At 36.8% G+C, this 72089-nt stretch overlaps 1 long non-coding RNA gene across 4 annotated transcripts; it reads right to left on the reverse strand.

Moving 5' to 3' along the window:
- Positions 1–41933: 41933 nt before the first annotated feature.
- Gm30905 lies at positions 41934–59505 on the reverse strand. 4 transcript variants are annotated; one of them, XR_870993.2, is made up of 3 exons: positions 59397–59505; positions 43784–43957; positions 41934–42091 (listed from the first exon to the last, which is right to left on the reverse strand). It is a non-coding gene; the product is annotated as a predicted gene, 30905 (long non-coding RNA). The 4 variants fall into 4 exon arrangements; XR_870992.1 differs by having other exon boundaries at positions 43784–43965; positions 59397–59472; XR_379696.3 differs by lacking the exon at positions 59397–59505 and adding an exon at positions 51895–52161.
- Between the last annotated feature and the right edge of the window lie 12584 nt (positions 59506–72089).

The following is a 72089-nucleotide window of genomic DNA, read 5'->3' on the forward strand; positions in this document are numbered from 1 at the left end:
GTTGTCTCATGCTCATGGATTAATAGGATTAATATAGTAAAAAATGACTATCAAAAGCAATCTACAGATACAATATAATTCCCATCAAAATTCCAACACAATTCTTTACAGACCTTGAATGAACAATATTCAGATCCATAGGAAAAAACAAACAAAACAAAACAAAACAAAGTAATAAACAAACAAAAATCCAGGATTGCTAAACAATCTTGTACAATAAAATAACGTCTGCAGGTATCACCATCCCTGATTTCAAGCTATACTACCAAGCCCTACTAATATAAACTTCATAGGATTGGCATAAAAACAGACAGGTTTACCAATGTAATCAAACTGAAGTCCCAGAAATAAACCCACACAACTATAGAAACTTTATTTTTGGTAAAGAAGCCAAAACTATACAAAGGAAAAAAAAATGAAACCATCGTCAATAAATGTTGCTCAAGGAACTGGCTGTCCACATGTAGAAGAATGAAAATAGGTTCATATTTATTCTACTACACAAAACTTAAGTCCAAGTGGATCATAGACTTCAACATAAAACCCTATAAGTTAAATCTAATAGAAGGGAAAGAGGGGAGTAATCTTAAATGCATTGGTACAGGAGACAAGTTCCTGAACAGAACACCAAAACCTCAGGCACTAAGAAAAACAATTGATAAATGGGACCTCATGAAACTGAGAGGATTCTTTTTTGTTGTTTCTTTTCTTTTCTTTCTTTCTTTTTTTTTTTGGTATTTTCCTTGATTACATTTCCAATGCTATCCCAAAAGTCCCCCATACCCAACCCCACAAGCCCCTACCCACCCACTCCCCCTTTTTGGCGCTGGCGTTGCCCTGTACTGGGGCATATAAAGTTTGTAAGTCCAAAGGGCCTCTCTTTCCAGTGATGGCTGACTAGGTCATCTTTTGATACATATGCAGCTAGAGACAAGAGCTCTGGGGTACTGGTTAGTTCATATTGTTGTTCCACCTATAGAGTTGCAGTTCCCTTTAGCTCCTTCAGTAATTTCTCTAGCTCCTCCATTGGGGGCCATGTGACCCATCCAATAGCTGACTGTGATCATCCACTTCTGTGTTTGCTAGGCCCCGGCATAGTCTCACAAGAGACAGCTATATCTGGGTCCTTTCAGCAAAATCTTGCTAGTGTATGCAATGGTGTCAGCATTTGGAAGCTGATTATGAGATGGATCCCTGGATATGGCAATCACTAGATGGTCCATCCTTTCATCACAGCTCCAAATTTTGTCTCTGTAACTCCTTCCATGGGTGTTTTGTTCCCATTTTTAAGAAGGGGCAAAGTGTCCACACTTTGGTCTTCGTTCTTGAGTTTCATGTGTTTAGCAAATTGTATCTTATATCTTGGGTATCCTAAGTTTCTGGGCTAATATTCACTTATCAGTGAGTACATATTGTGTGAGTTCCTTTGTGATTGGGTTACCTCACTCAGAATGATGCCCTCCAGGTCCATACATTTGTCTAGGAATTTCACAAATTCACTCTTTTTAATAGCTGAGTAGCACTCCATTGTGTAAATGTACCACATTTTCTGTATCCATTCCTCTGTTGAGGGGCATCTGGGTTCTTTCCAGCTTCTGGCTATTATAAATAAGGCTGCTATGAACATAGTGGAGCATGTGTCCTTCTTACCAGTTGGGACATCATCTGGATATATGCCCAGGAGAGGTATTGCGTGATCCTCCGGTAGTACTATGTCCAATTTTCTGAGGAACCGCCAGATTGATTTCCAGAGTGGTTGTACAAGCCTGCAATCCCACCAACAATGGAGGAGTGTTCCTCTTTCTCCACATCCTCGCCAGCATCTGCTGTCACCTGAATTTTTGATCTTAGCCATTCTGACTGGAGTGAAGTGGAATCTCAGGGTTGTTTTGATTTGCATTTCCCTGATGATTAAGGATGTTGAACATTTTTTCAGGTGCTTCTCTGCCATTCGGTATTCCTCAAGTGAGAATTCTTTGTTCAGTTCTGAGCCCCATTTTGTAATGGGGTTATTTGATTTTCTGGAGTCCACCTTCTTGAGTTCTTTATATATATTGGATATTAGTCCCATAAATATCCTTTCCCAATCTGTTGATGGCCTTTTTGTCTTATTGACTGTGTCTTTTGCTATGCAGAAGCTTTGCAATTTTATGTGGTCCCATTTATTGATTCTCAATCTTACAGCACAAGCCATTGCTGTTCTATTTAGGAAATTTTACCCTGTACCCATATCTTCGAGGCTCTTCCCTATTTTCTCCTCTATAAGTTTCAGTGTCTCTGGTTTTATGTGGAGTTCCTTAATCCACTTAGATTTGACCTTAGTACAAGTTGATAGAAATGGATCAATTCCCATTCTTCTACATGATAACTGCCAGTTGTGCCAGCACCATTTGTTGAAAATGCTGTCTTTTTTCCATTGGATGGTTTTAGCTCCCTTTTCAAAGATCAAGTGACCATAGGTGTGTGGGTTCATCTCTGGGTCTTCAATTCTGTTCCATTGGTCTACTTGTCTGTTACTATACCAGTACCATGCAGTTTTTATTATAATTGCTCTGTAGTACAGCTTTAGGTCAGGCATGGTGATTCCACCAGAGGTTCTTTTATCCTTGAGAAGACTTTTTGCTATCCTAGGTTTTTTGTTATTCCAGATGAATCTGCCAATTGCCCTTTCTAATTCGTTGAAGAATTGAGTTGGAATTTTGATGGGGATTGCATTGAATCTGTAGATTGCTTTTGGCAAGATAGCCATTTTTACTATATTGATCCTGCCCATCCATGAGCATGGGAAATCTTTCCATCTTTCCATCTTCTGAGATCTTCTTTAATTTCTTTCTTCAGAGACATGAAGTTCTTATAGTACAGATCTTTCACTTCCTTAGTTAGAGTCACGCCAAGGTATTTTATATTATTTGTGACTATTGAGAAGGGTGTGTTTCCCTAATTTTTTTCTCAGCCTGCTTATCCTTTGTGTACAGAAAGGCCATTGACTTGTTTGAGTTAATTTTATATCCAGCTACTTCATTGAAGCTGTTTATCAGGCTTAGGAGCTCTCTGGTGGAATATTTAGGGTCACTTATATATACTATCATATCATCTGCAAAAAGTGATATTTTGACTTCTTCCTTTCCTATTTGTATCTCCTTGATCTCCTTTTGTTGTCTAATTGCTCTGGCTAGGACTTCAAGTACAATGTTGAATAGGTAGGGAGAGAGTAGACAGCCTTGGCTAGTCCCTGATTTTAGTGGGATTGCTTCCAGCTTCTCTCCATTTACTTTGATGTTGGCTACTGGTTTGCTGTAGATTGCTTTTATCATGTTTAGGTATGGGCCTTGAATTCCTGATCTTTCCAAGACTTTCATCATGAATGAGTGTTGGATTTTGTCAAATGCTTTCTCAGCATCTAACGAGATGATCATGTGGTTTTTGTCTTTGAGTTTGTTTATATACTGGATTACGTTGATGGATTTCCGTATATTTAACCATCCCTGCATCCCTGGGATGAAACCTACTTGGTCAGGATGGATGATTGTTTTGATGTGTTCTTGGATTCGGTTAGCAAGAACTTTATTGAAGATTTTTGCATCGATATTCATAAGGGAAATTGGACTGAAGTTCTCTATCTTTGTTGGGTCTTTTTGTGGTTTAGGTATCAGAGTAATTGTGGCTTCATAGAATGAGTTGGGTAGAGTACCTTCTGTTTCTATTTTGTGGAATTGTGTGTGAAGAACTGGAATTAGATCTTCTTTGAAGGTCTGATAGAACTCTGCACTAAACCCATCTGGTCCTGGGCTTTTTTTGGTTGGGAGACTATTAATGACTGCTTCTATTTCTTTAGGGGATATAGGACTGTTTAGATCATTAACCTGATCTTGATTTAACTTTGGTACCTGGTATCTGTCTAGAAACTTGTTCATTTCATCCAGGTTTTCCAGTTTTTTTGAGTATATCCTTTTGTGGAAGGATCTGATGGTGTTTTGGATTTCTTCAGGATCTGTCATTATGTTTCCCTTTTCATTTCTGATTTTGTTAATTAGGATGTTTTCCCTGTGCCTTCTAGTGAGTCTGGCTAAGGGTTTATCTATCTTGTTGATTTTCTCAAAGAACCAGCTCCTCCATTGGTTGATTCTTTGAATAGTTCTTCTTGTTTCCACTTGGTTGATTTCACTCATGAGTTTGATTATTTCCTGCCTTCTACTCCTCTTGGGTGAATTCGCTTCCTTTTGTTCTATAGCTTTTAGATGTGTTGTCAAGCTGCTAATGTGTGCTCTCTCTAGTTTCTTTTTGGAGGCACTCAGAGCTATAATTTTCCTCTTAGAAATGCTTTCATTGTGTCCCATAAGTTTGGGTATGTTGTGGCTTCATTTTCATTAAACTCCAAAAAGTCCTTAATTTCTTTCTTTATTTCTTCCTTGACCAAGGTATCATTGAGAAGAGTGTTGTTCAGTTTCCACGTGAATGTTGGCTTTCTATTATTTTTTTTTTTGTTATTGAAGATCAGCCTTAGTCCATGGTGATCTGATAGGATGCATGGGACAATTTCAATATTTTTGTATATGTTGAGGCTTGTTTTGTGACCAATTATGTGGTCAATTTTGGAGAAGGTACCATGAAGTGCTGAGAAGAAGTTATATCCTTTTGTTTTAGGATAAAATTTTCTGTAGATATCTGTTAAGTCCATTTGTTTCATCACTTCTGTTAGTTTCACTGTGTCTCTGTTTAGTTTCTGTTTCCATGATCTGTCCATTGGTAAAAGTGGTGTGTTGAACTCTCCCACTATTATTGTGTGAGGTGCAATGTGTGCTTTGAGCTTTACTAAAGTTTCTTTAATGAATGTGGCTGCCCTTGTATTTGGAGTATAAATATTTAGAATTGAGAGTTCCTCTTGGAGGATTTTACCTTTGATGAGTATGAAGTGCCCCTCCTTGTCTTTTTTGATTACTTTGGGTTGGAAATTGAGTTTGTTAGATATTAGAATGGCTACTCCAGCTTGTTTCTTCATACCATTTGCTTGGAAAATTGTTTTCCAGCCTTTCATTCTGAGGTAGTGTCTATCTTTTTCTCTGAGATGAGTTTCCTGTAAGCAGCAAAATGTTGGGTCATGTTTGTGTAGCCAGTTTGTTAGTCTATGTCTTTTTATTGGGGAGTTGAGTCCATTGATATTAAGAGATATTAAGTAAAAGTAATTGTTGCTTCCTGTTATTTTTGTTGTTAAAGTTGGCATTCTGTTCTTGTGGCTGTCTTCTTTTAGGTTTGTTGAGGGATTATCTTCTTGTTTTTTCTAGGGCGTGGTTCCCGTCCTTGTATTGGTTTCTTTCTGTTATTATCCTTTGAAGGGCTGGATTCATCGAGAGATAATGCGTGAATTTGGTTTTGTCATGGAATACTTTGGTTTCTCCATCTATGGTAATTGAGAGTTAGGCTGGGTATAGTAGCCTGGACTGGAATTTGAATTCTCTTAGTGTCTGTATAACATCTGCCCAGGCTCTTCTGGCTTTCATAGTCTCTGGTGAAAAATCTGGTGTAATTCTGATAGGCTTGCCTTTATATGTTACTTGACCTTTTTCCCTTACTGCTTTTAGTATTCTATCTTTATTTAGTGCATTTGTTGTTCTGATTATTATGTGTCAGGAGGAATTTTTTTTCTGGTCCAGTCTATTTGGAGTTCTGTAGGCTTCTTGTATGTTCATGGGCATCTCTTTCTTTATATTTGGGAAGTTTTCTTCAATAATTTTGTTGAAGATATTTGCTGGTCCTTTGAGTCGAAAATCTTCATTCTCATCCACTCCTATTTCTGTAGGTTTGGTCTTCTCATTTTGTCCTGGATTTCCTGGATGTTTTGAGTTAGGATCTTTTTGCATTTTCCATTTTCTTTGATTGTTGTGCTGATGTTCTCTATGGAATCTTCTGTGCCTGAGATTCTCTCTTCCATCTCTTGTATTCTGTTGCTGATGCTCATATCTATGGTTCCAGATTTCTTTCCTAGGGTTTCTATTTCCAGCGTTGCCTCACTTTGGGTTTTCTTTATTGTGTCTACTTCCCTTTTTAGGTCTTGGATGGTTTTATTCAATTCCATCACCTGTTTGTTTGTGTTTTCCTGCAATTCTTTAAGGGATTTTTGTGCTTCCTCTTTAATGTCTTCTACCTGTTTAGCAGTGTTCTCCTGTGTTTCTTTAAGTGAGTTATTTAAGTCCTTCTTGATGTCCTCTACCATCATCATGAGATATGCTTTTAAATCCAGGTCTAGCTTTTTGGGTGTGTTGGGGTGCCCTGGACTGGGCAAAGTGGGAGTGCTGGGTTCTGATGATGGTGAGTGGTCTTGGTTTCTGTTAGTAAGATTCTTACCTTTTCCCTTCACCATCTGGTAATCTCTGGCGTTAGTTGTTATAGTTGTCTCTGTTTAGAGATTGTTCCTCTGGTGATTTTGTTACCCTCTATCAGCAGCCCTGGGAGACTAGATCTCTCCTCTGAGTTTCAGTGGTCAGAGCAGTCTCTGCAGGCAAGCTCTCCTCTTTCAGGGAAGGTGCACAGTTATCTGGCGTTTGGACCTTCTCCTGGCCGAAGATGAAGGCCCAAAACAGGATCTTTCTCAGAAGCTGTGTTGCTTTGGCCTGTCACAGAACCCGTTGTTTCATTAGTCCACACTCTCACCTGTGTAGAATACTTTCTGTGGAGTCCCAGAACCAAGATGGCTCCCGTGGATCCTGAGGCAAAGGCCTCCCAGGCTGGGCGGACACCTGTCCTCTGGCCAGGAAGGTGGATGGATGTCTGGAGCCTGAAAATGGCGCTGCCCCAGAAGCTCTGCGGCTCTCGAGTGTCCCAGAAGCTGCTAGCCTCTGTAGTCCACACTCTCACCTGTGCAGACTGCCCTCCGCGGAGTCCTGGAACCAAGATGGCTTCCGCGGAACCTGAGGCAGAAGCCTCCCAGGCCGGGCGGACACCTGTCTCTGTCAGGGAAGTTGGCCGGTTGTCTGGTGCTGCCTCAGAAGCTCTGTGACTCTCGCCTGTCTCCGATAGGCTTCTTAAGGCAAAGATCACCATCCAAAGGACAAAATAGGCAGCCTACAGAATGGGAAAAGGTCCTCACCCGCCCTATATCTGACAGAGGCTTAATATCCAAAAATACATAATAAACTCAAGAATCTAGGAATCAACAAATCCAATAACCCAATTAAAAATGGGAACAGATCTAAACAGAATTCTCAACACAAGAATCTCTACCGGTTGGTAAGCACTTACAGAAATGGTCAACATCCTTAGCTATCTGGGAAATACAATTCAAAACAACTCTGAGATTCTATCTTCTATGCATCAGATTGGCTAAGATAAAAAGCTCAGGCAACAGCACATGCTATCAAGGATGTGGACAAGGGGAACACTCATCCATTGATGGTAGGGGTGCAAATTTGTACACCCACTCTGGAAATCAATTTGGAGGTTTCTCAGAAAACTTGGACTAGTTCTACTTCAAGACCTACCTATACAACTCCTGAACATGCAGCCCAAAATACTCTACTATACTATACTGGACACTTGCTCAACTATGTTCATAGCAGATTTATTCATAATAGCCAGAAACTAGAAACAATCTAGATATCCCTCAACCAAAGGATGGATAAAGAAAAAGTGTTTTCTTTATCCATATATGTACCACACACATTTGCACAATGTAATATTATTCAGCTATCAATGTATTATGAAATCTCCAGGCAAATGGACGGAACTAGAAAATTTCATCCTGATAAGGTAAACCACACTCAGAAAGACAAATGTGGTATGTACTCACTTATAAGTGAATAGTTGCCATAAAGCACAGAATAACAATGCTTCAATCCACAGACCCAAAGAAGCTAAATAACAAGGAGGACCCAAGGGGGGATGCTTGAATGTCACTGAGAAGGGGAAAATAGAATAGACATTGGATGAAGGGAGGGAGGAGGAGGGGTTCAGGGAAGGAGCGGGAAGAATCAGATAGGGGGAGGATGGATAGAATGAGAACTGGAATCAGCATTGGGAGCATATCTAGGATGAACTAGAAACCTAGGACAATGGAAACTCTCAGGAATCTATGAGGGCGATCCTAGCTAAGATTCCTAGTAGTTGGGGATATGGACCCTGAAATGGCCAGCTCCTGGAAAGACTTCCAATGAAGGACTGGTACACCAACCCAGCCACAAAGCCTTCAACCAACCAGTTCAAGATATGCAGGGGTAATGAGCAGAAACAGAAAGAATGGCCAACCAATTACTGGCCCAACTTGAGACAGATACCACGAGAGAGCCCCCCCCCCCGCAACACTCTTAATGATATTCTGCTATACTTCCAGAAAGGCACCTGGCATAACTGTTATCTGAGAGGCTTCACCCAGCAACAGATGGAAACAGATGCAGAGACGCATATCCAAATGTTAGACAGAAATTGGAGAATTCTACAAAAGAGGGGGAGGAAGGATTGAAGGAGCTCAAGAGGTCAAGGAAATGACCAGAAAACCTTTATAAGCAACTAACCTGGCCACATAGGGGCCCACAAAGACTGAACCACTAGAGAGCATAGATGGGAAAAACATAGGCGCTTGGCACATATGTAACAATTTTGCAGCTGGGTCTTCATGTGGGACTCCTAATTCCAGGAACAGGGGCTGTTTCCTGCCTTTGGATCCCTTTCCCCTACCAGACTGCCTTGCCTAGCCACAACAGGAGAAAATGTGCCTACTGCAACTCCAGATGCCAAGGAGGGCTGACATGCCAAGTGCCTATGTTTTTTCAATCTTTTCTGAAGGGAAAGGGAAAGGGAGATGAGAGGGAAGGACTGGGAGAAGACGAGAGAGAAGAGACTATGACCAGGATGTAAAATAAATAAATATTAATGAAAATTAAAGCAAACAAACCCAAACAAAAAACACCCAGCCACCCACCCACCCAACCAACCAACCAACCAAACAAACAAACAAACAAACAAAATAAGTTAGAACTTGCAGGGGTGGGATTCCTGGAACAATCTGAATGTTAATAATTTCCTTTCTGATTGCTGTACCTCATAGGTTTTGCTTTTCTGTTTGTCTCTGGATTCCTATGAACAACTTAGGATTGTTCTGAGTAATTTGAATTATTAAAGTATTAAAGTGATTGTCCTTTGTGGCTCATTTTGCCTGTCATGATTCTTCTGTTGAATAATTTTGGAGTATCATTTTGTCAGTAAGAGTTCCAGAAGAGGAACTGTGTCTGCAAAGAGAAATTGATTAGACCTCAGTGATGTGGAGAGTTTGGGATGTTGCAGGTCCAGAGACCAAATATCTTCTCTCAAGCTAGCTTTAGCTCCTTGATTGCATTGCTACCTACCTCCTTGCCCAAACTCACTTCCTGTGATTGATAGATAAAACCTATTTTACTTTATAAACCTAATTGTCCTCTAGCTTCTACCAAGCCTAAAGCTAAGAATGTCATCAGATACCATCGGAGGCCTATAGAAAAGCTTTCCCCATCTTACTGCAATCTCCTTTCTGATTTATTTACTAGTGTATTAAACTTGCCTTGATTTACAACTTCCTTTGTTCTATAAAATGAAAAACTTCATGGAACTACTTCCATACATGGATTTTGGGGCAACCTAAATCTGTATTCTGTGGCTATGATCACTCAAATGTGAGTCCAGAAAAAAAAATTATTTATTAACCATAAGGTGAGAACTGTTTTTATTGTTGTTCTTGTTGTGATACTGCCTAATAGAGAAATATGCTGACCACGGTGATAAAGAGAAGAGAAGAGAAGAGAAGAGAAGAGAAGAGAAGAGAAGAGAAGAGAAGAGAGGAGAGGAGAGGAGAGGAGAGGAGAGGAGAGGAGAGGAGAGGAGAGGAGAGGAGAGGAGAGGAGAGGAGGAGAAGGAGAAGAGAAGAGAAGAGAAGAGAAGAGAAGAGAAGAGAAGAGACGAGACGAGAAGAGAAGAGAAGAGAAGAGAAGAGAAGAGAAGAGAAGAGAAGAGAAGAGAAGAGAAGAGAGATAGAGAGAGACAGAGAGAGACAGAGGGAGACAGAGACAGAGACAGAGAGATGGGAATTAGCTTTCAAAAGTGTTGGGAAAATGAGCGTAACTCAAAGTCAGGGGCTGCTGAGATAGTTAGACATTGCTCTTCCAATCAAGGAGTTGGGGGCTCCAGGGAGACATGTCCATATCTTCTTCTGCTGTGGCCAGTGTGTTTTAATCATTATAAAAGAAGCCTGCCAACTCTAGGAAGGAATATGAATTGATTTCTCCAAGCTAAGATGTCTGACTTTTTAGGTGGAGAATGCTTTGAAAGGGACAAGCCCACCATCTGACAATGATGCCATTTGTAGACAGACCTAGTCAATTTGGAAATTCTTCTGAGCAAATTTGAAGTTCAATTGAGCTATTTGAAACAGAGAGTCATAGATGTTGAGGAGAGCTGCTATGATTTAAGTGACCACGAAAATGTTGTCTCTATTACTTTGGTAACTGCTAAAGAGAATAGTGGCTGACTAGTTGATACAATTTAGGAAAAGGCAGCAATAGAAAAAATTTTTATGTCTCTGAATCTTCTGGAGAGAAAATTCTGACCATGTCAGATTTATATTTCTTTTAAAAAATAAATTGCACACTAATGATCCTCTTTGGCGTGACTTTAAACAGATGTTTGTGCACATAAATGTGGTTAAGGTCATTTGGACTAAATAAGAGCAATTGCTTGCTTGTCTCCGGTGTCTTATTTGTTGTTGTTGTTTTCCCTGTTTAGCCCTAGCTGACCTGGAACTAGCTCTGTAGACCATGGTAGTCTCAAGCTCACAAATGTCCATCTGCCTCTCACTACTCAGAGTGCTTGGGTTAAAGGCACATAGCACTATTCCCATCCTTGTGTTCTTTGTTTAAAGATGATATCCAAGGACTCAGGAAACTTAAGAAAATAAAAACAATGATTTCTCGGCTTTATCTGTGTGCATTTATCTAAAATACTAGTTGAAAATTAATGTACGCTTACTTCTGAAGATGATTTTGGCATGGGGCTTTCAAATGAGAAAAAAAAAACTTCAGATAACTAAAAGTATTTTTTTTGTCTTATGCCCCCCCCCCCAAAATGTCTAACCCACTTCTTCAAGACAAATTTAAAATGTAAAATGAAAAGGTTAGTTTTAGGACTGACTTATATACAGAAACTGTCACCAGACATTTTAAAAACATTTTAAAAACATTTTAGAAATCTCCGTGTGCTGATAATGTTGAGATAGGATGAGAAGACTGAGTTAGCCAGAGCTGGGCTGACTCCATGACAGGCTGAAAACTGGCAGAGTAGGAGATTAGACCTAAGTTTCTGTTTCTCAGAAATGGAAAAGTCCAAAATATGTCTATTCTAAGAAAATCCACCTCTCATCAGCAGTCAATCAGGAGCTGTCAGTAGCTGCCCCACCACCTGGCCTGAGCCAAGAATAGTTAATTAACAATGGTTCTGGACTGTACCGCAAATTTCCCAGAGCCTTAACCAATCCAAGTGCACCCAAACTCCAGGAGATATAGCCAACCAATCAAAGGAAAGAAAGGTAAAAACTGTTACCCTAACAGACTTTAATTTAGATTGATCCTGCAAAGTCCATACATCTCTCTTCCAAACCCGATGTATGGTAGACCTCTGCATGAAGGTTCTCTGCTATCACACCTTCCTCCCACTATGTGGGATCAAATCAGACCAATCAGGAAGAGTTTTTCCTGGCATCGTGGGACAATGGAGAAACAATGGGTTTATGTAAATGGCTTATCACTCCATTGTTAATATGAAATGTCTTCAAATTATATTGTTCAGAAACGTGGGCGGTGGGGGATTGTCAACTTAAATGAAGTGACATATGTATGCTTGCCTGTAATCCCAGCACTTGGGAAGCTGAAATAGGGAGGTCTAAAATTTCATGCAAGCCAAGATTCATGATGTGATACTGTCCTAAGCCGAAGAGGTAGCATTATTTGAGGCAGTCCTTCCAAAAGCAACTCAAAACCTTGAGGTTATAAAAAATTGTTCTGAAGCATGGCTACAGGGGTACTAATGTTCTACCCTTAGTCTCTCAGATTATTGAAAACAATGAACTCCACAGCATGGAAATATCCGGAAACCTCATATTGGGAGAAAGAAAAGATAATAATCAGAAGGGGAATTTGTCTTCCAGAAAAAAACTTCACACAATCTTCATAACTTGCCAGCCTATCTTACAGTATGAGGCTAATGCTCAGACAATGATACACTTTGGTGGAGACTATTTACATAGGTTTATCCTTGGCCCTCTATTTAAAATTAAGACCCTGAAGACAGATTTTGGGTAGTCACTGGATATCTGTTTTTATTTTCCCCTCACAGTGTGGTCACTTTGGCTAAATTTCTGTTTTCTGCTTTTCACTTTTAATCTGGCTCTTTCAGTGACCTTCTTGAGTATGGGTGGCTAGACCTGGCTTGAGTCTTAGGTTGTGATGACCAAATTCTATGACACCAGCACATCTGCATCAGACTGCCCAGGAGTCAGAGCCTGTGGAAAAGCCATGTGACTTGGAGGTATAGAGGAACATGCACATTGGACAACTTTCAGGGAAACACCTGGTCAATTTTGTGTGGCAGGGTCCTAGATGTTTCCCCATGGCCAGGGAGACTGCTTCTTTTACTGTCTTGGCCTTCCTTTCCCCCAACAGCACTAAGACTCCTCTTTCTCTCTCCCTTCCTCTTTCTCTTTCCCTTCCTCTTTCTCCTTTCCTCTTTGCTCTTCTTCCTCCCTCCATTTTTAAACCTTTTCTTTGGTCCTTATCTCTCTGTCTTGTAGGCATCATAAAGGGACATGGCCTTCTTGAATGAGCTTACAGCCTTGATGGGCAGGCAGGGTATCCTAATCGTTCAAGAGGGCTGCAGTATCCCTGAATGTGGGTGATCATCATGGGCTGTAATGGGGTGTATCTTCATTCCAATATACCAGCTGGAGTATCCCAATATAGGGTCCATGGCTTGTTGGAGAAGGTACTGCCTCTTACGGGTGATATAGACTGGCCACCAAAAACCGCTGGTTCACAGGCTGAATGGCTCTGGCAGCTGTGTGGTCTCCAGCCATGCAAGGGTGGCTTAAAGCCAAGTGACATGACTGGTCATGGCTCAGAAGGGCTTGCATAGTACTTGGCTATGCTATGTCAAGATTTTCTCATTTAGAGAAGTTCCTGCTTGAACTAGTAATTTGTATAAAAGCTAGATAAGGAAAGAGTACTCCTTTGTACCCACCATCTCTGGATCCAGGAAAGCACTGGCTGGCCCTTGTGAATTCCTGCTGGAACATGTAACAGGAACTAGATTTGGGGGAGGAGTGGCAGAGAAGGCAAAGGGTGAAGCCCGGTGAGCTCCCTGTCTATTGGACTTACCTTGCTACTTCCACTGTTCAGGGTCTGTGGGAACTTTGGTCCAACCTCGCACAGCACTCGGCCCAAGCCTAGTATGAACTTGCTGAAACCCCTATATACATTCATTTCAGATTTGGTAAACTTCTTGTTCCTCTCCAACATCCTCTGTGTGAAACCTTGAACCAGGATCACCTCCAGTGTCATTTACTGGCTCCCCTGCAGTTTCTAGGATACAGGAGTAGTCACAGGGCCCTGAACTGGATACTGCAGTCTGAGATCCTTTTCTGGAAGGCAGGATTTATTCAGTTTCAGTAAAGCCCAACACCATGCCTCAGGCACACAGCTAATTAGGCCCACACAGATGTTGAACCCAGACTGAGTGACTCCTGCTTTGTACCCTGGCTCCTGCTGTCTTACTAGCGTCACATGTTAACACACTCTTTTCTGTGACTGCCCTGTGCCCAAAGTCTCTGTGAGTGAGCACTTACATTGCCTAGGGGGAGGTCAACCCCTGAGTTGACAAAAGGCCCACACTAGAGTCCCTGTGATGTGATATACGAATTGTGAACAGAGCTTCAACTCCTGTGTCTCTTGGAATAGAGCCTTGCAGCTTGGATGAATTCTATTTCATTTGAGTAGTCCAAATCTGTGATTTTTAAAAATTTATAATTTTATGTACTATATTTTAATCATACTCTTTCCTTTCCACCAACTCCATGACCCTACTCACCCAAATTCTTGTTTTCTCTTTCCGTCTCACATAAAAAGCAAAAAATCAAAATAAAAACTAATAAGCAAAATACCCAAATAAAACAAAACAACAACGCACACAAAATCATTTGGTTTGTTTTGAGGTTGGCCACCTACCTACTGGACACGGAGGCCACTCTAACGTGGTTGGTAAAGTTACTGTCACTCCATTGGAATAACTGATTTTTTTTTCTTTTACTACAGGCATCAAGTACAAATAAATTCTTGGTAAAGGGTGGGACTTTGTGTCAACTTCTCTTTCTCAGTGCTGGGATTTTTGAGTTGTTTGAACATATGCAGGTCTTGAATTCATATGCGTACCAGTCTTATTGTGTCTGGAAGACCTTGGAATCGTCTATCACCACTGGCTCTTCAAATCTTTCTGTCTCTTCTTCCATATAGATCCCTGGGCCTTGAAAGGACAGGCTTGATAAAGACATCAGTTTAGGTCTGAGTACTCTGAAGTCTCACTCTCTGCCCATTGTCCTGTTGTGGGTGTCTGTGTTAATTCTTGTCTACTGCAAGAATTTTTCTGATAAGGGTTAATCAATGCACTGATCTATGTGTATAGCAGTATTGTAAGAGGATTCATGTTATCTCTATGTTTTTTGTTTTGTTTTGTTTTTGTTTTTTCAGCAGTGTAATAATATTAGTAGATGTCTTAGTTAGAGTTTTGTTGCTGTGAGGAGACACCATGACCAAGACAACTCATATAAGGACAACATTTAATTGGGGCTGGCTTACAGGTTCAGAGGTTCAGTCAACCAACTATCATCCAGGCAGGCATGGTGCAGGCAGAGCTGAGAGTTCTACATCTTCATCTGAAGGCTGCTAGTGGAAGACTGGCTTCCAGGCAGCTAGGATGAGGATTTTATTTGTGCAATATTGATAATTATTTCACTTAATATGATGTTGATGTGAATTTCTTGTTTATAGTTTTGACTGTGCTGAGGTATACTTCCCGTTGCCACACATTGTCTTGTATTTTTAACATGAAGGTGCGCTGATATTTTCCAAAGAAATTTTCAGCAGCTTTTGAGATGATTATGTCATTTTGTCTTTAAGTCCACTTACATGGTTAATTGTAATTATAGGTTTGTGTATGTTGAACCAGTCATACATTTCACAAATAAAGTCAACTTGGCTACAGTGTGTAATCTTTTTCTTATATGCTTATGTTTAGTTTGCAAGCATTTTATTGAGCATTATTGAGTTTATTTTTATCAGGAATATTGGCCATTAGCTTTGTGTGTGTGTGTGTGTGTGTGTGTGTGTGTGTGTGTGTGTGTCTTTACTTGGTTTTAGTATTATAGTAATAATGGATACATAGAAAGAGTTTGGAAGTGCTCTGTCTATTTCCAACATGTTAATTGCTTAAGAAGTTTAAATGTAGATCTTTAAATGTCTGGTAGAATCCTATTTTGGATCTATCTGGTCTTGAGCCTTTTTAGTTGGAGGGATTTCTATCATTATTTTAAATTCTTTGCTTGTCGTGTGCTTGTTTAGGTAGTTGTCTTCTCCTTGGTTTTAAAATTTGGTGGTCTGACTGAATCTAGAAATTAATTTTTTGAGGTTTTTCAGATATTCCCTTATAGTATTCTGAATTGCTTCGGTGTTTATTGTAATGTTTCCCTGGTCATTTCTGATTCTGGTCATTTTGGTCCTTTCTTTCTCTTTTTTTGGTTAGTTGTGCCAAGAGTCTATCTGTATTTTCATTGTCCCAGACAACTAACTCCTGGACACATCAAGTTTTTGCATTGTTTTTTTATTTCTATTTCATTAATTTCTGCTCTTTTTAAAAAATTCTTTACCATCAACTTGGTTTTGATTTTATTTGTTCTTGATTTTTTTTTTAATTTTTGAGCTACATCAGTGTAACAGGCTTTCAGATCTTAGTATGCTTGGAATCATGTCACAGACACCATTCTGACTGTAAAACCCAGAAACACTGACCCCAACACCTGCCAAAATGGGAACAAAGATCTAGTCCATAGTTCCAGAAAAGTCCCAGAGTAAAAAGTCCCTAAATATAAACCTTGCTTTTTGGCTTCTCTAGTTCAATTTTTGTTAACTAAAGTGTGCCAATCAGGATATGAATTTTGGGCATAAAAGATAAGGAGCTGTAAGGTTCAGAACCACATGGTTTGGGCCAAGTTCTATATGGAGCCACTGATCTACAATGAAGACCTTTTTCCTTCCTAACTTTAAAAGTATCTGTGTGGTGGTCTCTGGTGGACTTACCTTGAAATATCATTAAACCATTGATTTGTGTCCCTTCTGAACTTTTGTTTTTAAACTAACAAAATTTATTTTAAAATGTACAACTCAGTATTGACATATTTCAAGTCATAAAAATAATTTATAAAAGTAAAATGCCTCTTAAATATACATGATATCTTCTGAAGCTAAAAGTAATGTGCACTCAACCAGTTTTTAAGTCTATTTGGAACATTAAGCACGATAAAAGTAGAAAAATATCTCTTATGAAGTCCTCTATGAAAGGAAATTGTGACAAATTCCTGATTAGACAGAAACTGTTCCATCTCCCAGGGAGAATGCATAGCATAGCTGTGGCTTCATAGAATGAATTGGGTAGTGTTCCTTCTCTTTCTATGTTGTGGAATAGTTTCAAGGGTATTAGTATTAGGTCTTTTTTGAACGTCTGATAGAATTCTGCACTAAACTCATCTGGACCGGTTTTGTTTTTTTTTGTTTTTGTTTTTTTTTTTTTTGATGGGGGGGAGTGGAGACTTTTAATGACTGCTTCTATTTCTTTAGGGATTATAGGACTGTTTAGACGGTTTATCTGAGTTTGATTTGACTCTGGTATTTGGTATCTGTCTACAAAATTGTCCATTTCATCCAGATTTTCCAGTTTTGTTCAACATAGGATTTTGTAGTAGGGTCTGATGATTTTTTTTTTCATTTCCTCAGTTTCTGATGTTATATCTCCCCTTTCATGTTTGATTTTGTTAATTTTGATACTGTCTCTGCCCTCTGGTTAGTCTGCCTAACGGTTTTATATCTTCTTAATTTTCTCAAAGAATCAACTCCTGATTTTCTTGATTCTTTGTATAGTTCTCTTTATTTCTACTTGGTTGATTTCAGCCCTGAGTGTGATTATTTCCTTATGTCTACAACTCTTGGTTGTATTTGCTTCTTTTTGTTCCAGATCTTTCAGGTTTCCTATCAAGCTGCTAGCATATGCTCTCTCCGGGTTCTTTTTGGAGGCACTCAGAGCTATGCCTTTTCCTCTTAGCACTGCTTTCATTGTGTCCCATAAGTTTGGGCATGTTGTATCTTCATTTTCATTAAATTGTAAAGTCTTTAATTTCTTTCTGTATTTCTTCCTTGATCAAGTTATTATTGAGTCAGGCATTGTTCAGCTTCCATGTATATGTGGGCTTTCTTGGGGTTTTTTTGTTGCTATTGAAGACCGGCCTTAATCCATGGTGATCTGATAGGATGCATGGGATTATTTCAATCTTCTTGTATTTGTTGCGGCCTGTTTTGTGACAGATTATATGGTCAATTTTTGAGAAGGTACCATGAGGTGCTGAGTAGAAGTTATATATATATATTTGTTTTAGGCTGAAATGTTCTATAGATATCTGTTAAATCCATTTGGTCCATAACTTCTGTTAGTTTCAATGTGTCTCTGTTTAGTTTGTCTTTCCATGATCTGTCTATTGATGAGAGTGGGGTGTTGAAATCTCCCACTACTATTGTGTGAGGTATAATATGTGCTTTGAGCTTTAGTAAAGTTTCTTTTATGAATGTGGGTGCCCTTGTATTTAGAGCATAGATGTTCAGAATTGAGAGTTCTTCTTGGTATATTTGTCCTTTGATGAGTATGAGGTATCCTTACTTATCCTTTTTGATCATTTTGGTTAAAAGTTGCTTCTATTCGATATTAGAATAGCTACTCCAGCTTGTTTCTTTGGACCATTTGCTTGGAAATTGTTTTCCAGCCCTTTACTTTGAGGTAGTGGTTTTCTTTGACACTGAGATAAGTATCCTGTATGCAGAAAATTGCTGGGTCCTGTTTACACATCCAGTCTGTTAGTCTGTGTCTTTTTATTGGGAAATTGAGTTCATGGATGTTAAGAGATATTAAGGAATAGTGATGCTTTCTTGTGAGGCAATGGGTTATGCACAGACAGCCTGGTCTCCAGTTGAGCTGAGGTCTTGAACTCGGGTGTTACCCAAATGGGTGGCAATTTCTACCTACAAGGGACAATAGGCATTCGATCATGTCTTCTGGGCCCCCGGCTCCTGTTGAAGTTACCACCCCCACAGACCCCACAAGAGAGGTATGTGGCTAGCAGTTACATAGACAATGTCATAAGCTTCTGGTCTTCTGGATAGACTCCTCCCCATAGTTATCTAGCAACAGCAAGATAACAAGCCCACTATAAGAAGGGCTGTTTGGCCCCTCCTTGCTCTCTAAGCTCTCTTACTCTCTAAGCTTTTACCTCTCTCTATAACCCTTCACCTTTCTTACTCTCTAGCTCTCTTTCTCTTTCCCTTCCCCCTTTTCTCTATGTGGCTATGGCCAGTCTCTCTGTCTCTCTGTCTCTCTGTCTCTCTCTGTCTCTCTGTCTCTCTGTCTCTCTGTCTCTGTCTCTGTCTCTGTCTCTCTCTCTCTCTCTCTCTCTCTCTCTCTCTCTCCTCTCTTTCCCCCTGCCTTTCAATAATAAAGCTCTAAAACCATAGACTGTCTCTGTTCATCAAGGCCTGGATTAAAGACACTTGCCTGCATGGGAACTACCCAGCACACCCCTTTCTTCCTCTGCCCTCTTCCCTATCTCTAGGGCCTAGTGCCACCCCGGGGCCCCTATTCTGTTCTCAGCTCCTCAGATGCTGGAGACTGAGAATCTGGTACCGGGGGCTGCCCCTTGTCCACCCCCTGCCCTGTGGGGTCAGGGGCTTCACACAGCCACCGGGGTGGAAAGCATTTGGCAATCCTCCCTGGTCTGCCCTCCCAGAGCACCAGAACTTTGACCAGACGTAGGCTCTCCACCCCCCACCCCCTTTCCCCTATACCCATGGCCCTGTACTTCCTGTTATTTTTTATGTTATTTTTATGATTGTGTGGCTATCTTCTTTTGGGTTTGTTGAAAGAAGTTTACTTTCTTGCTTTTTCTAGGGTGTAGTTTTCTTCCTTGTGTTGACATTTTCCATTTATTATCCTTTGTAGGGCTGGATTTGTGGAAGGATATTGTATGAATTTGGTTTTGTCATGGAATACTTTGGTTTCTCCATCTATGGTAATTGAGAGTATTGCTGGGTATAGCAGCCTTGGCTGGCATTTGTGTTCTCTTAGAGTCTGTATAACATCTGTCCAGAATCTTCTGGCTTTCATAGTCTTTGGTGAGAAGTCTGGTATAATTCTGGTAGGCCTGCCTTTATATGTTACTTGACCTTTTTCCCTTACTGCTTTTAATATTCTATCTTTATTTAGTGCATTTGTTGTTCTGATTATTATGTGTCGGGAGGAATTTCTTTTCTGGTCCAGTCTATTTGGAGTTCTGTAGGCTTCTTGTATGTTCATGGGCATGTCTTTCTTTAGGTTAGGGAAGTTTTCTTCTATATTTTTGTTAAATATATTTACTGGCCCTTTAAGTTGAAAATCTTCATTCTCATCTAAACCTATTATCCATAGGTTTGGTCTTCTCATTGTGTCCTGGATTTCCTGGATGTTTTGGCTTAGGATCTTTTTGCATTTGCATTTTCTTTGATTGTTGTGCCGATGTTCTCTATGGAATCTTCTGCCCCTGAGATCCTCTCTTCCATCTCCTGTATTCTGTTGCTGATGCTCAAATCTATGGTTCTTGATTTCTTTCCTTTGACCCTGTTGCTGCTAGCACAAGACCCTCTGGGTTTTTTTGAACAGATGTTGCGTTCCACTCACCAGTGATGTCGAGATGCTGGGTGTGCTAGGGTGCCTGCAGTGTGGAGAGTCCTCTGGGGACCTTGGGACCCTCTGCTGAGATCGCACCCAGGATGGCACGGCGGTCCTAAATATTCTTTTCTTATTCTACTCAATTCATTCTATTTGTAAGGCCATGTTTTGAATTTTCAAGTTTGGTTATTGTATTTTTCTATTCACTTCTCATTCCACTTTGAGTCCTCTTCAATGTTTCTACCTTTTTATTGAATTCTGCTTTCAAATCTTATGCTGACTTTGACATTTCTTCCAGCTTTAATGTTCTTTGTCAACACTTACATGGATACCTTCTTTAAGTTCTTTCTCCTTGATTTCTTTTACCTGTTTCTTTCAGTCTTTTTCATATTATTTGAATTATTTTGGCAAAATTATAATTTTTCTTTTAAATTCTGTCTACTGGGGTTCATCTAGATTCTCATTGGCAAATGCTTCTATAGAACTGGTAGGTTTTGAATGGGAGCTACTGTCTGATTTTTTTATATATTTGTTTATATTTTTGCATTGTGATCTAAGCATGTGGACTTCTTTTGGTCTGCTTCTGATATGCAGAGACAAATTTGGTCAGAGAAAAGGAGAATGTAAGGAAGGATTGAACTTAGAGGTTGGTGTTGACAAGTGAAGTGCAATGGAGTCAGCTGCATACAGTAGACTCAAGTGGTATGTGGATTTCAAGCCTGGAGTATGGGAGTAGATATGTGTGTTTGCCTGGAGTATGGGAGTAGATATGGGTGTTTGGGTGAGTGTGTAGATGAGAAGGAAGATCAGGCATCCTCATTGTGCTATACTCTGGATAAGAATTACAGCCAACCATTGGATTGAGCACAGGTACCCCATTGGAAGAGTTAGGGAAGGACTGAAGGAGCTAAACCGGTTTGCAACCCCATAGGAAGAACAAAAATATCAACCAACCAGAGCTTCCAGGAACTAAACCACCCACCAAAGAGTACACATGGAGGAGCCCATGGCTCCAGCTACATATGTAGCAGAGAATTGCCTTATCTGGCATCAATGGGAGGGGAGGCCATTAGTCCTGTGAAGGCTTGATGCCCCAGCATAGGGGAATGCTATGGCAATGAGGCTGCAGTAGGTGGTTGAGTAGAGGAGTACCCTCATAGAAGCAGGAAGAAGGGGGGATGGGACACAGAGTTTGTGGAGGGGAAACCAGAAAGGTAAACAAATAAAATAACCACACACCCCAGAGCTCCCAGAGTCTAAACCACCAATCAAAGTGTGCAACATGGAGTGACCCAGGGCTCCAGCCACATAGGTAGCAGAGGATGGCCTTATGACTTCAATGGGAGGGGGTCCCTTGGTCCTGTGAAGGCTCAATGCCCAAGTATAGGGGAATGGTAGGACAGCAAGGTGGGAGTAGGTGGGTAGGTGGGGGGGTACCCTTACAGAAGCAGGGGGAAGGGGGTGTCATAGGGGATTTGTGGAGGGGAAAACAGGAAGGGGGATAACATTTAGGGAAGGTTCATAGAGATGAAGGACAGGTCTATTCACTGGACTAGACCCTGAAGAAGGATATTTAAGATCTGGCTGAGTAGATAGGTTGCTCTGTAATTCATTATCATAATTTTGTGTGTCCATTTGTTGTCAGTGATATACATAAACTGTTAAGACATTGGATTCTGTCATTTTGTGATACGTTTCTTCCTCACCGAAATGACCTCTTCATTTTATGCTCACAACTGTGTATTGTGAGAAGTCATTTCCATTTGTTCCACTTCAGAACAAAGTCTCTAAGATTGGCTTGCAATTTTGAATTTGTATTTTAGCTCCTTGAATGAATGAGCTCAAATGTTTTGTCATGTGCTCTAGATCATATATTAGATAGAAAGTAAAGATAGAAAAATGAGAAGAAAGAGGAAAGGAGAGGAGAGGGACACTGGAGAAAGGGAGGGGAGAGAAGGCAGGTCTTTTAACAGGGCCATTAAAAAATGAAAGTATGCTAGTTTATTAATTTGCACAATAGTACTCTTCATAATCAAGGTAATGGCATCACCATTAATAATCTTCATTGTTCTCTTGCATTAATGAATGCTCACTGTTCACTTGAGTAAGCAACCCCTTCATTCTCCAGTGGTTCACCTTTGCTTCAATGATCTTTACAGCAGTATTGTTCTTTGAGCTTAAAAACCCAGTGGCTTAGTAGGCTCCTAGTTTACTGTTATCTGCTACAGAAGAAGCTTTAAAAAAACAATTGAACTGTGGTCTCTTCGGTGGTTCATTTTTACTTCATGAAATTTTAATAAAGTACAAATGTAATCATATATATACATATATAAGTATATATGTATATACTTGTTGCTATTGTTCCTTCCCTAATGATTGCATTGATATTACCACAGACTTTTTTTCAGTCACTCCTTCTGCCCCTGCTCTTTATATTTACTACTGTAATTTGTGTCAGAAGGCTTGGTTGGTCCTAATCCATTTCTCCAAGAACATCATAAGATGAGATGAAAAGACATATAAGCAGTCAGAAAATTGAAGATTATCAATTAAATGACAGGTCCAACCATCATTTTCCATGTTTTACTCCAAATTTTATGTTAAAATTTTACCTCAAAACCCAAAGTACCGTCTCTTATTTTCCTCCTACACTAACTTCAGCTTGGCTCATGACGATTAGATGTTTACCCCTCTATTTCCCCCCCTCACTTGTAACATGATTCTTTGGGCTTGTAGTTAGGTTGATTTTTTTTCTAACTATAGATTTAGTTTTTAACATTGAATCAGGACAGATTAATAATCACATATATAATTTATATAACTTCATTAATAAGTAGACAATTCTGGCATGTTTTATTTGAATCTTTTCTGCCATTAAATGTACAAACTCAGACCCATGGGGCTGAAGAAATGTAAATATTTTGCCCATGTGATATGAAAAGAGAACGAGAGATCCAGCCAGACTAACTTGGTACCCTTCATATATCTGTGGTTTTGCATTAGAATACTAACGTAACTGTCCCTGTGTTCATATTTGCTTTATGTCTAGCCTATGATCATGGTACCAAAAGATCATGGTTTTTTTTTTTTTCACGTGGTTTCTTGGTCTGTTCTTCCTTGTCTGTTCAGACTTGTCTGACTTTCATCATGTCCACCATTGCTTGCCTTTTCCCCTGCAGATCAGTTAATATGCATGAAAGAAAGCCTTTGCAGACGTACATCACCGTGTCCTTACAGCTTCATCTCACCATGCTTTTATGTTAACATTTCTCACAAAAAGATCTGATGTCTCTACTTCTTCATTTTACTATGGTCTCTCTGCTCATTTGAATTAGGCTTTCAAGATATCAATCCACTTGTTCTTTTTCTTATCATTCATACCTTCTCAGTGGTCTTCAATACAGTTGCTCTTGCTCCTTTTATATGATTGGGCATAAGAGGCATTGTTTCTAGCTCCTTATTCTATTTAAAATGTCCTAGTTATTCTTGTCCTTGTTTGCTAGAAACTGAAGCCAAATGTTACTTATCTCCAGAGAAATTGCCTTTCTACTGATTTTACTTTCAATTTATATAATTGTATTTTAACACTGTGTGTAATAACTTTGGTTTTTATTCAGTTATTTATGTGTTATATTCCTTCATTGGGATATAAAGACACAATAATAAGAAACTAGTCTCTTAAAATTACTACTATTTCCTTAAGCTCCTGAACAGCATCAGGCTTAGAATAGTGCTTATCAAAGATTTATTGAATGAATGTACGGAATGAAGGAAAAAGCTTTCTTTACACTTAGAAAAATAAAAGCTACATAAACAGAAATGCAATTTTTGTTGAACTGATATTTTGTATTAATTTTGTGCTTCATAATTCATTACATATGCAAACCCAGAAAACATTTAGCTAAGGATTATGTAAGAAGATTCTGTTTATTGTTAGGTACAAGAAATTATTTGTATAGAGTTTTATACTGTATCCCCTTTTCTGAAGATGAACACCTAAATCAACATTGTACTTAAAGTGCACTTAATATTTTATGTATATTTATATCTGTAGTATTCACTATTGACTCTAAAACAAATTATGTCATTGCTAACTATGAAAGACAACTTACCAGAACAGGTCAGAATGAGCTAAAACCAATGAATAAGCAGGGCCTCACTGATTCCTGGAAGACATAGAGATATAGACATTCTTGTGTTGGCCTCCAGGTTTTAGAAGCAACTCATGTTTTATAGCCGTCATGTATAAAGAGAGTGACATTTGCCCAAATCTTCCATATTATAAATTCTCTTCATTGTTCCTTCTTTTTCCACCTATAAAGACAATTATATTTCTGTGGGGTTTTTTCTTTCAAGGTCTGCTAATTATTTTTATCTTTTTAATTTTTAAAAACATTTTTATATGATTACATAATTTCTCCCTCTCCTTTCTTCATTCTAAATCTTCCCATATACCTGTCCTTACTCACTTCCAAATTCATGACCTCTATCATCATTAATCATGTTATATGTGTACACTGTGTGTGTTCCTCAATATAGAAATATGACGTGCTAAGTCTGTAAAGGATTACTTTTATGTAGATTTTCAGGGATAACCATGTGGTATTGGATAGCCAACTGGTATGCTCTATCCTATAGAAAATGATTTTTCTTACTCTCTTCATTTTTTAGTTGCCTGTTTTCCTTTGTGTAGTTCTTCATTGCCTTCTGAGCATACTCCATCCAAGTTAGCATCTGTTGTTGTCTTGTTCAGTTCACGTTAAGACAGTCATATTGGTGTAGTTTTGGGGTGTGGCTTCTTACTTTACTAGAAGGCATAATCTCATAGCAACCTTTATATTATTCTGGATCTTATGATCTTTCTGCTCTTTTTCTTCAATGATCCCTGATTCATAGGTGAAGAAGTTATGTTGAAGATGTAGACAGTGGAACTGGGCTCCAAAAGTCTATAGTTTGACTGGTTATGAAATTTATAGCATGTATGAAATTTATAAATGTATGACACTAGAATAGATCAACTAGAAAAGAACATATTGAATAAGGTAGTTATTTTAATCTTTAATTACATTTACAAACTTCATTCTAATTTTCCTAATATAGTTACATATTCTAGGGGTATAGAACGGGGCATCTTTGGGAGCTATTTTTCTACCAGAAATACTCCATCCTCTTATTTTCTAAGATTATATCTATTCTATATTCAAGGTACAGTAACTTTTTCTCAAGTCCAAAAAGTTCTCAGAGTCTTATAAAATCCAAAATTTCCACCAAAATTTTATAACTCAGAAGTACAAAACCTCATATGAAATTAATAAAATTAGCATGGATGAGGTGTTTAATATAATTCATGTTGAGGAACTTTCTCTTTTAAATCTTTGAATTGCAAAGAATTAATTAACAGCCCCCCCCCCCAAAATACAAGCTAGGGCAGGTATAGGATATCAAAGAAACATAAGCATACTGGCTCAGTAATGGAGACAATGAAAGGGAGTCTTTCCCTGTGTGCTCCAGACAATTTCAAAATGCCATGATATAAAATTCATTTCTGCAAGATGTAAATGATATATTGCTATATATGATTCTGCATATTATATAGAGATAAATAAAGAAAAAAAGAAGCTCACCTTAATTAATAGCTTTGTCTTTCCAAAGTCTGTTTAAAAGTCAGTTGTAGCTGGGTATGATGGATTGTACCTATAAATCCCAGTGCTTCAGAGGCCGAGACATAGAACCTACTATGCGTTTGAGGCTTGCTTGCTTGAGCTGCATAATGAGAACTCACTAAGTTAGACTCCAACAAGCCAAATAAACCAATTACAATTGAGGTACAGAGCTAAACAAAGAATTCTCAAAAGAGGAATCTCGAATGGCCGAGAAGCATTTAAGGAAATGTTCAATATAGTTAGTCATCAGGGAAATGCAAATCAAGTGACTCTGGGATTCTATCTTTTACTAATCAGAGTGGCTAAGATTAAAAAAAAAGAAAAGAAAAGAAAAAAAAAAACGAAAAAACTCAAGGGACAGCTCATGCTGGCAAGGATGTGGAGCAAGGGGAACACTCCTCCATTGCTGGTAGGATTGCAGACTGGTATAACCATTCTGAAAACCAATCTGGTGGTTCCTCAGAGTTTCAAATTAGAATGTCTAAAGATCTTTCCAAAAGAATAAAGCAATAACAGAACAAAACAATAACAAAACAAAACAAAACAACAGAGTCAGAAAGAAACGCTTAGCAGGGAGGTTGTTTATAGTTTATCCCGGAAATGCAATTTCACTTATAATATAGCTGCATGAAAGAAATTTACATTCTAGTATGGAAGAATCACCACGCAGAAGAAATGCTAAAAGGTCATTGAAAATAAGTATATTATCATTATAATTGTTTTAGTGGTTACCATGAGATGCTTCCTTGTGTTCTGCAGAAACTGCCATATCCAGGGATCCATCCCATAATCAGCTTCCAAACGCCGACACCATTGCATACACTAGCAAGATTTTGCTGAAAGGACCCAGATATAGCTGTCTCTTGTGAGACTATGAAGGAGCCTAGCAAACACAGAAGTGGATGCTCACAGTCAGCTATTGGATGGATCACAGGGCCCCCAATGGAGGAGCTAGAGAAAGTACCCAAAGAGCTAAAGGGATCTGGAACCCTATAGGTGCAACAACATTATGAACTAACCAGTACCCCGGAGCTCTTGACTCTAGCTGCATATGTATCAAAAGATGGCCTAGTTGGCCATCACTGGAAAGAGAGGCCCATTGGACTTGCAAATTTTATATGCCCCAGTACAGGGGAATGCCAGGGCCAAAAAGTGGGAGTGGGGGGGGGAGTGGGGGGGGACGGTATGGGGACTTTTGGGATAGCATTGGAAATGTAAATGAGGAAAATACCTAATAAAAATATTTTTTAAAAAAAGAACTATTCTGGCTAGAAACTTTTTGCCCAGTTTGTGAACAATTAGTCCATTTTCTTGCTTTTTTCTTGGGTCATCTATCCAGTATCCTTTCCTTGAATTTTCTCCCTAGAATGTTTTGAATCACGCATATTGAGAAAAGTTCTAGAGCAAAGCCTTAGGTTAGGCGGTATCAGAGTAGGGTAAAGGAAGGGTGACATCTACTAATGCTTATTTTTAATGTTCTAATATGGTAGCATGCTTAGATACTCTCCATCAAGTTTTAACTTATATTATAATATCTTTTCAAGCTTAACCTTAACTCTAAATTTTAATCCAATGGGAGCTAATATTGTCATATACTATAAGAAACTATATTAATACCATTTATTCAACATCTCCTTTCTTTTCTTAACTTTGAAATCGTTTCTGTGCCATTTACATAATTTACATCATTAGGTATCTGTCTGAGCTTCATTTCTGTTCTGTCATAAAATACCATGTTAAAAAGTAACAATAAATAAACAGGTTGGTTTGCTTCAGCTCTCAGTTTCAGGTTACCTGTAGCAGGAAGGAGACAATGTCAGGGCCCTGAAGCAGATAGTCACAGCACATCTAGAGTTAGGAACAGAGAAATGAATGTTTGCATGTTCACTTACCTGCTTGCTTATACTCAGATCAATTTCTCCATTCTTACACAGTTCTGGACCTCTGCCTGCAGAATGGTGCCACCCACAGTAGACTGAGTCTTCCCATACAGAATACCTTACAATGATACCCACAGAGATACTTCCATCATTCCTTATGTAGGCATCCTCACTGTGTGATTCTTGGTTTTGTCAGAAAAACTATCAAGTATGTCTGAATTTTATATCCTGTATATCAGTGCTTATGTAAATATCAAGCTGTATCACTATATCTTTACAATAATGCTGTATTCTATGCTAATCTCTCTCTCTCTCTCTCTCTCTCTCTCTCTCTCTCTCTCTCTCTCTCTCTCTCTCTCTGTGTATGTGTTTGGTATCTTCTAAAAAAAACCTTATGAATCATTTTGGAAAGCCCTGAAATAAATCCATTTGGTGTGGCAAGTAGTATTACATTACATTTATAAATTGACTTTAATAAATTGTTTATATTTATGTTACTAAATTCTCTAATTAGTTCCATAATAAAATTTTGCATATACTTGGTCCTCCACTTACTGCCTTAATAAATATTTCATTTCCTCTTTTTAGGTTAATAGTAACTACATGTAAATATTTTTGTCAAAGAATTTTACTTTTCTTTGTTACTTTGAGTATAATTTTCCTCTATAATAGACTTTGAATAAAATTTGTCATAAAACTATTAATTGCCCTTTTGACTCATTCATATGACAATATTTCAATTAATTCATGTGATTACTCTAACTTTTCTCATCTTTGAAAGTGCTTTTACCTATAATAAATATCAGAGCTATTAAGTAGACTATTCCAAAAATGTTGAAAAATCAAAATAACTTCAGGTCACCATTAAAAATTACATTGTTTTGGAAAAAAATAGTTTTTAATATAGAAAGAGTACATTTCAGATGTAATACATTTCCTGGCCCTACAACTCAGTGATCTTTTTGTCCACATCAAGAGTAATTGATGCTGGAGGAGTAGAGTGAAGATGATAAAAATATGTATGAAACTCTCGAAGAACTAATAACAATACAAGAAAAGAGAGTTTGCATTTGTATTTCTTGTTGTAAATAATTTTTAAATTTTAGTATTAAATTATAACAATTCCATTTATAAGACCACATTAAATACTGATCTTGAGATTACTGCTTTAAACATCTTCAGATATGGGATACTGACACATTTGGTTTTACGATTTGGTTCTGTATTCATATCCTCACATGTGACCCACCTAGATTCTTTGTGGGTGTTTTTAGTGTTTAGATTCTTTGGAAGAAGATGTTGACTTGTTTTCCCTGATGTAGAATGAAAAAAAAAAAAAACAACACAGTTAATTACAGAATATTGTATTTGATGTGACCCTGGCCACATGATACTTATGGCCTAATTAGTATTTAGGTTATTCTAAGTCATAGTGAAAGTTCATAGAAGTTGCAGCTATTTCCAAGATAAGTCATTAGAAGCATTACAAGGACTCTGTTAAAGCCAGGACTCCAAGGTTCTTTTGTAAGTTAGGCCACTATTCAAGTTCTTTTGCCAATCTGGATGGGGATATTTGTATTAAAATTTTAACATTTTTTTTTAGATTTTTCAGATTATAATAGACATTTTGTATGTTTATGCCACTATACTTTGTTCTAATTCCTGACCATCCCACAATGTAAAAATAGAGACCATGTGTGTGATTCTATAGAACACACAAATTATTTCATCTTCTAATATATTGTGCCTATAGTCCATTTACAATCTTACTATTGTGAAAACTTTGATGTACATTCTAGGCTACTAAAGAATAAAAGCATTGTGGGTCAAGACATGTGAAATAGCAGAGGCTGTAGAAACGTCTAGTAGAGATGGTCTTTAAAATATGTGGTGATCACTGAAGGAAAGAATTAATTTCTTCAATTAATTTTGCAAAAAGAAGACACTAAGCAACTTTGTGTCCCTTAAACTTGACCCTTGACCCTGTCATGTTCTTTTATGGGTGTATCTTAGTCACTAAAGACTTGATGATGAAGTAAAAAAGATGTTTATTAGCCTCATTTTCTTCTTATACATTTCCAACGACATCCACAGAATGTAAGCTCTTTATGCACATTTTATCTGCCACTTATTTTATCCCAACAGATGTACATGCAATTGTTCTTTTAGGATTCACTTCAGCCCACAGATGTCTGCACAGCTGCTTTCTGATCCGAAGGGGAATTTCTTCTGTGGAAGCAGTCATGTAAGCAGATTTTTGTGTTTTGTTTTTGGTTTTATTTAAAGCACTGTACAGTTCTCCTTCCACTGTACAAGAGGTATAGGTAATAGTATTAGCTGTACAATGACCTTGAGATTTTCACCAAGAAAAAAATAAGTTGTCTGTCTGTACACTGTCTAAACGATAAAAAATGTTTTTGCATTCTGGATCCTCAACAAGTATATCACCTTGTAGTTTCATGTTTCCATGACTGAATTGATAGGCTGAGGAAGGTCCAAACAATCGTAATCCATTCAGAGTGGGAAACAAATAAACAAACAAATAACAAATTTAGGTAAAAGTTCCAGGTAGAGAATAGCTTAAGGCAGAGATGAGCAAATGATTCAAATTACTGCTTTGATTATGTGCACCAACTAGACTGATGAACATCCAAATATTTTGAATAGTACTTATGACCATATATCCCAGAATGGAGTCCTTATAAATTTTGCTTTTTTGTGTGTGTAACTGCAGAAATTTATGAATATTTATATTTATGTAAGAAAAATCTTTTCTTTAACATGTAATTTATTTTCAATAATTAACACTGTTGAAATTAAAACTACTAATCTAAGTTTTCATATATAAGATTATGACCTGACAATAGTTCTGTATCATGATCTATCAGAAGCCGTAGAGCTTATCTGATGCTTTGGAAAAATCGGTACATGCTATTCTGATGAGTAGGTCACCAGGACCACATTCCTTATCCATCAAAAACTTAAGCTTGCCAGATATTACCATGCCATGTAGTGTTATGTTTTTCAGAAGCCACTTTTATTTATCATAATTAAATACAATCAGCATTTTGTGTGTGTTTTTCTTTTATGATATGGTTATGTGTTTTATTTGTTGGTTTTATTTTAGTGGAATATATAGTTAAAAAATTTGTATAGAATAAGTACTTATAAAAACAAGAGACTGAAATACTTCTTGGAATTATTGATAGAGCAGAGATCTTTACAGCTTAAAACTGTAGACAAAAGTAGTTTTTAAACTCTAACGTGTATCCTGCTCTTCCCCTCTCTTTGAAGGAAGATATGGCAAAAGTGAGGTGGGGGGGGCTTTAGTTGGGAAAGGAGGGAAAGGAAGATGTTGGAGGATGAGGGCAAAAGAGAAGATGGAAGGAGGAACAAGAAGGGGAATGTTTATATTTTAACTAAAATAATACAAGTGAAAAGGAAATGATAACTAAGCATTAAAAATTCTAAAGCCTAAGGTCTCATCTATATTGAGTTGACTTTTGCTGAGGGTGGAAGACACAGCCTGAGTTTCTGTCTTCTGCTAACAACACATGTCCAGTTTCCCCATGACCATGTGTTGACTTTTGTACCACTGGTTCTGCTGATTCATGAGCACAAGAGATCATTCCAACTTTAGTATCTTTTTCTATTTGTTGTTCTTGTTTAATATTTTTTAGCGTTCATTGTAGAGGTCTTTCACTTCCTTAGGTTTATTGCTAGGAACTTTTTAATTTATGGGGAATGAAAACTGTTTACTGATTTCTTTCTCAGCAAATTAATTATTTGTATGGTAAAAGAGACTCATCCGGGTTGTGGGTGAGGGGAAAGAGGAGGATAGCAGGGTAAAAAGAATGGTACTTTTTTTTTTCAGATACTTTTGGCTTTAAAAGTTTTTGTCAAAAAATTGGGTATTTTCCTGATAGGCCTACTTTTATAGGGATCATTCCTGTTCTCTCTGCCCGCTGTCTTTACACTGTGTTTTTAATGCTTAAATAAAATATGATGTGGAAAGTTTCTTTCTGGCTCTATTTCAGAGGCCTTTTGTATTCGGTGGGTATCTCTAGGTTTGGGAGGACATTTATTTGAAAATACTATATATGCCGTCATTATGGTATTCTTTTTCTTCTAAGTGAATAATACCAGCAGTAGAACTTTTCAGATTCCTAAGTTTCTCCCATGTTCTGCTCCATTTGTTCAAATCTGCCTTGACCTGCAGCAGGTGATCCGATTCCTCCTCTTTGTTTTGCGGTCTCGAGTTTCTGTTTTCTGGATGATCTATTCTGTTGCTGAGGGACTTTCCTCTGAGTTTTAAGTTGAGTTACTGACCTGTTCATTTCTAGCATCAAATTACTTTGGCTTTTCTTCAGTAACCCTGTTTATTGGGTTCAGCTTTTATATTTTGGTTTTGTATACTTATAACTTGGATATTCTTTTCTTTCTTTGTGTGTGTGTGTGTTGTTTGATCATAGTCTTGATTATTCTTTTTAATTGCCTGAATTATCTTACACAGTTTTCTCATTTGGGCTCATTACAGTGAGATTAGTATTTTGTGTAGAGAATGTTGTCTTAATTTTTCCTGTCACTTTTGTTTTTGTGCTTAGACTTGTGCATGTGGGAGAGTCTACTAGTTACATCTTTCTTTAGTATGGCTCAAATCATCTTTCTTCTTTCAGTGTGTGGAAGCACAATGTTTTGAGAACATTAACTTTTAAAAGGACTGGACTTTGTTTTCTTTCACAGAATTTGTATTTAGGGCTACAGGTCTTTCATAGCACACCACTACTTATCTGAGCGAAAGCATCCGAGGCCCATACATCACTCTCTGGCCTGTGGCCCTCTGGTGTTGCTCTCATGCTCTAGTTTCTCTACCTTGAGTAAGTTCTGGTCAATCGAACAATGGTGGTAGAACATATTAGTTAACTGGATGTTTTGACAGATGCCTTAGAGGATATATGACTCTGTGTTGTCCTCAGATTATAGAGCTCATGTCTACAGGGTAGACCAAGATACCTGTGGGAAATATGCAACTTTGTACAGTCCTTGGATGGTGGAATCTGGGTTAGCAGGCAGGCAGTGCTTCATGTATGATTTGTGTGGCTCCTAGTGGTGTTGAGAAGGTGACAGGGCTAGGAGCACTTTTGGGGTGGGATGGCTAATTATATGAGGTGTGACACTCTATATGGTTCTCAGGTGACATGCCATGGGGAACAGAAAACAGTCTCCTCAGAAATTTTATTGAATGCAAATATTTTTATTTATTTTTGATAATTTCAGAAATGAAAATTTTCAACTTTTCTTTCCCTTTCTTTTCCTTGCTTTTACTTTAACCTTCCCTAAAACTCCTCCATGCCCCCAACTCCTTTCAAGTTCATAACCTCTTATTTAATTATTGTTATAGACAGAGAGAGAGAGAGAGAGAGAGAGAGAGAGAGAGAGAGAGAGAGAGAGAACACTACTGGATCCAGTTCTCCAGTTAATGTCATCCATATGAACGTGGGTTTTGGCTGATCAGTTTGTAGTAGGAAATCCAACTGGTTGTGATGGCAAACACCTGAATGATTTGCTCAAGGAGGCAGAAGCAGGAGGATCATATGATTGAGGCCTGCCTGGGCTAAAAAATTTTGGACTGAAGAGATGGCTCAGTGACTAAAAGCACTGGGTGCTCATCCAAAGGTCCTGAGTTCAATTCCTAGCAACCACAGTTTGGCCCCCCAACCATTTGTAATGGGATCTGATTCCCTCCTCTGGTGCATCTGAGGACAGTAATGATGTACTCACATACATAAAATAAATAAATCTTTAAAAGAAAGAAACTGAATGAAAGAAAACACCATCAAGGAACTTGTAATGGAGAAGACAGATTCTCCCTCTCTGAGCAGCCATTCATTACTGTAGTTCTTCATACAGAGGTGGGGCCTTGTGAAATTTCTCGTATCTATTTTTTTAGTCTAATAGCACTGTAATTATACCAGTCTTGTTTAGACAACTGTGTTTTTGTGATTTCATAAGTGCAGCTTCCCTTACATGTCTAGAAAATTTCATCTAGTAACTGGGTCCTGGTGTGTGGCTCTTACAATCCTCTTGCCATCACTGTTATGATCTTTAGGTGTAGTGGTTACTCTGTAGGTATTCCAAGTGTTTCTGTGAAATGCACAGCCACTTGTTCTCTGCATTTTTATGAGTTGTGGATCTCTGTAATAGTCTCCACCTGTTGCAAAAGAAATTTTCTTTGTTGAAGGATGAGAGCTAAAATTATCTACTGAAACTAATCTAAAAACTACAAACAATGTAAGGAGATATGTAGCAAATATGAGATTGAAATAGAAATAAAAGGTGTTCTGCATAAAAAATTAAAAATATAAAAGGTATATTCTCTGCTGAATTCTAACATTTTAAAAGAACAAACAAGAATGTTTCTCAAAGCCTACCATAAAACAGTACTGGAAAGATTTTCATAGTCTGTATTGCCCATATACCAAAATTAGATAAGGACACACACACACACACACACACACGGAGTGGGGGGGGGGGAGAGAGAGAGAGAGAGAGAGAGAGAGAGAGAGAGAGAGAGAGAGAGAGAAGAGGAGAGGAGAGGAGAGGAGAGGAGAGGAGAGGAGAGGAGAGGAGAGGAGAGGAGAGGAGAGGAGAGGAGAGGAGAGGAGAGGAGAGGAGAGGAGAGGAGAGAAGAGAAGAGAAGAGAAGAGAAGAGAAGAGAAGAGAAGAGAAGAGAAGAGAAGAGAAGAGAAGAGAAGAGAAGAGAACCTTAAGGTCATCCAATACATATAGATGCAAACTTTCTCAGTTAAATAATTGTAAAATGAGCTCAATGACACATCAAAACCATCATTTTCCATGAATAAATCTTCATTCTAGAGTTGACATATGCAAACCAACACATAATATACCACATAGAATCAAGGACATAAATGACATTATCATGTATATGTCAGATAATTATTTAACAGAGTCCAACATCCCTTGGTGATAGTAGCTTTCAAGAAGCTAGTCCTAGAAAGACACAATAAATATATAATATAATAAATGTGTTTATGGCTTGCATGTAATCAACACTAAACAGGGAATGTTGCAAAGCATTTCCATTAAGATCAGGAATCAAACAAGGATATCTACTTACTTTGCTTTTATTCAATGAATCCTAGAAGTCTTAGCTAGCACAATTAGATAATATAATAAAATAGTGATGCAAATGAAAGGAAGAAATTTAAGTTTCCATATTTTCATATGCTGTATAATCCTGTATGTAGGAGTCCCTGAAGATTCTACTACACAATTTATAGAATATAACAAATATTTTCCACAAAATAGTAAGATACAAAAGTCAATGTGTAAAACCCAATAGCTGATCTATATATCAATAATGAATATACAGAAGAAAGAAACTAAAACAATAATCTCAAGTACTAAGTTCCAAAAAATATTAAACAACAAAACTAACAACAGAAATGAAAGATGTCTCCAAGAAAAAAGTATAACTGAAGAAAGAATTAAAGAAAACACTAAAGCATAGAAACATGCTTACTAACAAAATTAATATCATTAAAATGAACATATTTTTAAAATCTAAAATTTCAATATAATCTTCATCCAAATTCCAATGATATTTTTCTTAAAATCCGAAAAAAAATCTTAAATTTTATATAGAAGTTCAGAAGACCCTGGATAGGTAAGCTAACCAAGAGCAATGTACTATAATTTCATAGGGGCAAGAGTAAAACGGACTCAGAGATCAATGAATGTTATAAAGGCCTCAGACATAACTCAAATTGGGGTGAGTATAGCTACTACCTCATATTTCATATAGGCATTGAAAGTGCACACTGGAGAAAAGAGATGCTCTGAGATATGGTACTGGAGAAAGTAGGTAAAAACATACACAAGAGTGTGGCAAGATTCCTGTATCTCATGTCTGCATAAAAATCAGCTCAAATGGATGAAAATCCTTAATGCAAATTCTGGACATAGATACATTTTTCTGAGCCAGGCTCTAAACATCTCAAGAAATAAAACCAAGAAGTGACAAGTAGGGTTGTCTAAAATTTAAAATCTTTCATAAAGCAAAGAAAACAATTAGGTGAAGTAACATGCTTATATAATGGGAGTATCTATTGGATAATTACATATGTATATATATATACACACACATATATATACATATATATATATTATAATTAGTATCTAGACCATATTAGTAACTCAACCAATATCCCAAACATAAACAACTCAATCAATAAATGAAATGATTAAATGAGTAGACAGCTTTCAAATGGTGAAATATAAATGCCAACGAACACATAAAAAATTAGCATTCTAAACTAGCAGGGCAATGGAAATTTAAAGCACATTGAGATCCCATCTCACTTTAGTCAAAATGGCAGTTGTTAATAAAACAAATAACAGCATATGCTGGTGAGGAGGCAGGGAACTCTTATATACACAATGCAGGAGATATACATTAACTACAATGGAAATGAGGCTGGGGAGTCCCCAGAACACTATAAATAGAACTACCATGTGACCCAGCAACACCACTCCTCAGTATATACTTTGAGGCCTGTAAGTTGACATATCACAGAAACACTGGCATATCCATTTCCTATTAGCACTATTCACAATAGCTAAGTCATAGACTCTGTTTTGAATCAGTCAGCAAATGAATGGATAAATAAAATGTGGCATATATACACGATGAAGTTCCACTTAGTTATAAAGAATAAAATTAAAACATCTGCAGGGTAACAGACCCAACTGGATATCAACATAGTAAGCAAAGCAGTCAGATTCAGGAATATATATCTTCTGGATTCTAGATTTTGTACAGTTAAATAAAATCATTTATAGACATGACATTGAGACAGATGGAGACAGAGCAAGACTGTGCTGGGAAAAACAAAGAGACTGTTGGGGAGGATGGAGCCAGCCCTGTGGATGAATATGATCAAATTGAATGAGATGCTTGAATAAAAAAAAAATCTGTCTTTATGAAATATATCACTATGTACAATGTATGTACACCAGAAAAGTCTGTAATTAAAAATTTAAGGATATATTGGAGCTAGAATTTTATATCATAAATAGAATATGAGTGCATATGTCCACAATCGCAGAAACCCTTGGCTTTAATCACTGAGATTTTGATCAGATGGAAGTATACATTCATACTGCAAGCAGCATGTTTAACATCTGCCAATTCATTCAGAAAAATTATGTCTAATATTTAAAATATAAATTAATATTTTTGTTGTTCACAACATCCCTTTTCTCATTACATTTGGTTGTTCACATCTGAAATTATTTTTAATTATTTTTAATTTTATTTGGTTATTTATTGCTTTTAGTAGCAATATTATATACCTGATTTTAACGAAGTTCCATAGATGAGATAAAAAACTCATAGAAATTGACCTTTTCTTAATTTGGCTTTTTGTAGTAAAAATAAAATGAGCAAATGTATTTTTTATACTCCCAATTAAACACCAGAATTATAAAGCTTTTAAAAAAGTAGTACATTGAAATAATTTCTACAGCTATTTCCTGGCTTGCTCTTTCATCAAGATTATTATTGTAGTAGTTTTGTAAGGAAACACTAGTGTTATCTACCATACATGGAAAACTATTTGTTGATTTAAAGTGCAAGAGGAGATTTTGGCATGCCCAAAATTTCACATGCAATTTAGTTTTCCCCATAATTACCTAGTCATGCTCCATACCCTTTACCACAAGATTCAGCTATTTCTTTGTTACATATTTTGTCTTGAGAGATTTGTTTCAAATGCAAATATTTAGTTCATTGACATTTTTTATTCCATTCCCTCTTTGCCAGAAAAAAGAAAGTTCATAACTTTGTTTCTTTGCATAATGCTTTATAAAACACTGGTCCTATAGGATCCAACGTTTTCATTTTCTCCTTGAGATCCCTGCTTTCAGCAACTCTTCTTCTTTTTAATTAAAAAAAAAAACCCCACAAAATCCTTTGATCAAGGATATCAAACAAAACATTATCAACTGTTTTTTTAAACACATGTCATATATATTTATATGACTGATTTATAAATTTATAAGTATAAATATATTAAAGTATTAATCACCAAAATCTAAGACAGCAGCAATTATTTTCATTTGTGCTTTATAATATCCAAACATGACGACACTTTAATAACTCACGTATTCATTCTACAGGTCTATCACTATCCTCCAGTTATGCTCGCTTACTGGTTCATTAAAAGTTCCACATGTTTGAGCATTTCCTTTTTATTCTTTCATTATTTTTAAAAACATGACAAACCCTTTCTCCATCAGTACCATCAACAACAATGTGTATCATGGACGCCATGTCCTTTTAAAGTAGCTTTGGAGTCTTTCAGAATATAATTAATCTGATTAGTGATTCGGCTTCCGTTTATGCTAACATTATCTAACACAAAGAGCCCCCTACAGGTTAAAGTTTAAATGTGGATTACCAGATAAAGCCAGTCCTGAGGAGCTTTCTATGATGCAAAGAAAAATTGGATTTGCTTTTCACCTCATCTCAGGCTCTGTCATCCTGGTTTTTGCCCTGTTCCCCTGTACACAGCAAGGATATTAATTTTGCAGTAAAATCTTTAAGCAATTATGCAGATAGCTCTGAAAAAGCAACATACACACAATAAGAGAAGCTTAACTGGAAAATGGACCCCAGATATTCATTAAAAACAGATGGCTACATTGCCAATAGCATAAGTTTGGATGTTTCTGCTAAGCTGATAATAATCTCACACAACATGAGTGGAAGATAAAGGTGCTAGCATGCAAACTGTGTTGTTTATGCTTTTTGGTTACAAATAATACAATAATGATTTATAGCTGTTGTTTTAATAAATGGCTCCCAAGTGATTCTTTACTCAAAAATGAAGTAATATTTTAATAGTCCATTCTACACTAAATATTGATACTTCTTTCAAAACTGGCAGACTAGGAGCAACTGTATTATTTCTATATTTTCAAAAATCGTTATGAATAGGGAATCTCATCTAAAATTCTCTTCAAAATTTTACCTTTAAGTCTAATGAAAATGGGAAATATTTAATCAATGTTCTTTAAAGTCTTTATAAAATATAATGTTATATTTGTTTAATGAGCAAATTTCTGTTACTTTGTTGTTTGAACTATTTGGTAAGTGGAAACTAAGGAATTTTGAACCTAAACTAAGTTAAAATAAAGTACAACAGAAAAAGCTGAGACAAGATTTTCAGTAAAAATATTTATTATAGAAAGAAACCTTATGCAATCAAGATTATAAAAAGAATAATCATAAAAATGTATTTATTCATTTATTTAAATAATAAAGAGAACTATTGAATTAACTATGGCTAAGACTATGTATGTCTATGTAATTAGTGGTATAAATTGATAAGTGATATAAATAATAAGTGGTAGAAGATTTATAGAGAATTTTAACCAAATGTTTTAATAACCAAAATTTAATAAAAAATGACCTTTAGGACAGAATTTACCTTAGGATTTTATATACAGTTGATCATGTGTCCTAGTTAGGGTTATGATCACTGTAACTATACATGGTGACCAATAAGCAATTTGGGAAGGAAAGTGATTTTTTTACCTATACTTCTAGGTAACTGCATCACTGAGGGAAGACAGGCACAAACTCAAACTGGGCAGGAGCTAATACAGAGGCCATGGAAGGTGCAGCTTACTGCTTGCCCATCATAGCTTGCTCAGCCTCATTTCACCCAGGATCTCTAACTCAGGGATGGCGCCACCCACAGTGGGTTGGGCTTTCCCCTATCAATCACTAATGAAAATACCCTGCAGCTGGATCTTATGGTGGTAGTTTCTCAATTTTGATTTCCTCCTTTGAGATGACTCCATTTTGGGTCAAGTTGGCATAAAACTAGTCAACACATCACATGACCAGAAAAATAGAAATACTGAGTCCAAGTGTTAGAGAAATCACCTTCACAATATTCACTGCTTTATATAGAGAGACTGAATTGGACGACTTGATTTCTGTGTTGTCACTTGCTGCAAGTAGAAGCTTCTCTATTGTGGACTTGGTAACACACTTATCGGAGGGTATAGTGATATGTCATTTGGAGTCATTTTATTACTATGATCCTTTAGTAGATTAACATTTTCCACTAGGAAGCCCCATGTTCTTGACTCCCATTTCAGTGTCAGATATGGGTTTCATTTTTTGGGTCCAGCCTTAAAACTACCCAAAAATCCATTGGTTATTCCCACAGCATCTGTGGAACATGTATTGGCAGGTCAGATGTTATTGTACTTTTATGGTTCAGAACTGCATGAGACTGATGAATGGTGCTCTCTTGTACTGTTAACTCCAGCTGATAGAGATGAAGCTTCCAGTTGCGTATCAGATAGATTCCTTTATGTTCTATAACATAAGTTATAGTATCTTCAACACTAGGGTATTACTGTTAAGTTCTAATGGGTAGCCAATACCTTGTAATGTTTGTGGGTGCCTATGAAACCCCATTGACCAACAAAAGAGGCAACTTGCCCCTGCTATGTTGCTCTGCTCATTAAGACCAGTCTACCATTGTCCAGATAGCCTCCAGGATGGGCACAAGATGGAAGACTCCCTTCACTAGCACGGCTTCTCCTTCTCTGTCCTCTTTGGGGAGAGTTCAAAACTCTCTACCTGCAGAATGTCATGTAGAAGATTACAGGTTCAACTTCCTTTCTTGTGATTCAGTTCAGCTAGCTCTTGAGATTCCTGAAATGCCTTCTATGCTAATGAGGCATTTTGGTACCTTAAGCCTTTAGCTTTGTCCATTGTGGATATTCTAACTGCTATGCCCGGAACTGTACAAGCCTTAGAACACCCCAAGTAAAGTTGATGTGCCTCACTGCAGCTGGTCATCATTTCCACATGTACTCACAGGGCTACCAAATCCCCCTGCCCCTCCTTCTTCTTATCTGCTATTGATCCACAATCCCTGAGGGCAGGGAGAGTCACACTGGCAGTAGGATTTTATTTGGTAGTGTGTACCTAGTTGGGATATGTTTAAATTATATGTGGTTTTGAAACTAGATTTTGCTACATAAATAAGGCTAATATGGATTTCTTTGTGTAGCAATAACTGGCTTTTAATTTGCCATCCTTCTGCCTCAGTTGTCTGAGTACTAAGATTACTTGTGTAGGTTATCATGTTTTTCTGGTATTTAGAAATGGCTTTTTGTCCTTTTTAGCAATCTGTGTTATGAATATCAATGTCATATAATCCAGTATTGTTATTTGACTTATTTTTACTGGATATATAGTATTTCATTGTTCAAAATTTCATTTTATCATTCCTCCATTTAAAATTAATAGAGAGGGCTAAAGATAAGTCTCAGCAGTTAAGAGCAATGACTATTGCTCCAGGTAACTCAGGTTTGGTTCCCAGCACCCACACAGCAGCTTATAACCATCACCAACTCCAATTCCAAAGCAGATGTTCTTCTAGCCTCTGTGAGCACTAGGCATCCACATAGCACACTGACATACACGCAGGCAAAACACCCCCACACATAATATGTAGCTTAAACACTGTTATCTTTTTAAAACTTGCAAAGTTCATCTGGGTGATTTTTACACAGTAAAATCTATGTAAACATAAAATCTGCATGAAACAGAAACATTACTAATGAATTAACTTTCTAGAACTTTTATAGGAATAAATACAAAATTGTTTGGGCAAACTGCTCGGTGATACAATCCAACAGTCCCTTTGATTAACTTAACATATAGTTTAAAAAATGCACTAAGAATCTGAGTAGAACTACCTTGTTGCCAAAGAAAACAGTGGAGTTGTTCTAAATTGTCTTTCTGGTGCAGTCTAAATTTCATCATCTCTGCTCTGTTTTCAACCTTGCTCTGTCCTCCTGGCCAGGCAGATCCCATGCTGTCCCTCTAATATGTCCTTTGTCTTTCTATGCTTGTAGGGATGTGTGAGTGCTTATTCTGCAGTGGTGAGCTGAACTCAGATGGTTCTGCGAATGCCTTAGCTCCTCTGGGAACCTTTCCTTTAACTCCATATGTGATCATAATTTGTTTTTGCTTTGTTTATAGTTCACTGTGTATATCTCTGGGTTTCTATTTCCTATAATCTTTTATATGTTCTTTCTCAATAAGTTACGAGCAACTCCAAGGTCAGAATTGCCTTTTATCCAGCTTGCATTTCCTCAAGAAGTTCTGGAAATGTTCATTAAAATACGTAATGACTTGAGAACATCTTGACAAGATAACAACAACAACAACAAAACAGTAAAATAAAGCTGTTGGACATGGAAGGGGTCGATTTTGAAGCAAAAAGAAGATTAAAATTACATTATGACAAATAAGGTGTAAGTATAAGAGAATACTTTTTGTTTATTAATGATCAGTTACAACCATTGAATTTTGTATTGTAAGAAGACGACAAGGCAATGGCTCTGCAAACCTCTTTGTTCTATCTTCCTTGTACATAGTTGTTTGGAGATATAGGAAGCAAGAAACAGGAGAACCTGGAATAAGACATATAGGAACAGTCCAATGAATAATGTATCCTTAAAAAGAAAGAATGACAGAAGTAAAGAAGAGAGGGAAGAAGGAAGAATGGCAGGGAGGGGAGGGAAAAGGGCAAAGGGGGACTGGAGAAGGAGGACAGGAAAGGGAAAGGGAGGAGGGGGGAGAAGGAGAAGGAGAGAGGGAAGAAGGGAGAAAGGGATGGAGGGAGGGAAGGAGGGAAGGAGAGAGGGAGAGAGAGAGAGAGAGATGGGGAAACAGTTTCCTATCTTCTGTTTACTGTAAGGATCTAGAGAGCAACCCATAGTGTGCGGTGTGGTTAAGAGGGTTGTGTTCCTTCTTGAAACTATATAAACATGGCCTCCAACTCATTCTGAATTTAGAGACTACAGAAAATGTCCTTATTCAAAGTCAACATCCCATTTACAAATAATTTATAAGTGTTTTGTTGCTTTTATATTCAGTTGCGAAATTAACACATCATTATTTGTCACTTGAAAAGATAATGTAAACTTAAGAGCCAGAATTACATATGTGGATCTTAACTAGACAATGGATTGACTGAACATTGAAATACTTTTTAAAATTCTTTTGTGCTATCAATATTCTTATCTCTGTTAATAGGTTCTGGCAAGTGTAAGCAAACAATGATAATAGAAGTCAAAAGACATTAATTTTAAAATAATGCCTGTGACTTGAAAATGACTAATCATCTTTTATTTCAGTGATACCAAGTAGTTCTTAGGTACTAAGAAATTAACTCTAAGAAATTAGCAGTTGAACATTAAATGAAAATCTAGTGTAGCTTCATATGCTGAAATTTTCTTAAGCAAACACATTTTAAACTTGTTAAGTTAAAAGCATTCCATTCATTTAAAGAATACTTATAAATTAAGAATATTAAGCAAAAGATGATGAAAAATAGATTATTTTTGAGATTCTGATGTAATTTTGAACTCTGATAATTGTTATTCAAATATGACAAAATACCTATATTCAAAGAACAATCTATTTAGTGCATTGAACAACCTGAGTCAGACTAGTCACTTCCACAATTAGACCTTGTGCAAATATGGCAGAGATCATGAGTCTAGGAAGAAGTAGAAGAAATCTACTCTGAAGTCATGAACATCATTGCAAATTCCATTTGACTCTACTGAACAAAGCCACCGTTTGGATTGGATGGGGAGGGGTTTGAGACAGGGCTTCACTTTATAGCTCCTCTTGGCCTGGAACTTGCTGTGTATTTCAGACTGGCCCAGGAATCACAGCATGCTTCAATCCATTTGCTTCAAAATGACATCTTTGTACAGATCATAGTAAGAGGTTCAAACACAGAGGTCTTCTTCTCTGTTATTCCTTTATCAATGTATAATAATATGTTTACCATTTACAAAGTAGGAAAGTTTAACTGGCCTAGCTGCATGCTGGCCGTGACGATGCCCACTTGAAGAATAACTTAAATATTAATGAAGTTACTTTCCACTATCCTATCTTATTTTTAATTTTTAGAAATATGGGACAAATAATATTTCCAAATGAGTATAAATTTCATTTTGTGGAAAGATCCAGTTTAAAACAATGATGTAAATATTAATAGAGTCTTTATTTTCCTCACTATAACTCAACTAAAATCTATATAAATTAAAACTATAAACAATAGGATAGATACAAAATGAAATACCCATTACTTTTTGAGTTCTTATGGCCAAGAAGCAAGGCATCTTCATGAGCATCTTCAATGAAGCACAATGCAGAGGTGACCTCTGGGCAGTGTGGACAGGATGGACCTTCGGAGTTTAGATCTCATCAGAAGGGGCTGCAGCCACTCAGCCACTACGGTGTCCATTATAAGAACCTTGCTCCTGTAATCCTCATTTTTTTTTAAACAGAAGGCAGAAATATGTATTTTAGTAAAACCTTTAAGTCTGTATGTATTTTAGCCAGTTTAATTCAATAGTGAAATGAAATTTATCTATAGAACATGAAGAAAACATGTCCATAGGTTGCTTTTGGCTCAACAAAATTATGTCACTCTGCTAGAGACTTTGATTTAAAAACAAAAGAAGATTGGGTTTCAAATTACCAGTTTTATGCGTACTATTATCTCCTGATGATGCTGATGACACATGATCACTGGCTATATAAAATAATTAGACACAGTTGGTGGAGCGTTTTAGATGTGGATCTGGAGGACCACGAGATTTGCCAATACACTAAGAAAGAAATGCCTTTTATTTCAAGGCAGTATTTAATATGTGTGGACAGACAGTCAATTTATAGAAGATCACATTCATTCTTCTTGGTATAGGATATACCTAATTCATAAAATTACTATAGTTTACAAGAATATATACCCGAAGAAAGCGAATATTAATGTAGACATGCTAATATGTTAGCATGACCAATTAATGTATCGATTAAGCAGTTAACATGATCAGAGATATTTATATCTGATTGTATGCTTTATATGCAGTGTCTTACTTGCTGTGCACAACAATCTTAAGATTTAGGTAATTCTATAACGCGTGTTCCTTTGATGAAATCAGAAAATACAAGCCATTTGCTCAATATCACTGAGATTTCAGGACCCCCAATTGCAGAATCTGGCCTTTTAAGGGAGTGTTTTGCGATTGTCATTATTCATGTTTAATGCCGAGTCCTGCTCAGAGCCAGCTGGCCTCATTGCCCGAGTGCCCATGAAGAGTATGTTATCATTCAAAACTGATGGCTAGCGAAACTGCGGCTCCAGGAAGGTGACTGACTTTCCCTATGTTCGGAGCACCGGGAGGACGGTTCTGATCCGAAGGCCTCAAACCAGGTGTTTTTGAGCACCTTGGCTTGCAACTGCAATAACATCGTTCAAACATATTCTTAGGTGAAGCTGTTCTCCCTTTTCAACTAAGACTAATACTCTTTGACTCTTATTGAATGTTAATACAGGCCAATTGAATAAAATGTCGCTTAGGAATGAAGACGTTTAAGTTTCATAAAAGCATAAGGTCCTTTTCGTTTTGAATCAGACTATTTACCTTTAATTTCAGTTATTACTCATCATAATGGGGTATGTGTATTCATCCCAATACAGTGATGTCTAAAGCATCTTAAATTAGATATTTGATTTTCCTACTTAATTACTAGATCTTAGAATACAAACAAGGTTTTATGAAAAACCGCCACTTTACTCTGGATTTCTTTTCAGAATATAGAGGAAAGCCAATTTTACTCTTTCCAGGTTAATTTTTGTGCATTTTTTCCCTTTAAGCTACAGAACATTTTATGAACATTTTATTTTACTGCTTAGAATATTACAACATGGGTGGGTGCGGGAGCACCCTCATAGAGGCAGGGGAAGTGGGGATGGGATAGGAGGTTTCCAGAGGGGAGAACTGGAGAGGGGATAACATTTGAAATGTAAATAAAGGAAATATCCAGTAAAAGAAAAAAAAAAGAGAAAAACCCATTTACAAGAAATAGGCCATTTGGTGAATAAAAAAAAATGTATCATAAGAAGATAACAATTAAAGCTTGCAGTTATTTTTTATTTTATATCCGGGTCATACTTTGTTTTGACGAACACTATTCTTTTCCAAATTATGTCTAGCCAAATTGTGCAGATTGTTACATCTTAATGTATCTAGGAATAGATTACACATATGTTTACAGAGAATTACCAGGATAGTAATTTGGGGGGACTTTAAATTAGTGATACAATACCTGTCTACTACATTAATTGGCTCCAATTCTATCAAAGTAAGTTACTTTTAAACAGTTCAGTCCTTCACTTTGAATAACCATGTTGTATGTGTATGGGGGACTTAAATATGCTACAACACCACAACATATATGATTTATAATTAAAATTACAAGAATAGCAACCTACAGCTTTTCAAAACCATGACCATAGAACTGTGGGGAATTTTTGAAATGAATCTGGAGACTCATGATTTAAAAGCTTAACTCTTCTTCTCTCTGTCCCATAATGTTGATCTTGGTCTGGTCTGTTCCTCTGTAATTGTTTGAATTGAATTATCCTTTATGACTGATAGTTTCTTATTAAATTACTTATTGATGTGGCTGACACTAGTTGAATAGATTCATTAAACTTCACAAGTTGTTGAAGCCTAGTGCACTGGAAAGGAAAAAAAAATGCCCTTCTTTTTAGACTTCTTAATGGACAAAAAGCGTCATGTTTTTTGAGGCCTTTTAAAGCATTTAATAAAGCATGAAAAGATATGACATCAATCCTACTGAAACACAAGAGAAAATGAATGATGTTACTGTAAATCTTTACATCAATCACATCCAATACTTTGGAAAACAATATAGTTTTGTTTGGATTTCAGAAGTGACAAACAACGTTTGTGACTGGCTTAACATAGTCACTTTCTATTAGTCAAGACCAGAAGCAAGTCAGAGTTAAAATGTGGCCCTGCGTTGCTAGGCAGCTGAGTTGTCTTGACACGGTGGTTAGTTTCCTTTTCACTGAATGACAACAGTGAAATGAAAGAAGTTTTGAAAAACTTGATAATGGTTTTCAAAGGAAACGAATAATTGGTGGTGCTCGCTTGTGCAGCACTGTGTGCAAAATTTCAGGCAGCCATGAGAGAGGACTGTCACTAAAAATTTAAAGTCTTGGACGAAAACTTGACCTAGAGTCTTCTCCAGGTTTTGGCGGTTCATTTTCCAAACACCCCTCTGAGACCAAGAGGTGCAGGATGAAAGCATTAAAACAGATGGGTAAAAGCCCCCAAAGAAAAAAAAGAACCAATGATTGTGATTTAATCCACTAATGAAAGGGAGGAATTAAGTAAAATCTTAAATATGAGCAACGTGTAAAAGACTGTTAGATCGTACCTATAACAAAAATGTATTAACCGCATGGTAGGTTACAGTCAAGCAGACGCTTGAATTAAACACATGGAATATAAAAGGGTCCACATTCACTGACTTACCCTGCATAGGATAAAGCAATTGTGCTAGCATCAGTTTTGAAGATATTCCTATCTAAAGGCTTATGGAAGTCACCACAACTTGAACATCTATTGTCTGATGTTAAAGTTAAATACAGCATATGTTTAATAAAAGCAAGCAGATTAACAAAAACATGAAGACCAAAACAAAACAGATAAAAAACAAAACAAAACAAAAATATACACACACGCGCACACACACACACACACACACACACACACACACACACACAGAGAGAGAGAGAGAGAGAGAGAGAGAGAGAGAGAGAGAGAGAAATACATGTATACGTGTTGCTCACTATTTCAGCCAAGTGCAAGAACTTTTTGTTTCACTCTCTTTGCCATTAATTTACCCAGAATTTTAAAAACTGAGCAAAATGGACTCATATTGAAAGAAAGGACCAATTAGTGTTGGATTAACATTCATGGTTATTTACAGTTGTTTTTGTACTTGTCCCTGTGCTCTGACTTCCTAAAATTTCACAACCCAAAGATTTAGAAAAATGGGGTTGTTTAGACGCAAAGTGCAATGAAGTGGCCGTGACTATTGTGTAGACACCACCTCTCTCATTATACCCTCTCAATCAACACTCAGTACACAGGAAACCGCAATAAAGCCCATCTGCCACGGTTAATCTGCAGGCAAACCCACACCCATGTCTATGCCCGTTACTCTCCAGCCTTATTATTCTCAGATCCAAAGCTTCATAAGGGATCAGCCAAAGTCCATTAAAGTAAATAATAGCCAGAAATGACAGGCTTAGCAAGGATTGGGAGGAAGTTGAACACCAATCTGAGCTCTGAGCTCTGATTAATAGAGAAAAGCATTAGGAGAAAAGGGGAGAAAAATGACCTCAGTCTGCTCCAAAGAATTCCTGAACCTTCGTTGTTAGGGCAAGTGCTACCATCTGAGACGTTAGTGATCCTTGAATTTCCTTCACTTTGATGCAGCTCAAATGGGAAAATTCTGAAGGTTCAGCAAGGTCCCAGACCTCAGCTGGAGAGCTGTCTGGAGTCAACCCTGTCAAAATTCTCTTGTGCAAGAGAAAGCCTTTATTAGCTAGATTGCAACAACAACAATAACAACACCCACAAATGCGCTACACGGTCTCATAAGGAGGCCTGCCTGTGCTCTAAATTGCCTATGCATTTATTGTTTCCTTGTTCATAGTCAGTTTTTAAAAGTCTCCAAACAAATGCACTAAAATAAAACAATAGGGATTCTTAAAATGAATGTTTTGCAGGAGGAACTAGCTGAATTTAGTGTGCTGATAGGCAAGTAGGTCTGTATTCCTGTGTGTGGGGTGGAGTAGTCAAGCACTTATTCAATTTAATTTTAAAATGTGGTATTTCTTTTCATCATACAACGAAGGGGAAACAAACCTTCGCAAGCATTTTAAAATCTGTTCAGTCAAGTAAAAATCTTAAAATATAGCAGATATTATAACTGTAGGTTTTTATATAAATTGACTGGTTGGGGGTGGTACAAGAAACAACACAATCCTCAAATTAGCTGAAAATTTCTTTCCCCGCCACTTAAATGTAAATACCTTTTGAACTTCTGTTTGGTTTGTTTCTTAATGTAAGTGGTCTGGGAGGGTCACACCCCACCCCACCTTTCTCCCCACATAGGCATATTTGCTCTTGAAATGGGACAGGTTTAGTTTGGAATTTTGCTACAGCTCTTCACAAAGCTCTGAAGAAATTTGTGTCTGCTAGATACCGTCTGTGGTCAGGAAGAATTCACTTCGATCTGCTCCATGATTTTTTTTTAAATACTTGTACAAAACCGTATTTGTTTTACAAAACGCAGACTGAGATGAGAGTCCTGGCGAGAACTCTCAGAAACTGGGAGGCTTTTTAAAGTAAGAGAAACTAACGGCACAGCTCTGCCTGCCTCTGCGAGATCCCAGTCTGAAGGGCAGACTGCATTTGGCACAGACAAGCAAATGCACGAAAGACCCCAGTGGTTTCTCAGGAAGATGGTAATGATCCTGACGAGGACTGGATATCGGGGAGGCTCACCTTCAAATGCATTTTTCATTCAAGTTTATATTGTAGCATGCAAATTTCGTAAATAAAGTGAAGAGGTAAGGGCAAGAACTGCGGCTAAATGATGGTGTATCGCAGACACTGCTGACGACTTGGTTAATGCACTCTTGATGCACATGTGGTACAATTTTCATATTTTAATCTTAAGCAGAGGACAAGAAATGACAATTATGAAAAGACAAAAGAGATGCCACCAGGAGCTGTAATTGCTAACCAGGCTGTCCAAAGATGGCAAAAGACATATGAAATCAATATTAAGTTTTCCACAAATGCAGGTATCCCGACAAGGAAATCATAGAACATCATTATAAGCAAATTCTAATACAATTTGGACAGTTTTAAAGAACACAGGATGAGCACAGAAGTTAAGGCTAACTTGCCCTCTGCCACTTTAGCTGAATTCTTGCAGAGGACAAAAGAATCCTGTGAATCATGGTTATGTATTTAGTAAGGATGTAAGCAGTGGTGGCTTTAATATATAAGTACCACCTCTCCCTCAAAATTTAAAGTATTAAAATCAGAAGGAAATTAAGTAGTTCTACTATGCAGTTATAAAAAGTTGAAATTCAGTTGGTTTAATATACAAAGAAGTAAAATGCTTTGCAAGTAAAACAACATCCTAACCATAAAAAGGACTCATAATTAAACACCGAAAAGAAGTTAACGATGAAGTTAACATCATTAAAAGCATTAATAGTAAGACTATTAAATATACACCTTAGGTGTAAACATTGAAATAGAAAGAAAATGGATCAGAAAATAAAAAAGAACTTCAAAGACAAGGTGTATTCAAAGTAAATATACCAATGTACTTTGCTTTTTAAGTTAGGTTTTGCATCTCAGGCTCCAGCTTTAGATCACAGTACAAGCATTTTTGAGAAAGTTAGGTCTGATTCTGCTCACATATCTCTGGGCTTTTTGGTTACCTTTGTGGGAAAGGAGCACACAGCAAAAAGGCTTGCGGTAGTTGTGGTGGTTATGGCTGTTTTTAAGGAAATCTTTTTTTGACCTTTTTCATTCCTTCAGAAATGGTTTTACATCTTTATAGAAATGACCGGAAGTATTGCTAACCCAGCTGAACATTTAAAACCTTTAATGAAATGAAATGTTTAGGATTTTCTCTCCTATCTTCTCATGATTCCTGTAATCAAGCTTCATTTTCAATTCAGACTTCTCCACCACTACACAGAATGCAATAGGAAACAATAACTTTCAATGTTGTGTGAAAATGCTATATTTGGAGTTCAGATTCAATGATTCTGAGAGTGACTTGGTTCTGGACACGTGTCATCACGCTCAAAGGCTCTTTCTGTGAGTGTGGTGATGGTGAGCATCAAACCCAAAACACGTGGATTGTTTGCTGTGTGCCTTTACACTTCCGAAGAACTTCGCCCCCTTGCACGTCACCTTCATGCCAGCAGACTTCTGTACATTCCCAAGTTATCTCGGACTTGGCATAAATAAAAAGAAAATACAGCCTATGCATGTAAAATATGCTTAAGGTCAATTAAAGGCATGACATCATATTTACATATCACAAAATACATGCTATATATGCATGTATATTATTTATGCATGCATATTATATCATATAATAACAAATGTGCGATGTCACACAGCATGAGTAAGATAGTAACTGGACTTGTGGTCTTGACATTTCTATTTTTATGGTTAGTACAAAGTAACTGAAATTTTAATGCTACTTTAATATAAGAAGGGTCTTAATAATAAATTCACTTTGTATTTATATATTAAATTATTTTTCTAAAAGGTCTGCACTAATATGTACAGTGGAATTGATTTGCTATAAATTTTAATATGACAAATTATCTTTTGACACAGCATATTACCAACACATTGAACTGCATTCTTTTCTATGTAGGAGAACAGTAGTTAAAAGAAAAGATATTGCCTTTTTCTTTTATGGAATACGAAGAAACTGGGGGCTGTTGATTATTTTAAAAATAATAAGAACCTTCAAATTCTCTATATGAGACTGTGTTATGGACTTTACATTAACCACAAGGTGTTTCTAATCTTTTAATTCTCTACATTTTCCCTGGTTTCATCCCTATATTTCAATTAATAATGACTATGAACGCAGTACCATATTTGGAGACTTCCAAAACACTCATTAGTATCTTAGTGCAAATTATACTTTAGAAGAAACTTTTGAAACTTTAAAATATATGTAATATATATGACTGTGTCAATGTTACATATGTGGAACTATATATTACATATGTATATACCATAGCACATATTGAATAAGAGTTAACTATTATATTATGAATATATATTTGACACTTCATCTCCTAGAAGTAAACAGTGATAAAATAGCAAAACTCCCCAGTTCAATATTAAAGAGCATTTCAATTTGCTTGTCTATAATCAATCTTTAAGTTTTAAATAATCCTGTCAGTGGATTAGAAGCAGACACTCCTAAGAAATACAGAATCATATGGAATGTGCACATCTACAAATACCCACAAATATTATTAAAATCCTGCTTATTTTTTAAAATCAAAGATTTTAGTGACTGTAATTATTGAAGCTCATCTCATTATGAAGTAGGACAACATAACAAAGAACACATCTCATTTAAAAGAGTTTCAATATAAAAAAACTCTCTCTAACTTGAGGCCACACATAGCTTATTTTTTTTCCCTGTGTACACAGAAACAACGTCGTGTGTGTGTGTGTGTGTGTGTGTGTGTGTGTGTGTGTGTGTGTGTATGTGTGTTTAATAGGATGCTGTTTATTCCACTATCTCTTACCACTCTGTCTCTTTGGATAACAATCACAGGACCCAGATGCTAAGGGTAAGGGATATTCTCCCACAAGCAGCTTCTGGCTCCTTGGCAGACGTGGTAGGCAGTTGTGTTGGCAGCCACAGACCTGCCTCTGGCTGTCTTCTGAGCTTTTGCTGCTGAAGGGGTGGTTGGCTTGCCCTGTCCTCCTGGATACTATTTCCCTTGACAGCCTTCGGTTTTGTGAAGCTTTATTCTATACAAATCCCTCCTGCAATCTCTGGATGAACTCTCTAAGGGCCGAAATGGAGCTGTTCTTTACAGTCGTGTTTAATGATCAGTTGAATTGCCAGGTCAGGTTCTCAGGAAAACCAAACCAAACCAAAACTTTTCTATTCCCTAGAACTACCGTATTTCTTTGTTTTACCCTCTACACAGTGTGTATCCACTAGGTTTCTAGGATGCCGGCCAAGTGATTTTGTATACCGGTGTGAGTTTTAAAGCATTCTTTGCTTCCCTGTACTCTTTTTCACGATCAATTTTCTACAAAATTTTCTCTGATTAAAACTATAAGGAAGGAAACTTGTGATTTTGATAGTTGACTGAGAAGCAATGTGATGAAATAAAAGTTGTGAAACGGAAGCGGAAGTGCTCCCTTACTCCCCGCATGTTTGTAATCTGAATGACATTTTAGAGCATATGCCTACATTGTACAAACAAAAGCACACAGCAGAAACAAAGCAGGTTTCAAAGGCACCAATATAACTGCCTACCCAATAATTTATAAGACATTTTCACACTTCCTCACAATAATTCACAAGTACCATCATCAATGTGTATCAGAGAGTCAGTGATTCATTGGCTCACTTATAGCTGAACATACCCACCAAGTCAAAACAGCACTGTACTTTAGTGTATTTTCTTTATACACAAAAACATTTTTAAGTTTTCTAAAAGAAATATCAGGCCTATTTTGCACTAAAAATGTCTAACTTAATAAATGAAGTCTCCATTGAAATCAATTGTTTTTTTATTGTTCATTTTTCCCCATGGGATTAAAGTCTCCAAGTTATCAATGTTTTCGATTAACAATCGAACTGCTAGACAAAAGAAGAAAATCCCAATTGAATGTGAGATTTCAGACATCTGAAGTTTATAATAGTCCTTGTATGCTTCATGAGAAATCCAGAGTTGTCTGATATATACAGCAATCTTATACATTTAAAACAAATATCGGAAGTAACTTCACTCGAGCTTCAAGGAGAAGTAAGAGGTCTACCGTGCTTGCTTAGCTATATTCATCTTTCAATAACGTTTTAAATATTGACTCCTTTGTGACTTCAAGTATGTCCTTATCCCGTACACTGTTCTATCAACCCTGTATTCGGTGTAGAAATGACCACATTTCAGTGTGCTTCCGAGTTTGCTGTTTTGTGAAACTATCCACATGCAGGAAGTGCATTCTTAGCTATATCAGCCTAAAATTTCAAAGACTGTTGACTCTTAGGCTGCTACAAAAATAAATATATAAACTTATTTTTGTTTCTCTATCAATCTTGCTATTTCTTCAACATATAACCCTTCACAAACACTTATAGAAATAAAAAATGTTAAATATTTAATGAAATATTTTGACTCCTCACCTTGTTCTAACTTGCTTCTCATTTTCTGTACTGTGTAAGAGCTCCAAAGACTTTAAGTATATATGTCGGTATGAATTTAGAACATACTTCATATGGGTTTCTTTTCCTTCTCTGAATTAAATAGTTACACTATTACCCCAAAACTGAGCTTAAGAAATAACTATACAGAAATTTTATTTACATCAGCAGAATTGCAAGTAACACTCTCCAAAATAATAAAGCAAAATGCAAACAAAAACTATTTTTGATTCCTCCTTCTACCAGTAGGTGTCACAATTGGGACTAGAAGGTGGTGAGCTCAGTACAGAATTCACGGCAAAGATCATGCCTTGCCTTTGTAATGCAGAAGGTAGTTTACTAAGAAGGCTCTTCCAAACAGTCCGTGAATATACCCAAATAAATGTGAAGCCATTTGAAATGTAAAAACTCTTCCAAAAACATGTTGGTCAATTCAACGAGGGCAACAAAACTAATTCTCGGAAGTCTTGAAGGACATTGTAGAAGTAAATAAGTAGTGTCCTGGTATGATCAGATTTTAAATAATATTTAAGATGAAATGTAAATATCAAAAATCAAGAGGAGAGCTGCAGCTTTGAATTTTGAAAAAAAAAAAAAAAAAAAACCTCAAGGGTAAGCACTAGCCTTTACCCCACAGTCGACATTTCAATAACACTTGGAAAGCCAGGTCATATTTTTAAAATAAACCTGAAAAAGCTAGCATATTTCCCATGTAGAAACAGAATAAATATTCTTATTCTAGGAAATGCTGAATAATTTAAAAAGTCTGGTTTAAAAGTCTGACTTTTTGCCTCCAAGGGTTACTTTAAAATTTGCGAAGCCAATTTTAACTTAATGTGCTTCAGTGATATGTGAATGTTAAATCACAGTTATTACATATTATTATAGAATGGCTATAAACTTTTAAGTTTTTCCAGAAATAATTTCAAATATGTTTACTTCATCTGAAGACTTTTCAGTCCCTTTGTTAATGTAAAGAATATGTAGGTAGTTGTGAAAAAAAGTATATTTTTCCACACTTAAATATAAGAAAAAATGTTTCCTATTAAAATTGTTTTAAAATCGACATTTGTGTGGGAGACTTACCTAAGGAACCGTAACTACAATAACCTGTTATCTCATTGTTGATTCGTGATATCTCAAGCTATCCAAGCAGCTCATCTGTCCAACCAGAGCTTTCTAGAGTTTTTATTACATGAGAGAAAGCATTCAGACACTGCAAACATGAGAATGCTATCATTTGCTATGTTGTACACTGTGTTTAATGATGATCCAGCTTATGTGAAACTTCCCAATAGAAGCGGAAAGTCACACTCCTCTTGCTTTTACCCGGGGAAGCTCCACTAGATCAGCTGCACAGAGAGGAACTCACCAGTAGAGGCCTCTCTAGATTTAACTTCCAATTGAGAACTCAGATTGTTCCTTCAATTCACTGTCGTTAACACAACTACTTGAAAAGGCTCTTGTTGCATAGGAAAAAAGATCACTCTTTAATGCCCTTTTAAGTTCCATGATGTTGATTAATGTTGCCCTTTACATTAATGATGTTTCAAGGAAAAGAAAACAAATTTAAAATGGATAAATTCTATTGAGGATGCATTAATTAGACAGAGAGTTTGCCATATGCTATGGCTGGAGGGCTTGCTGGCCTTTCTCTTGTAGTTACCTGTGTAAAACCCACCCTATCCTCTACATGAATGCCCAAGCTGAATAGCCATTTGAATGAAGGCTTTAGTTTGATTCGCCATACAAGGGGTACTGTGTCACTGTGTTTTCTTTCTAGGAGTCACTAAGTGATTTCTATATCTGTTGTCATGGTGATATGGCAAAGCAGGGGAAAATGGGGGCAACTTCAGGCTTTCTCCTCACCCTCGCCACTGAGATGTTGTTAGCAAGCCTATAAAACATTGGGCTTTATCTGGGGCTTCTTTTTGTTCTCTGATTGTCAATAAAACTCATTTTAAGGGTAACAAGGACATCTAAATGTCATCTGTCACAGTGTTAGAGAGATTAAGTTTGTTTAGGGACTTGTGTGGGACAAAGGCCACTATTTGTTCCATGGATACAAAGCAGTGTTGGCTATCACCACTCTTGATTTAGAAGGCGGCCCAGAGACTATCGAGGAAATATCATCTCTGTTCCAGGTGACAGGGAGACCCTTTTGACTTGATAGCATCACAATGCAAGAACAACAACCACACAAACATAGATTACCATTTTGAATGAAAATCAGTAATTCCAATACTCTGTTCCAGAGGCCCAACCACAAGTCTCCCTCCTCCCCCACCCCAGAGAAGGGGAAAGAAAGCAGTGAGGACCACAGACCTGTCTTAAAGCATGACGTACGCATGATGGCCCTGAATGAATGATAAAAGAGTGGAGAGAGAGGATTTGCAAGTACAGTCCAACAATAATGTGCATTCAGTAATTCAGCATCTGCTCAGTAATGAGGCTAAATGGAACATACAGATTAATGAAGACATTGGTATTATTAAAATCAAATCCTGTGGTTCATATGCTTTTCTTAATAATGAACACTGTGGCTATTGGAGAGGAAGAACAGGATTTTTTCTATTAATTTGGCACACATCCCAGATCTCATTCAACCAGAACCTATCCCTGCAAAACGCAGCCCATGGCCTTATAGATCTCAGTCTTTCTATTCAATGTGTGCTAATCTGAGAGAAAAATATTTTTCCCTTCTTAAAATGTCTTCAAAAAAAACGTGAACCTGAGGCCTAAGTAATAACTGATTAATATTAGAACTAAGAAAATTCTTCTAACATTCAGAGAGATGGGCAAGTATATAAAATGACAAGAATATAATGGAAGGCTCACATCACATCTGCCTGCACTATGTAAATTGATGCAGCTCCCTTGGGGTTTTTAGAGTCTTCTTACATCAGCACATCCCCAACACATTTTATAGGAAATATTTATGCCAGGGAAGATAACTATCCTAAAACTTAGGTGAAATGTAAATGTTTATAAGGTATCTCGTCCTGTTCATAATACTATTTATTAAATATGAACAGAAGCAGAATACCAGGTTGTGCTTTTCTCCCGCTTCTCTCTGAACCCAACCCCACATACTACACATACTATGTACTCAAATACATCACATGGACCACAGTCCACATTTGGAAAGATAATGATAAACTCCCTGATGACTACGGTTCTATGGAGAAAGAGTAATAGACAGAGAGGTAGAAATAGAGATAGACTTATGTGGAAATACAGCAGTCCAGTTTAAGGACAGAGTATACATTAAAAATATATTTAAGAAAGGCAATGTTTGTTTATTTGTGTATGTGCAAGTGTGTATATGTGTATATATGTATATACTTGAGTGCCCTTAATTCATTCTTTCCAAGTATTATTTGAAAATATCGTATAAATTATCATGAAAAATTTCTCATTATACAACAGTCAATTCTAGCAACTCTCACTATATATATCATTTTATTAGGTAACTAAACTAAAAGTTAAAGACTAACATCTACATCTGGAGCTTGTAAAGCAAAAATTCTGCAAGTTATCCTACCCACGGCTATGGATGCCTGTGATACCAAACATGTAAGAACTAGGAAGAACTACAGCTGGATTCCTTTTCAGAAAGACTCCTGGAGCAAATTATCTTGAACCCAGTGCGATTCCTTTTAAATTAAAAGACTTATTCTGCACAAACTAATAAAAACAAATACAGTATTGAGATACGGTTACAGTCATATTATGGGCCTAGATGACTTTTGTTTAGCATCTTAATAGCTCACTCAATTGTTATTCATTCAGCCACACACAGGACACCAGGGTGTTACGGAGGACAATACTCTTGGGGCATTTTGAGTTCAATTTGTGTTTCCCTACTTATGCAGAACATGTGTTGGCATCAGCTATGGTTAACACAGGGGAATTGCAATATACGATGAAGTTTTATCACATTGTTCCGAGATAATATTTTCTTTTCAAAACACAGTCTTGACAACAGCTGAAGAAGAGGTTTGCAGTACTGCTCTCAAGCATGAGAGATACATGTTTTCCTCTTAGTTTTAAACATATTTATTGTAGTTTTCCAGATAAGGAGGTACATGGAAGGGCTAAGATGCAAATTTCTAACAAAAGTACATTAACTTTTGAAAAGTAACACTGTCATTCATGATTGTAGCTGTAAATGAAGTCTCAAAATAGATCAGTTAGTATACTGAAAGTGACACACAAAGTGTGGACATGGACACACGTGGAATTTCCTAGGTGGAGAGTACTTTCCTTTCAAAGGATATCTTGTTATGCTAGATTTTTTCTAGCCTCAGAGTCAGGGTGTTTCTAATGAGAAAAGCAGAAGGAAATGGAAACTCAGGATTTATTCCTTTTACTGTGTTTCTCCTGAGATAAGAGTCGTCACAATGTCTCAGAACAGTTTTGCAGTTCAGATAGTGATTTCATTTTTCTGGACTTGGGTCATTGAGGCCCCATGCAATCTAAAGTGCAGCTGGCAAATTCATAGTAAGGTTTTAATTTTAAAATATCCACTGCCTTGAAAAAAAATATATCCGAACAGAATTGACAACATTTAAAAGATACAGTGTAAAAGAGAAAAAGAACCAGTTGAAATAAAATGCATTTCCAAATATCCATCAAACTTGCTCTTTTTAGGATGAATGAAGCATTCAATTTTACAAAAACCAAGTATTTTGAAGTTGTACATTAAAAAGAACATAAAATATCTCTTGAGAAGATTATGGGCTTTAAGAGTGGCTTAATCACGAAGTTGATGATTTTAAAATGTTATTTAGAGTAATGTTTTAAAACAAAATTACAGCTTTGAAAATGTCAATAAATCAAGTTCCAGGTAAAGAAGATAATTTTGTTTCTGTTGTGCTCAATGTCTTTTTTAAAAATTACAAAATGCATTAGCGCTGTAACTCTTAGGTCAATGATATTCTAAACTAAAATTCTCACTGCAAAACAAAAGTTATGGTTAACTATGACTTGTTAAAACAATCAGCATTTGAGAGCTGAGCAAAAGCCATTCTCCTAAGTACTTTCGAGTTGAATTGTGTGAGTCCTTATCACTTGGCCAAGGCTTATTCTCTCTGAAAAGGCCACAGTCTAATGTTCATAATGTCATGCACTTTTCCCACTGTATTTGCAGAATCTGAACGAAACATTTTTTTTTTAACCAGTGAAAAGAGAAGATTTTATTAGCTGTCTTTTCTCAAATTACAGTTGTCAGGATTACTCTAGTTCTTAAAAAAATTAAAATTCATTTTATAAAAATACAGATAAACTTTCTTTCAACAATAATATCTGTACTTCTGAATGTTTGGTTTTTATATGTTATTTCAGATAAAATTTTTAATGAAATTTGATTACATAGAATACTTATAGTCATTTATCAGTTTAAGGCTTTTTTTAAGTTCTAGAGAAAAATAAAAATTTAAAAACTTTCATTGTAGTAAAATGATTCCTTTAAGAATAAAAAAAAGTGTTAAAAAATGAGGATAATGTAATTTGAATTTTAACTATGAAAAACATATGTACATGATAATATAAATAATACCGAGTAAGCAAAATATGTCTGTCAAAAAATTGATTTTGCTCTTAATTATTGGCTATCCCAGGGTGACAAGTTATAACATTTTCCTTTAATATAAAACTTTCTGGTAGTACATTTAACTAAGAATGCAGTCAAGGCTGGGTGTGGTGATACACATCTTTCATCCCAGCATTGGGGAAGTAGACTAGGTAGGCAAATTACTGTGAGTTTGAGGCCAGCTTGGTATATAGTTAGACAATAAACAAACAAACAAACAAATCTGACTGATACAGTAATCACATTTCTACTTTCAGAAAATGTTTATCACTCACCTGTATACAAGTTTGTATCTTCAAGAAATACTTAATCTGAAGTGACATTTTCACTGGAAAGCAGCCATTTTGAGTCCTCTAAAGGTATCAGCTCCACTTCCTTGCTGGCAACAGTGTTTCTTCTAATCATCTTTTTTCTTCGTTCTTCTCATGGAGCCATTTATCTTAGGGTCTTAACGCTCCTGTTGTCCTTGCATTTTATCCTTATTTATCAGTCACATGTTCTTTTACTGAAATTTCAGGGTTTGTTAGACTACTTTTTATTCACATTTAAAAATAATATTTCACATTCTAGTTCTCATTACTTAAGGTCAATATTTGGTGGAGTTATTTTAAGTGAGTAAAATTTTTAAATGAGTAAAACACAGTATTTGGAATTTAAGTAATATTCTGCCTTTATTTTCTACTTTTTAATGCCAAAATTTATATCATATTTTGGCTACCTTTTCATCAAAAGATATTTTTAAATTATAAAATCCTAAAGGAAGGTCTTAGCCTTTTCAGATTTTAGCATGAAGGTAATTATCCATCATCTATGTATCTATGTATTTATCTATGTATCTGTCTATGTATCTATGTATCTGTCTACCTACACACATACATATTAATGGAAATAAAAACAAGGGCATAAATTCATAATTTTATATTACTTGAAATCTTGAAATAGTAAGAATTCAAGTCAAAATAAAAAACATTATTCCATATTTTATCCCAGTGATACTTTAAAAATTCTTCATGATATTGCTTGATTCCCCTTTTTTGCTCCAGTCTTGAAGGTTATTGGAATGATTACTAAGTTGAGTTCTAGCCTCAGAGTCAGAGAGTTCCGAACTCATATCTTAATTCCAGAATGAAAACTAAACTCACAAAGGTACAGGCATATTTCATCTTTATAGAACTGAGGATTATAACTGATTATAACTGTTCTGTGACACTGAAGTAGCATACAGCGTACTTCTCACAACCAGAGTCTTAAGAAAGGACTCTGTGGCACTGACAGTTGTGATGTTGTTACTGTTTGCTTATGACAAAAGCATCACTCAAATCATATTGGCTTAGGGTTAAGTAGACTGCGTTGCTACTAATATTTGTGAGGTGATTGGCCTATAGCAATTCAATTAATGTTGCTGAATTTAAATTTCTACTTCCAGGAAACACTGTATTTCTTTGAGTGATTAATGAGATCTGTGTTTTATCAGTGGGTGCTATTAATCTCATTTGTTGGGTTTCCCATCTTCCAGGCTACAGGTGCTTCCTCTATGGCTGTTTCTAGCTAATAATGCACAGTTAAGAAGAGATGGATTAGTTACAAATGATTGTGGTACACGGTATAACATTTTACATTATACTGTATGACTTCACATATGATGTCTAACATATATTCAGTAACTGTAAAAGAAATCCTCAAAAGCATATCTGTTAATGAAATATAGTTTAATAATTATGAATTGGTTAGCATTCATTAACTATTTAAGTATAATTAATGCTTGTATAATTCTGTTTTAAAAAAAACAACACTGTCTTAAAAAATAATGCTGTACCAGAGCTGGTGCAGAGCCTTCAGGGAAAGGGATACCCCCAACTCCTTACGTTAATTATTTCGAAAGAAAACATTTTGTATGCAATCAACTACTTGGAAAATTGTTTATCACTCATATATATACCCAAGTGTCTCTTCTCAAATTGCTTCTAGCCTTCGAACATCAGGAACTTGGATTAGATCCCCTGTACAGACAAACAATAAAGCCACCTTAAGGCACACCTAGGCCTAGAAATCCTTCTGTCAGTCTGTCAAAGCATGTATTAGTGTCAATTACTATATTCAGTATTGCCTTAATAACTGTAGGTCACTGTGATAATTGTATAAGCTATAAATGCTGTAAACAGGTATGTTAAATATGCCTTGTAATGACCTACTTTTTGATCAGCTAATAAACTTAAAGATTTTAGATATACTTCTAATGGAAATATTTGGGTATTTTCTTCTAAGATGCATGTCCTTGTGTAAGCTAGCAGACGTTTCCTTTTGTTTGTTTGTTATTGTTTTTTAAATTAAACCATGATGAGAAATTGGCACACCAGGGAATCACTGCCATAATAAGAATTCCCTGAAAAATCAATTAAAACAAAATTAATTAAATTAAATGGACAAAATTTCTGAAAATTCAGTTGCATTAAAGCTAAATCACACTGCTCTACACTAAATGTACTTGTTAATATTTATCCTCAGTTGCAAATATGTTATCTTTCTTTAGACATCAATTTTTATTCCCAAATATTTGGATTAAAGGAATATACCACTATCCCAGCTTAAATCATTTATGAATTTATTCGGTTGAAATTATGATTATGTTAGTTAACACAGAAAGAATAACATAAACTGATGGCACTGAAGTTTGATTTACAATGTTCAGGTTTAAGGACTTGGTGAGATAGTTAACTTGGCTAAATGCTTGTTTCATGAGCACAAAGCTGTAAATGTAATCCCTGGGACTATCCTAAAAATATGAAAAGCAGATGGGACTATTGTCTATTCCCATTGCAGAAAAAGCAGAGACAGGAAGATCTTTAGGTATTGATGGCCGGCCATTCTTGTGAAATCCATGGCCAGGCATTCTTGTTAAATCCATGAGCTCTAGGTTCAGAGACAGAGACAGAGAGAGATACAACTCAGAGACAGACAGCGATAGAGAGACAAAGAGAAACGGAGAGAGACAAAGACAGAGAGGGACAGAGGTATTAAATCAAGTAGCTGTTGAGGAAGACACCCAACTTTAACTTCTGGCCTCCATGAACACACATGTACATGCACACATACATATTGTCTTAGTTAGGGTTACCATTTCTGTAACGATACAGCATGACCAAGTCAGCTCTTATAAAGGATGTTTGATTGGGTCTGGTTTACTGATTCTGAGGTTCAGTCCATTCTCTTCATGGCTCAGAAGCATGGTAGCATCCAGGCTGACATGGCACTGGAGGAGTTCTATATCTTGTTCCGAAGACAAACAGAATACTGACTTGCTGGAAGCTAGGAGGAGGGTCTCAAAGCCCACTTCCACAGTGACACAATTCCTTCAACAAGGCCATACCTCATAATGGTGCGACTCCCTGGGCTAAGCATATTCAAACCACTGCATATATTGTCTTAGTTAGCCTTTTTATTCATACGATAAAACACCATGACCCAAAGCATCTTGGAGTAGAAAGAGTTGATTTCATCCTTCTGCTCTCAGGAACATCATCACAACACCATTCACAGCATCACTGAGGGAAGTCAAAGCAGGATCGGGAAAGGAACCTGGAGTTCAGCAGGAACTGAAACAGAGACCTTGTCGTGATCCTGCTTAATGACTTGCTCCCTGTGGCCTGCTCAGTTTGTTTTCCAATACCACCCAAGACCACCTGTCCAAGGGAGAAAACACCCACAGTGTTAATCAAGAGAATGCTCCACAGATCTGTATACAGGCAATCTAGTGGAGGCATTTTCACAACCGAGAGTCCCTCTTTGTGGATAACTAGCTTGTATCAAGTGAACAAGTAAATAACCAGGGAACTTATGTACACATGTGAAAAACCACACACACACATACTTGCATGCATGCACACATTCATGAACACAGTTACCTAGTTAAAAATTAGGAATTAAGGGACTGAATAGATGAGGGCAGGACTTGGAAGGGAGAGAGGAAGGAGAGGAGAAAATGGGGGCAGGATCAGGTGTGGGAGGAGAAATTGAACAGAGGTGTAGAGCAGTGGGTGATGGGGAATTGGGGGTAGCCATTAGAAAGCCTCAGCTGCCAGGAAAGCAAGAGGCTCCCGAGATCCAATGGGGGTGACATTAGCTGAAATACTCAACAAAGGGGAGAGAGAACCTGTAGAGACCACATCCAGATATTAGACATGGCCCCTGGTTGAGGGATGGGGCCACCCACCCATCTCAAAAATTTTAACCCAGAATTGCCTCCTGTCTAAGGGAAATACAGGGACAAAGAGTGGAGCAGAGACTTAAGAAAAGGCCACCCAGAGACTGCCACACCTAGAGATCCATCCCATATGCAGCCACCAAACCCAGACACTATTGCTGATGCCAAGAAGTGCTTGCTGACAGGAGCCTGATATAGCTGTCTCCTGAGAGGCTCTGCCAGAGCCTGACCAATACAGATGCAGATGCTTGCAGTCAACCATCGGACTGAGCATGGGGACCCAAAGGAGGAGTTAGGGGAAAGACTGAAGGAGCTGAAGGGATTTGCAACCCCATAGAAAAAAACAGCAATATCAACCAACCAGCCCCCACCACCACCACCACCGAGCTCTCAAGGACTAAACCACCAACCAAAGAGTACATATGAAGGGGCCCATGGCTCCAGCTACATATGTAGCAGAGAATTGCCTTTTCTGCATCAATGGGAGGGGAGGCCCTTGGTCCTGTAAAGGCTTGATGCCCCGACATAGGGGAATGTTATGGCTCTGAGGCTGCAGTAGGTGGTTGAGTAGGGGAGCACCCTCATAGAAGCAGGAGAAAGGGGGGATGGGATACAGAATTTGTGGAGGGGAAACCAGGAAGGTAAATAAATAAAATAACAACAACAACAAAAAAGAATATAGAGATTGTTCTTGCAAAGGACCTGAGTTCAGATTTCAGTACCACTATTGGGTTACAACTCTAAGTCTAGGAGGCTTTAATACCTCTGACCTCCACAACCACCTCAGGTCCCTATACCACTACATAGACACATAATCATACACTTAAGTTTTAAAAGGAAAAATACGAAATAAAATTCTGTTACAATTAAAACAATTTATTACATTATTTATCTCTTATAGTTGAACATATATTTCTATGTAAATCTGATTTATATTTGAAAAAGAAGTTACAGAGACAAAATTTGGAGCTTTGACGAAAGGATGGACCATCTAGTGATTGCCATATGCAGGGATCCATCCCATAATCAGCTTCCAAATGCTGACACCATTGCATACACTAGCAAGATTTTGCTGAAAGGACCCAGATATAGCTCTCTCTTGTGAGACTATGCCGGGACCTAGCAAACACAGAAGTGGATGATCACAGTCAGCTATTGGATGGGTCACACGGCCCCTTATGGAGGAGCTAGAGAAATTACCCAAGGAGCTAAAGGGAACTGCAACCCTATAGGTGGAACAACAATATGAACTAACCAGTACCCGGGAGCTCTTGTCTTTAGCTGCATATGTATCAAAAGATGGCCTAGTGGGTCATCACTGCAAAGAGAGGCCCATTGGACTTGCAAACTTTATATGCCCCAGTACAGGGGAACACTAGGGCCAAAAAGGGGCAGTGGGTGGGTAGGGGATTGGGGGGGTGGGTATGGGGGACCTTTGGGATAGCATTGAAAATGTAAACGAGGAAAATACCTAATAAAAAATAAAAAATAAAAAAAGAAAAAGAAAAAGAAGTTAGGTCAGTGATTTTTTTCCCCTCCAAATTCAGAATTCAAGCATCTAGACCAGTGGTTCTCAACCTTACTAATCCTATAATTCTTTAAAACAGTTCCTCTTGTTATGATGAACCACAACCATGAAATTGTTTTATTGCTACTTTATAGCTATGATTTTACTACTGCTATGAGTTTTAATGTAAGTATCTTATATGCAGGATAACTCATATAGGACCCCAAAAGGGTCATGACCCACAAGTTGAGAACTACTGATCTAGATAAATGATAATATTTTACATGCTTGAAGAAACCAAGTCATTATTAGACACAATAAAATAACTAGATTTTATTAGTCTTGTAAATGCTATACTGCTTAGTCACATGGGAAAGCAAATGCCTGTTACTATAATTTCACATTCAAAGTTTCAATTGCATAATAGCAAATACAGCTATATTGTATTTTTTACTTAGATGAAAGAAACTTTGGAAATTCTCATTTTAAACAAATACCCTGCTTATACTCTTAGCATTAAATCCACACTGTTCCATAGAGACAACTCTATTTGCAAGTTTTATTATAATAGAATACAATGTCTGAAGTGAAGGAATGTGTAAATAAATCAGGCTTCTTAAAAAAAATAGTCACCTTTATGAAAGTCCCACTAACAATGAAACTTGTTTTGAATTGCATTTTTGTTTAAAAATATATGCAGCACACTGACAGTCACATCCTTTCAAGTGTTTTGGAAACAAGAAAACAAAAGGAAGTGGTGTGAAGTCATAAACTGTAGAAGACTGAAAATGTTGACTTTTTACATTTCTATTTGACTCTAAGTGGCAAAAGGGAAGCTCCCATCTCTACTGACTTGCAGAGTTCTCTGAATATTTGGTTACTGTTTGTCATCAAGGAAGGCGTAGGTGCTGTGAAATGACATGGCCCACATGGTGAATCATCCAGAATCCCTGACAGAAACCATCTGAGTGACCTCCTTCTATTAGAAGAATCATCGTGGCAAAATGTAAAACAAAGTTATTCCTGGCAATATCACTTCACGTTAACATTCCTCTACAGTTCCAGGCTATTTAAAAAAAAAATGAGAAACCATTTCAAACTTAGTTTTTGCTGAGTCTCAGGAAAGATTAGCTTGGTGTTTTCTGGGACTCAACAGTGGGAGTTGGGGTGAGGGTGTCTCTGACTCTTTTGCTTGTTCTTGGGACCCTTTTTCTCCTACTGGGTTACCTTGTTAGGCTTGATATGAGTGTTTGTGTCTAGTCCTATTGTAAGTTGTTATGCTGTCTGTGTTCAGTTGATATTTCTGGGGAGGCCTGCTATTTTCTGTAGAGAAATGGAGGAGTGGTAGGGGGGGCAGGAGGGGGACTAGAAGGAGAGGAGGAAGTGGAAGCTACAGTTGGGATGTGTTGTATCAGAGAAGAATAAAAAGAAATACATGAAGAAGGGAGCATTCTAAATAAACGTCCCATAAGAATGATCAGAGTTTTGAAGCAATGGCGGGTCATAACATCAAAAAACCCCAGGACAGGGGAGATAGCTCAGTTGGTAAAGTATTTGCAGCAGAACCCACATGTGGTGAGTATTGGTAGAGCTAGCAATGGGGAGGGAGAGAGTCAAATCCCAGAGCTTACTAGCAACCCAGCTTGAATATCTGGTGAGTTTTAGGCCAGTGGGAGATACTATCTCAGGACAAAAGCAGGGGGAGAAAGGGGTGGGTATCTCTCAAGAAACAATAACTGAAGCTGTCCTCTGAAGTCTATACATGCACATACATGCACAGCTTTCAAACACTTGTGCAAAGAGACACAAATGCAAGAATAAAATGCTAATTTTATCTTTTACTCTTTCTATAAGTGTGAAATTTTATTTGCCTCTTCAGATTTTTTCCTCTTTTGTTTTAATTGTTAACATGATATTGGCATTTACAATCACAGCTATAAACTTTGGTGTAGAGATTTAAAGAATATGAATTCAATACAGTTGTCTCAGTATATACAAAATAATTATTCCTGTTTACACATTTTATACTCTTCTCCTTTACTGAAGGGACAAGGTAGGGTTGTCATGCTTTTGTGGATGCTTGATTTTCAGACATAGTCATTCACACAGTAACAATTCTTCTTTGTGTAGAACCTTGATACAACAAACATATTCTGAAATAAGGAAATGATGGTGTATCTTACTTTTGTATGTTTGTATTTGTACTTTGTATGTTTGAAGATTATATTAGTAGCCACCATAAACATGCAGCTGCTTTAGAGATACAGTTGTTTGGTTTGCCCTTAGAGTCTACCATTAATTGAATTGAAGATTGAAAACTGATATTTAGAAATTGGTTGGTAGAGATTATTTATGGAATAATTTGCTATGTGACCTTAGAGACAGAGTGCAAGTTATGGTGCCTTTGTGTTCTATTTTAATTTTATTTTTACATTTAATGTGTGTGTACATGTGTGTGTGTGTGTGTGTGTGTGTGAGAGAGAGAGAGAGAGAGAGAGAGAGAGAGAGAGAGAGACAGACAGACAGACAGACAGACAGAGACAGACAGAGAGAGAGAGAGACAGAAACAGAGACAGACAGAGAGAGACAGAGACAAACACAGACAGGGAGAGAATTTGTCTGTGAGTATGTGTGTGTGCGCGCGCATGCACACACACGTGCTTGTGTGTGTGTGTGTGTGTGTGTGTGTGTGTGTGTGTGTGTGTGTGTGTGTGTGAATGCATACATACCATTGCACACATGTAGAAATCAGAGAACAACTTCCTGGAATTGGATCTCTCTTATGATATTGGTCCTGGAGATTTAGTTTAGGTTGCTCGGCTTGGTGCCAGCTGCCATTTTTCATCTCACTAGCTTGACTTCATTGTGTTTTAAGCTTCATGGACACCAAGGTTAGCTGTGTCCTCATGAAAAGGCTGTATTTTTATTTTAGTGTATAAAAAGATACCAGAAAGTTACTAAATCACAATTACATTATTTTTAATTATAGTTCATGGAAATTCTTTAATAATTTAATGCTAGAATAAAGTGCAAATATTCAAGTGTGGATATATATATATGTATATATATATGTATGGATATATATATATATATATGTATATATATATATGTGTGTGTGTGTGTGTGTGTGTGTGTGTATGTGTGTGTGTGTATCCTTTAGTGTGCAACTTTGAAATTTTCTTCTGAATATAAGACTGAGAAGAACACATAATTAGAAGTGTTAATAACCTAATTTTGAATCTTCTTTCTATAATTTATTAGCTTTATATCCTTGTAAAAGTGATTAAGCAGTTTCAATTTCCCGAACTTAAACAAAGGAAGTTTAATACAATTTACTGAAAAGAGGATTTTGCAGATTAAGTGAGAATCAGATAGATGGAATAGTATAAGCTCTACTAAGTTTGGTTCAGGGAGGCACATTTTACAATTCTTACCTGAGACCCCTAAAAGCTGGTCAACCCTGAGAAGATGAAGAGCCACGACTATCAATGACATTATAAAGAAGTCCCTGCTGTCTCCAGGGTAATTTCAGTTTCTGGCAGATGTGTTCTCTTTAGGTCCATGAGGGCCTCTTCAAATCACTCATAAAGTGTCACTGGGTAAGCCACTTTTGGGAGGAAGCCAAGCTCTTTTGGCAGCTGAATAACTCTTTCAGGCAAGTATCAATCTATTCAGTGCACTGAAACAGGGGATTGTGCATGCACTGGAAGAATTTAATTCAACAAGCACGAATTAAATGTATTCTGTTTACTACTTTTTGGTTTTTAAAATATTGATGTCACTATCCTCAATCTATGGGTCCCCTGACTCAATCTCCCCAGTGCTGACATTTCAGGTGTGTTCTACCACACCCATGTGTCATGTAATTTTAAATGAGATTTGGTTTTATTTTATACCTGCTATTTTTTTCTTCAAGAAAATAATCTTGAAATAGTGGCTATTTGACACCATTACAAAAAATGCTTTAAAAATAGAGTATTTTGGAATAAACTTCAAAATAAAGTACAAGAAATTCTTGAAACATTTTTGTCATTAAACTTTATTTAGAGTGATTTTCTGGGTCCATGATTAACTTGGGGGGGGGTACTTTCTTAATAGGTCTGTAAAATACTTAATTGTCCAGGACAAAAAAAATTGCAGGAAGTAACTATTTAATGTTATCTGAAATAAAGTTACAGAAATGTTTGAGGTTTCGAACACTCATTTGAATAAATTTATGGTATGTATGAAGCTTGTGGACACAGGCCATTTACTGGTTACTATAATTGACAGATTCTAAAAATGAGATAAGGTCAATACAAATCCAGGAGATTGGAGAAGTTAGGATAAAACTGTGGGTTCTGTGTTAATAAGATTACCAAGTTGTTTGTAGAAGTCAATAAAGAAGACCTAAAAAATAAGGAAAATCCCACACATCACCACTAGAGATACTGCGCTAAGCCTCAGTAAGTTCTGGGTTAGAATGAGAAATACTGCTTGAATGCAAAAGGTGGAAGCTATTCCTGACACTGACCTCTGGCTTCCACATACATTCACACACACATGTACATGTACACTCATTCACACACACCTGTGACTACCCATGTGAAAAAACCTCATACATACACTCATCCCCTCACACACATGAAAAAATGGAAAAAAATCTAGTATAGGTTATGACACATGCAATACAAGAGAGGCAATAAGATAATACATTTTAACAAGAAGGTTCTACAAAACAAAGCTTTTATAATAAATGAATACATCATATGTTTCTTATAAATTTTTATAGTAATGATTATGATACAAATATTCTGTTTACATGGTAGAAAAGTTATACAGAGCAAATTGTCCAGAATGAAAACTTATCAGTGTTTTCACCTTGAGTTCTCCATTTTGATTTGAGGGCCTTTCCACATCATACCATAAACCAAACTTTGGATTTTTTTATTAATAATGCATTCAGTCAATGAGCAGTAATATTAGCAGTATATCACATTCTTTCTGGAATATATATGTATACATATATAGAGACATTAGTGAAAGGATTTGTTAAATTTTCTTTCAGTTAATTGTCTGTTTAATATTTATCTTTAGGTTTACTATTAACACTATTGAATATTGTTATATTAAAATTTAAGATATGTATAACTGCAAGGTAAATATTTAGAAGTACAATTTGGAGTGTACTTTGAGTGCATTTTAATTTATTATATCATTATATAGTAACAAAGTAAGTTTCTATTTATGTCCAGAAAAGCAGATTAGAATTGTTTCTATTTATTTATTATCATACTACTTTCCACTATTTAAAAATATGTTTATGTATATACTTATCAGTATGGTAGCTGAAAATATTCTTAATTGTTTGAAATGATTTTTAAAATATGATTAAAGTTGAGAGTCCGTAATGCTATTTCTTTGCCTTTCTGTAAAACTGACCTGTTGACAAATTTACTGATTTGTTTTTTATTTTTAGGTTTTATTTATTCAAAAGAACTTTTCTGTCAAGTGAAACATGTGCACTATAACATATGTTATGATCTTCATCATCTTGTCATTTCTCTCTCTCTCTGCTCGCCATCCCTAGTTGTTACATTTGTTGTATTAATTCATTTAAGATGTTTTTATTGGCCTATGTCCAGTGTAAATAGTGATGGATTTCATGAAGGTGGCTTCTTCCACATGCATATGTACTTTCATTGGAGCACATCTCATGACCTCCTCTCTATCTCTCTGCCCTGTCTGTATAGTCTCCTTTCTCATCTTAATGTCCCATGTCATTTCATATAAGGCAAATTTCATTTTTATCTTTTATATAGTTAATTAATTCAAAAGTCATATACTTTTCATAGCACTCAATATTTTACCTTTATAATATCTTTAATTGAAAACAATGAGCAACATTCCTTTCTATCAATGAATCATTATTGTCTAACATATCCCTTGCCACTAGTTAGTTTAGCTGACCTAAATGGTATTCTGTGGTATAGAACATCCATCTATTTCACATTTTCTTTGTACTCATGTTCGTTTCTTCTGATATATCATTTTATACAGTGTTTTTATTATCAAGAACATTCTTGGCTTTAGCCCCCTAGAAACATATTTACCCTTTACTTGTCACCAAAAGTAGATGAGTAATCTCAGTTCTTGTAATTTTTAAAGTTTATTTTTATAACGTGTGTGTGTGTGTGTATATTTGTGTGTGAGTATATGCATGTGACTACAGATGCCCATGAGGACCAGAAGAGGAAACTGATACTCACTGGAGCTCCAGTTACAAGCAGTTACAAACTGCTAGATGGAAGTACTTGGAATCGAACTCAGCCCTCTTCAAGAGTAGTATGTACTCTTTATGCAAGTATATAATTTTTATTTGAAATTAAAACATAATTACATCATTTCCCCTCACTTTTCTCTCTCTACCCTTCTCATGTATTCTTTGTTGTTGTCTTTCAAATTCATATGATTCTAATTATTCATATATATATATATATATATATATATATGTGTGTCCTAAATATATAAGTACCACATGTTCAGTTCATATAGAGTCACTTGTGTCACTTGTATATATACAGTGACAACTGCTCAGTCTTCAGGATGCCAGTTCTTGGCTACAGTGTTGGCTACCTTGTCAGTTGTAAGCTGTAATTCTGATCATAAAGGTTTATAGTCACATACACCTGTCATATTAATGGCATTATTTATTCTCAGTCTGCTCTGTCTTTTTTGTTGTTGTTGTTGTTGTTGTTGTTAAACTTCTTATTTGGTACTTTCTCTAAACTTCCTTTGTCTTCTGTTTTTGTAGCAACTGAAGGCTAGAGAGAAAGTCATTCCAGAGAGGGTAGACAAAGGCTGAAACAAGAAATTCAGTTCCTGCCACTGTGAGTAGACCTGCTTTTCCCAAAAGCTGCTGTTTTTCCGACTAACATCCCGATAAAAACATCATCTGAATTACCTTGCGCCTGCTCCCACAGCCCCTTTAAACTTCTATTGTCTTCGGTTTGCTTTAGTCTGGGGGAAAATGGGCTACGTCTGAGGCTGAATGAGACTCTGACTTCCTATCATTTTTATGACTCTATCATCAGAGGGTGCCCGCAAGAGAGGACATTTCCACCTTTCTTCAATGATGTCTTTCATCACTTTTCAGTGCGAAGCTTCAGGCAGACAGGCTGTAGACTCCTCTGTCCTCCAAAGACTACAGTGGTAAAGCCACTCCTGAAAGATCAGACCCTTGCTAATTACAGCACTAACATCTATTAACTTTTTCATTCA

Source organism: Mus musculus, chromosome 9, assembly GCF_000001635.26.
Source record: "Mus musculus strain C57BL/6J chromosome 9, GRCm38.p6 C57BL/6J".
Lineage (NCBI taxonomy): Eukaryota > Metazoa > Chordata > Mammalia > Rodentia > Muridae > Mus > Mus musculus.